The sequence below is a fragment of the Pinus tabuliformis genome, chromosome 4_1 (genome assembly GCF_031772625.1).
Source record: "Pinus tabuliformis cultivar Carrire ecotype Pingquan chromosome 4_1, CPIR1, whole genome shotgun sequence".
NCBI classification, from domain to species: domain Eukaryota; kingdom Viridiplantae; phylum Streptophyta; class Pinopsida; order Pinales; family Pinaceae; genus Pinus; species Pinus tabuliformis.
Window position 1 is genome coordinate 826824043 of NC_142303.1, and position 72089 is coordinate 826896131.

Sequence of the window (72089 nt, forward strand, 5' to 3'; positions counted from 1 at the left end):
GGCAATACTCCATGCACTTAAGAAATGGTGACCCTACCTAATGGGAAGACACTTCAAGGTAAAAACGGATCATGATAGCCTTAAATACTTTTTAGAACAAAGATTATCCTCTGAAGAGCAACAAAAGTGGGTCACAAAGATGTTGGGTTATGACTTTGAAATCATCTACAAAAAAGGGAAGCAAAATGTGGTGGCAGATGCACTCTCAAGAAAGGATGAGGATGTGGAAGCATTGTTGTGCGCCATTTCTATTATCCAACCAGATTGGATAAACGAAGCAAGGGAGGAATGGAAGAATGACGAAGAAGTGTGGGCACTTATTCAAAATTTACAACAAGATTCCAGTACGTCTGATACATTTAGCTGGCAAAATGATTCGTTATGGTACAAAGATCGCTTATACCTCTGTAAGAATTCCCAGCTAAAACAAAAGATTCTTATGGAATTGCACACTTCTCCCTTAGGAGGGCACTCAGGATTTTTAAAAACTTACCACAGGGTTAAGAAGGATTTTTTTGGGATGGCCTTAAATCAGATATTCAAAAGTTTGTGGCGGAATGTTTGGTTTGCCAACAAAATAAAGTTGAAACAATTAAGACACGGGTCTATTACAACCTTTATCCATTCCAAGCCAATGTTGGGAGGAGGTTTCAATGGATTTTATCACAGGTTTACCCAAGTCTGAGGGAAAGAGTGTCATCATGGTGGTAGTTGACAGACTTACCAAGTATGCACACTTTTGTGCATTATCACATCCATTTAAAGCCAATACAATTTCAACTGCATATGTGGGAACAATTCAAAAGCTACATGGAAACCCAAAGATTATTGTAAGTGACAGAGATCCCATTTTCACTGGAAATTTTGGACGAAGTTATTTTCTTGTCTTGGTACTCAGTTAGCTCATAACTCATCTTATCATCCTCAATCTGACGGACAAACTGAGATAGTAAACAAATGTTTGGAAGGATATCTTCGTTGCTTTGTATCTGATAAACAGACACAATGGGTCAAATGGTTGCCTCTGGCTGAATGGTGGTATAACACTTCCTTCCATAGAAAATTTTAGGGGCGAATGTTCGCCCTTTGGCGAAATTAAGGGGTTTTAAATTTTTAGTGGGCGAATATTTTGTATCATAGTACATTTTTACAAATCACCTCAAATAGCCCACCTTATTTTAAGGGAGAGGGTAAAAAAGGTAAATTAACCCTTGAAATTAGGAGTTACAACCTTCCATTCCCCTATTTTCAAGAATAGGTTTTATTTAAGTGAATCCATTCGCCCATTTTCAATAATAGGTTTTATTTAAGTGAATCCTATGGGCCAAAGGCCCAAATACCATATTTATAAAAGAGGTATGGTAAATTAATAAAAATATAAATAAATGAGAGGTATGGTAAATAAATAAAACATTTTTTATATTTACTCCATAAGTCACATTATATACATGCAAGGGTGTAAACAAATAAAAATATAAGTAAAGTGGAGGTATGGTAAATAAATAAAACGTCTTTTTATACTTACTCAAAAGGTATGGTAAATAAATAAAAATATAAATAAACTAGACGCATGGTAAATAAATAAAACCTCTTTTTATATTTAGTCCATAACCCTCGTTCTATTTATGAAGGCTCAAGAAAGATGTTTTATTTAAGTGAATCCTATGGGCCAAATACCATATTTGTAAAAGAGGTATGGTAAATTAATAAAAATATAAAAAACGAAAGGTATGGTAAACAAATAAAACATTTTTTTATATTTACTCCATAAGTCACCTAATATTTACGAACACTCAAAAAATGCATTATATTTAGGTGAAACCTATGGGCAAAATACTATGGGACAAATACCATGGACTAGATTGTTATTAATACCATACAAAAAACATTATTAACCCTAATAATAGTATTAATAAAAATAAAAAAGGCGCATGGTATTGACCCATGGTATTCACCAAAATGGCACATGGTATTGACCCATGATATTCACATGGAATGTAGCATATTTAAATGGGGGAATTAAACCAACATAGATCCATCTTTACTCTGGATCTACTAACCCCCGAGAGGTATCAAATATCGTTATATGCAAACTAGCATAAAGTGAAAAAATATTTGATCCGATCAAGAGTAAAAATGGATGTTGTAATTTAATGTATGTTAAACATTTTAGCTTGGTTAATATAAAAAATAAAATAAAAATCAACTATTAATTTTATTAATTTTTATAAATTACTAATAGCAATTTTTAAGCTCCAGGTTTATGATAACCCATGGTATTGACCCATGGTAATACCATGGTATTCATATGAGCATAGACTATTTAAAGGGGAAATTCTATCATCTTAGATCCATCTTAATTCTGGGTCTACCAAGTGCTCAGAGGGATAAATAGATTTCATCCCCCTAATAGTGGTAGATGTGGAGTTAAGATGGATATAGGTTGGTTTTTATGATAATGAAGATATTAAATAGACTTAGGAAATTATATTGTAAAAACATCTTAAGGTGAATGGTTAAAGCATAGACATTGGAAAAGTATATTTGTATACTTCTGTTTTAAACTGAAACAAATCCAGGGCTAAAAGGAATGGATTGATTGCACTAGTCATCCTTCTATAACTTTCCAACATATGCTGGAGTAAACAAATTGTAATTTGGGTAATTTTTCTAATTGCAAATAGGAACATACTTGTGTATTGGCAGGGTGGGTACGAGGTCCCTAGAAGTGATGAATTTGAATTTTTCTTGGTTTTATATATAGTATTAGGTTTTTTCTCATGCTTTCTGTGAATGGCACGGGTGAATTTTATCCTACACCCACTAGGTTATCGATATGTAATTTCGGTAATTTTGATTTCAAAAGATATTTTAAAGAAATGCAATGATTTCATTTGTGTATTCAATAAACACAAGATTTTATAATTGAGTAAAATATTCGCCATGCCTGGTGAGAGATTCGCAAAAAATTATATATACATATCATATTATTGATAAAATCGCCTTCCATTTTTCCTATATACCATGGAGATTAACCCATTTATTATACATGTAAATTTGGGGGGGTTAAAATTTTCCCTGCTTCCTTCCATATAGCAACAAAAATGACCCCATTTATGGCACTTTATGGGTATCAGCCACCATCCATCACATCATATTTAAGAGAAAATTCTAAGGTTCAGGTAGTGGAACATCACATCGAACATCAATAAAAAGTCCTCCAACTCTTAAAGGATAACCTCATGTTGGCATAGAATAGAATGAAACAACAGGCAGATCAACATCGTAGTGAAAGAAGTTTTGATGTAGGTGATTGGGTATTCCTACGGCTACAACCATATAAGCAAATGTCTCTCAAGCAAGCTAAGAAGGATAATAAATTATCACTAAAGTATTATGGTCCGTACAAGGTGTTGCAAAAGATTGGTACTATGGCATACAAATTGGAGCTTCCTGCAGCTTCTCGATTGCACCCAGTTTTCCATGTTTCATGTTTAAAGAAGGTTATAGGTGACAAGCTCCCAGTTCAAACAATATTGCTAGAACTTGACGAGGAAGGAAAAATTATATTGGAACCAGAAGCAGTCACAGAAATAAGAACTTGACAGCTATGAAATCGATCAATTTCGGAGTATCTTATCAAGTGGAAGAACTTATCCGCTGAAGATTCCACATGGGAGGATGAGAATTTTATATAGAAGTATCCAGAACTACTCAAGCGTTGAGGACAACACTTTTTTTGAAGGAGAGGGGCATGTTGGGTCCCTATAATACTAGTGATTACCCCATTACTATTGTAGTTATACCCCTTGTTAATATTGTTGTGTTCCTATTGTCCCCATATTGTTATTAATGTGCCCCATAGAATCCCTCTATTGTTATTTTTGTGGCTTTATATTATTATTGTTAGGTCGGCTGGGTTATATTGTGACTCCTTAGACTCCTATATATAGAAAGGAGGTTTGTCATTTGAATCATCCAGGAATTGTTCATTTATGTAATGTAAAGGAGGTTTCCCCCTTGAAGAGGCTGAATTCTAAGGCATTGATCTATCTTTTCTATCTTTTCTTGAGCTGGTTTCATAACAGACCCCCTCTGGTGGGTACCCTTTCGACCCACCTCACAGCAGGATCCTCGGCAGTAGAGTAGATGCTACACACACAGATGGAAAACACAATAGTGTTATTGGTAGGGGCCCTAATAACAGCGAATGAGATTGACAGATTTGTGGTTAACATGATCAAAGGCCTTCGCCTTAATTCGGCCACCCTTCCGCGAGAGACACTGTATCTGCTACAGGATGGGATAACAACAGAGCTGCGTGCTAGGGAGAGCCGCGTGATCCAAGTTGTCAGTGAACAAAAGATAAATATGGAACAGCTCAATCTGCAGTACGATGAATTGGTGTCGCAGAACCAATAGTTGGCGTAGGTGGTAAATGATGCTTGCCAACGCGTTTCGGAGTTGGCTATCCCAGTAGATCTACCAGTAGAGGTGCAGATCCATAGGTTGGAAACCAGAGTCCGTGAGGCTAGAGAAGAAACGACCAAGGTTCAGCTGGAGCTGAATCTTCAGATCACTGAACTGTGGCTAAAGGCATAGCCTTCCACTCCCTGGGCAGTCCAAGAACAATGCACTAGTGCTATTGTAGCGAGATTGGAAGAAATTGGAGGTGTAATGCAAGAATGTACCACTTTTTTAGAACAAGAACTTGAGGTCCTCACAACTCTACCGGAGGACCCCAACATCCAGCGCTTGGAGATATAGGGGCAAGAACTCCAACAACAATATGACAGTGTTCGAGGAACTGCATAGACAATAGTCCTCACTCAGCGGCTTACGAGGATGCAACAAGCTAAGGCACTGAAGGAGCAGGTGGATGCGACGCGACATAAGGAGGCAGCTCTCAAAGCGCGCATCCAGCCATGGATTGACGAGGCTTTCACTCTCACAACAGTCATCAAAGGAAAGCTTGCACACATACAGGGAATGCACACGTTAATGCAGAGAAGCGCCCTAGACACGGAGGTCTCAGAACAGAGGATGCAACAGATTCAGCAAGCAATGGCTCAGTGTGCTGCCGACATTAGCACAGTTCGAGGACAGTTGGAGGAACTCCGTGCAAGAGCATTGCGCCAACAAAGTGACTCAAGGGCGAGTCGTGATGTTTGTGTTAGGGGATTGTTGGGCCTGGAATCCCCCCGAGGCATGTTTTGGGGCTCAAATCCCATGTTTTGACCGAATGATGTTGTAAAAGCCCCATGAATTGTGGGCGCGGAACTATGTTAGAGTCATAGGGTTGTCTACCATAGTTTGTAATGTAATGTCGGCCTACCCATGGTTTGTGGACCATGGGATTGTATAAATAGAGCGAGGCTCTAAGTGTAAAAGTAGCGAAGTAGGAGATAACAAGAAAAAGCAAAGAGCAAGAGTCTAAATGTGTCTTGGGTCATAGGGTAGGAGAAGGCTCTGCAGTTGAGTGCGTAGAGGCCTAGTTGTCTGCAGCTGAGTGCACGAACCCCTGCAGTTGAGTGTGTAGGGTGGAGTCGAGTCTATAACCGAGGAAGATAATAATAAAGAGAAGTTTTATCTTAATTCCGTGTATCTATTCTTGGTTTATTACTTGTTTGACATAAATTGAAATTATACTATTTATTTATTGTACGCACTTGTATGAAGGATTTATATTGCTAAGTATAACTTAACGCTTATAAGTAGGCTAATTTAATCTACTAACAGTGGAATACTAGTAAGGACTTGGGTAATAATAGTGTTCGGCCCCTGAGTAGGGTTGCGTGAAGGCAACATTTCAGGCTACGAGGTACAGGTAAGTGTGCGTAGCGACATGCGCGCAGGGTCGATCTACGGATCACTTGAACTCATCAAACATCTCCAGGGTGCGGAAACCTGGTTCTATCACCCTCCCATACTACTTCGGGTGAGACCTTAGTCCACGCTCCGTGGACTATTGCCGAAAGAGCCAGTAGTATCGAGATTTGTTTGGCTAAATCACCTCTGAACCTGATTCAGGCCCCAACAAGCCAACAAGGTGTCATAATCTCCTCCCCTTTAAATAACATAATTCTCAGTATTTTCATTAATCATGGACCTTCTTTGCCTATAGAAATACCAACCTTGGTGTTTTCTTTCATTACAATAAAGGTCTTCATCCTTTCCTTAGCTACATCAAAAATATGGTTCTCTTCAATTCTTCTCCTTTTATCAATGTGTATATTATTTTTGGTTTGGCTACGTCTGGACCTTCTATAGATGCCTTCACAACATTTAGTCATGCATGCACTCAATGCCACAAGCATATATACCATCATGATTCATAATATGAGTGTCATGACTAAATCATATCAATAGTAATTCATGGATGCATCACAAGGATTCTAGTAATATTTATACACTAAAGGCTCTAATCCTTTGTTAGAACCCTCTAGGTATTAATGAAACCTTACTTTCATGTATCAACAAATTCCATACAAATTTTTACATTGAATAGGAGAAACCAATCCTTGAACTACATGTTCCTTATGTTGAAAATTGTGACTAGTGTCGGTATTGATAATTGTATTTGAAATGTATTTGTCAAAAGAAAGAAAAAAACATGTATAAAAGAAATTGACTTATTAAAGCATGGGTTTCATGCTTGGGTCAATGTTTTTAGGTCAAATCCTCCATTGTAGTCTTCTAGGGTTTATATCAAGAGTTCTTGTCTTTATCAATATGTAAAAGACCCTTCTTGGGCTTTATCTCTCAAAGAAAAAAATTATTTTTATGTAAAATGGGTCATTTAGCCTTGTCCACTAGGATGGCCTCAACCTGCACAAGTCAGCCTTATTAGGGAGGTAAAAACCCCTATAAAAGGGTAGCAACTTGACTAATTTGGAACACATCAATCTCAAGTTCGATCTGAAATAGATGGAGATAGAAAAGGGTGTGAAATTCAGGTAAGAGGAATAAAACCCTAGCGAAGGAGAAGGAAGGCTTTGTCAAGAAAAAGGATGTTGAATTTTCTCTCTCTACTCTCACACATGTAAAATTTTGAAGTTGTTGGGGAGGCCGAAGTTATAGTTGTTAGGGGTTGAAATTTTGGTTTGTTGTTGGGTTGTAGCTAATGGACATGAATAAACTACTAAAGTTTGTTGAATCGTATTTGAAGGTTGACTTGGTGGAGGAGGAAGGTCTTTTGGTCAGGTCTAAGGTCTTGATATATATGAATTTGATTAGTGGAAGAGTTTGAATGGGATTTCCCCTAGAGAGGGGTTTTAGCCCTAACTGAGTGCCTACATCTAGTGTATTTGATATTCATGTTTTGATTTGATGATTGCTTGATAAAACAAATATAAAATAAGAATATAAAGAGAAGATAATAAGATTATAAATATATCATAAGTAATGATCAACATAAGAAAATATTTTTTCCATTATGATTTTCTAACATGGTATCAAAGCTAAGGTGAAGAAGGAAGGAAAAATTCAGCGTCAATGTCAATTGAAATAAGGTTTAAGGAGGAATAAACAAAAGATCTACTAAAAGGGTGAAAAGATAAAGATGATATAAGAGGAAGTTCTACTATCTATATCAAGAAAAGAAGACATGACAATGAAGTTTGGAAATAAGCTAGAAGGAGCCTCCAACTACAGGGCATGGAAGAATAAGATAGATCTTATTCTTTCTAAACATAAAGTTTTGAATCTTGTTCAAGGAAAAGTTAAGAAGCCTATAGATGACGTAGGAAAGGAAAAGTTCAATTAAATCAACATCTTGGCCATGAATCTAATTGTTACACAGTAATTTGTCACTGTCTCCCTGTCAGTCTCCCTACTGTGTCATGAACTCCATTTAATCATGCTCCTGCTCTCTAATCTGCCAAATGACCCACTTTGCCAAAGTTTATTTGATTAGCGTGACTGTTATTAAAATAACCGCGCTGACTGGCGGCTGATAATGCAACTGATGCGCTGCCAGCGTGGAAGCACACGGGTTTTCTGCGTTGGTCGAATTTCATGGGCCAACGCACCATATTCTTGTATTAAGCCGCGCTGACACAGCCTCCTCCGTTATTAAGATGCACTGTCAGCGCTCCAGTTCAGTAATACACCTGCGCTGATCCAGTTTGGGCGAATTTGTTCCAACAGCCAGCCTTCCAAATAACTCCAGACTTGGTTGTTGGCCTTGTGAGTATCGCCCTCCCTTCTATGGCATGTCTATTCGTCATTTGAAACCACCTTCCTTGGAGATAAGCTCATCCTCCCTCCATTCATGGAGATTCCTTCTCTTATTTAAACCTCTACCATTGCCATGAGCAGCTAGTTTTGAGTTTGGATTGTGTGGAGTTTATAGTGCTCAGATTGCTGCTACTAGTAGGTAGTTGGTGTGATAAGTGTGGAATTGCTAGATAGCTTAAGGAAGGTTGTGAAGTGTTGCTTGTGTGAGAGAGAGTTCTTGTCTTGGGAGATCTATCTCTAAGGGTGAATGCTTAAGAGACTTGCTGGCTAGACCCTCTTGAAAAGGATTCGACGTCAGAACATTTGGTTATACTCTTCTCCTGTTATTGATTAGTAATAGATGACTACTATTATGGTTCCATTCTCATTTGTCTTTGTAATGGTTAATGTGAATTACGTCCTTTCTGACTGATGTATAATTGCTTTTATTAGATTTCACGCTTGTGTTTGTCTTTCTCTTCATGTGTGCAGGTGTCTATCCGCGGAGATCGTGGAGGATCATGACCAGCCAGAGCGAAGGAGCGAGAGCGGCATCTCTGCATCAAACAATAGCGTTGGAATCCAAGTAGGTGTCCATTGCCTACTTTTTACTTGAAATTAGGAACTTGCATAGTAGCATTGACTGATTGTTGCTAGACCCGTTCTGGGCTAGTAGGGATTGCCTCTATCCGTAGAGGGGATTTACCTCTTTAACAATTTGGCGACTCCGCTGGGGAGCTGGCCTTTGTCTCTTTTTGTTCATTCTTGTTTTGAGTTTGATTGTTACTCTCTTTTCAAAGATCAGGGGTTAGTCCTCTGTTTTAACCTTCCCGGTTCAATCTGGGAGGTGCCTTAATTGTTTAAAGAGTTATTGCCTTGGTTTGGGAGCTTTTGGCTTGTTTGTGCTTGTTTTTTAGCCTCAGCGCGGTTTATATCAAAACAGTCGCGCTGACAGCGCATAGCTGTTTCTTTGACTCCGTGGTCATCGTGCTTGTACATTTAATAGTCGCGACGATTCTAAAAAACGAACCAGGGCGACTAAGCCGTGTGCTTCCGCGCTGACAGCGCTTTGTTGCTATGCGTGACTTCTTGTCAGCGCATTGTTGCTGAGTTCTACCCGCGCTGATCCTATAGAATTCAATTTGTTTCAAATTTGCCTCCTGAGCCTGTTGGTTTGACTGTCCCTTACTCTTTCCACTTGGTTTATGACTTGTTTTTCATTGTGTGAACTGTGAAACACTTGCTTGCGAAGTCTTGTCGGGCGGATCTTGTTTTGTGTCCGGTGACCTAGTCTTATCATCCCGTTTTCACTGGATTGATTTTGTTTCATCACTCGTTCACAAAGATTCGTTACTACTTGCCTTTGCTTTTGCAAAAACCTTCCCTTTTGCTTTCTTTGCTTGGTTGTTTAGGTGATTGTCATCGAACCGGTCTTTGGATTGCTTCGATTACTTTTCGCTATCCCAACACGGATTACAATTGCTTGGGTTCAACCGGCTCTTTTCACGCTTGTTGTGTTTCTCATTGAGTGATTTTGTTTCTCTTTACTCGGTGTTGCTGTCTCTCAAAATTCATTTTAAATGCATTGTGCCATTGAAAAGAAATCGAAGTAATATCTTTCTCATTCAATAGTTAATGAAAAGAAGAACATTTCATTGATTTGTGTTCTCAAAAGAAAAGTCTCATTTCTTTGCCATTAGCTGCATTAGATTGTTTGATTGGTTGAGTTCATTTTGTTTGATTGAAAACTCCTAACCCTCTCATAGTTAGAATTCATAAAACGAAATGGTATTCTTTGGCATGTAGTTTGCATCTAGGTAATTGTGAGAGATCACACGATAAGGCCTGAAACTGAAACTTAATTCAAGATCAACCATAAAATAAACCGAATAAACCTAAAAACGCATTGGAACTTAACACAAACATCTAGAGGTCTAGGCTAGAGACGTGTTCCGGCGTCTTTAAACATAGTCACTATTGTTTCACATTACGGTTGGGTGATTCCTCCTTCTGTGACTCGATAGTGGTCCAACACGGATTGTGCTCCCACGTACCATCGCATATATAGGGAGACCCCACTAGGCTTTTATCCTTGATCCATAGGAAGCCGAGTCTGCCGCCCTGCGAACCGTAACGCACTGAACAGAGCATTCGGGAAGATTGACTGCAGTACGGAAAGTCCTTGGTTCTCATACGATTGCCAAGGTGTATAAGCAGTTTTACGGATTGCTTGGTAAACCCTTTGCCTAGAATCTCCAGAGCAATCACTTTTGATCCTTTTCGGACTCCCTAAAAGAAAAGGTGCCAGTGAGCATCTTGTCACTTCGTGCTCATTAAACATTCGAAGGAGACTAGAGTCATCTTTTTGTCCTTTTCTCGACTCTTAAAACATGAAAAGGTCAAGTTGTGTCTTTGCGTCTTAAGATTTATTTGGCCACGATTAACGTTATCTGGTTAGATCTTGTGTGTGTTAGCTTGAGTAGGCTTCTTTTTGTTTTCCATGACAACTTTTCCGGGGTTCCCCAACCCAAGTTCCCCTCCTGATGGGAATCCTGGTCATTTCCCTCCTCTCGGGAATGTTGGTGCTCCTTATATGGCAACGTTATCCCTTCCGGGGTTAACTGTCGGGTTGCCTGTTTGGTTGTTTTCAACCTCTTTGGTCCCTGCCGTATCGGCTGCTAGTCCATCGGTCCCTCCACCTGAACAACATCATGTTGATCCTAAGGTGGATCTCTCCCCTTCGACGCCTACTTCTACGTCTTCCTCTTGTACTTCGCCTGGTGAAAGTCTCGATTCGAATAACCAGGTGGCTAAGAAGAAGAAGAAGAAGTCTCCTAAGGGAGAGGCTACAAGTATAACTGTTACTCCCTCGAGTACACCTGAAGTCGGGCCCCCTTCCGCTCCTCCGCGGAAGGTTAAGTTTCCTTGTCGATTATGCAAGGAGGACCATCTTCTTCGTGATTGTCCTGACATTCCTAGGGTACTAGAAGTATGGTCTCGCGATCCGACCCACCCCTCATCGTCCTATGAAGCTCACAGCGATGCTACCTTATCAATTGGGAATGGTAAGGGAAAAGGTAAGATTCGAATCCCCTGTAGACTTTGTGAAGGCAATCATCCCCATCACCTTTTTCCACTCATGGATAAAGCCTCCAGGGTCTTGGAAAGTCTCCCAGCTCCCTCACCCCAACTCCCCGTTGGATATCAATGTCTTTCTACAGCTGCAGATCATCCACCTCCCGACAATGAGATTGGTTCACATTCTTCTCTTGTCCAGGCCCCTCTTCCCAAACCCAGCTGTCCCCAGCCTGTTCTAGACCAACCATTGGTCGAAAAGAGTGTCGACTCGAGTTCACCACCCGTCGATCACTCTGCTTCGGACGAGCATCACGCCCATGTTCTTCTCATCTCTTCAGATTCTCCTAAGTCCCGAAATGACTCTCCTAACCCAGCTACTCCCGAAGATTCTCCTTCGGTTCCTTTAGCACATGGGGGCAATCATACGATTCCCCCACCAAGTAGTCTGGTCGCTTCCTTTGATTGGAATTTCCTGATCGTCGGTCGCCTTCCATCCCATATGCCTTTCCAGATCACAGTACATGCCTGTGCTAAGGCAGTACCTGGCACTATTTTGGATGAAGGGGCGTCTGTCAGTCTTATGCCGTACACTACTTGGCAAGCCTTAGGTTCCCCGCAGCTTGGGCCAGTTACTCAAAATCTGTTGGCCTTCGACGAAGGAGCCTGTCCATCTCTAGGAGTTCTCCTGAAGTTCCCTATTACTTTGGGAGGAAAAACCGTCTATATAGACGTCTTGGTTACCCAAGGTGTTTTAGACTTTAGTCTTCTCCTTGGTCGCGACTATGTTTACGCCATGGGGGCCCTCGTTTCTTCGCTTTTCCGTGTGGTTTGCTTTCCGCACGATAGAAGAATTGTGACTATCGATCAATTATCGTTCGTTAGTCCCCCAATGCCTCCTACGCAGTTGTCGTCCCCTCCTAGTTTTTATCCACCAGTTGTATCTGCCCCACCGCAGATCAACTACGTGGCCACCTATCCCGTGCCTGTATCCAGTGATGCCGCCATCGTGCATAGTGTCTTGGGGGCATTGGGCCCTGACTTCCAAGATATTTCCCTTCCACCGGGAGTGGCAATCTTGGACGCCCCAACTTTCTATTCATTATGATGAAGTTTGGGTGGAGCATAGTTCTTTTCCTGTGTCAAGCTCCTTAAAAAATGAAACTCGGTCTGGTCGGAGCATAGTTCTTGATCTTGTGTCAAGCTCGTTAAAAAATGAAACAAGGGTTATGAGGATAGTTCTTTTACTGTGTCAACCTCATTAAAAAATGAAACAACTCCCTTTCCAAATCGAGTCTTTGATTAAGATCTCGTAAAATACAAGTCGAGTCTTTCCAAGATCTCGAAAGTGAACCTTCATTCCATCCACTGTGTTGAATGCAATGAAGCTTGGGGGAATGTACCTCATTTTGCGTCATTATGCTGGGGGCATGCGAACTTATAACAAGCATAGTTTTTCGTTTCAAGCTTGTGTAAACATGAAATAGAATCCAAGCAAAGTTCTCCATGGTTCAAGCTTGTGTAAAAATGAACCCATACCCATACCCGATTTACATCTCGTGATTGCCATTTTTATCTGCTAAATTCTGTTAGATGAGCCTTGGTTGTTTCATTCCATTGCTACCATCTCTTTGGCCGATCATATGCTCTCACTTGGTTGTTTATCCTTTCCTGAGGAACCGCAGCGATGAGTGTTTTTATTAGCCAGCCTCTTGACCATTACATGTTTTGAGTAGTTCCACCATTTCCGGAACCAGTTGCTACCCTTTATACCACTCGTTCCTCTAGGATGAGTCACCTTTAAGCTCTTTTCTGACTCGTAAAATATGAAAAGATTGCCGAGTATTTTCCCTTTTTGACTCGTTAAAGAGAATAAAAATGGAGGTCTGCTTTCAGCTCTTTTCCGACCATTTAAAGACGAAAAGATAGCCGAGTCTCCCTCTTAACTTGTTAAAAAAGTGAGAGGCGGTTGCCTTTAAAGCTCTTTTTTCGACCGTTTAAACTAAAAAGATTGCCGAGTGTTTGTCATTTCGAACTCGTTATTGGCTCCAAAACGACGTACTTCTGACCGCTTTTCTAAGTTTTCGGGTCGAAGTTACTACTTATGAAAAGTACTCCTCGATCATACTGGTCGGGCGGTTCTTTCGAGCATCGTTTTATACTTTTTCAGGCTCAGGAGACACAACTTTACGAAAAAGGACCCCCCTGGAGTTTTCTTTTTCGCTGTCTTTTCAGACTCTCTAAACAGGAAAAGATGCCGAGCTCCTCCTTTGTCAGGCTCGTTAAAACTTCATGAACTCCATTTAATCATGCTCCTGCTCTCTAATCTGCCAAATGACCCACTTTGCCAAAGTTTATTTGATCAGCGCGACTGTTATTAAAATAACCGCGCTGACTCGCAGCTGATAATGCAACTGATGCGCTGCCAGTGCGGAAGCACACGGGTTTTCCGCGCTGGTCGAATTTCATGGGCCAGCGCACCATATGCTTGTATTAAGCCGCGCTGATCCAGTTTGGGCGAATTTGTTCCAACAGCCAGCCTTCCAGATAACTCCAGACTTGGTTGTTGGCCTTGTGAGTATCGCCCTCCCTTCTATGGCATGTCTGTTCGTCATTTGAAACCACCTTCCTTGGAGATAAGCTCATCCTCCCTCCATTCATGGAAATTCCTTCTCCTATTTAAACCTCTACCATTGCCATGAGCAGCTAGTTTTGAGTTTGGATTGTGTGGAGTTTATAGTGCTCAGATTGCTGCTACTAGTAGGTAGTTGGTGTGATAAGTGTGGAATTGCTAGATAGCTTAAGGAAGGTTGTGAAGTGTTGCTTGTGTGAGAGAGAGTTCTTGTCTTGGGAGATCTATATCTAAGGGTGAATGCTTAAGAGACTTGCTGGCTGGACCCTCTTGAGAAGGATTCGACGTCAGAACATTTGGTTGTACTCTTCTCCTGTTATTGATTAGTAATAGATGACTACTTTTATGGTTCCATTCTCATTTGTCTTTGTAATGGTTAATGTGAATTACGTCCTTTCTAACTGATGTATAATTGCTTTTATTAGATTTCACGCTTGTGTTTGTCTTTCTCTTCATGTGTGCAGGTGTCTATCCGCGGAGATCGTGGAGGATCGTGACCGGCCAGAGCGAAGGAGCGAGAGCGGCATCTCTGCATCAAACAATAGCGTTGGAATCCAAGTAGGTGTCCATTGCCTACTTTTTACTTGCAATTAGGAACTTGCATAGTAGCATTGACTGATTGTTGCTAGACCCGTTCTGGGCTAGTAGGGATCGCCTCTATTCATAGAGGGGATTTACCTCTCCAACACTAATAGTATATGGAGTAAAGGATAATCTAATCCCATACATATCCAATATATATCCCGCTCAAGATATGTATGAAGCCCTCTCCAAATTTTTTACCATCAAGAACATTGGTCAAATAGCCAGTCTCAAGAATTAACTAAGAACAATAAAGATGACTAAAGGATATATTGTTTCATCATATTTTGTAAGAATCTCTTGAAAAAGAGATGAACTCTAAGCTATAGATGAATTTGTACTAGAAAAGAACTTGTGATTGTTTCTCTACTAGGTCTAGCAAAATCTTGGAGTGCTTTTGCATTAAGAATTATTAGTTGGAAGGATACATCTAACTTTGAACAAATGTGGAATGCATGTAGTCAAGAAGAATCCCGTATCTCATTAGTAAATGAAAAAATAGAGGATGAAGAAATCAACACTTCTAATGCATACCTTGATCATCAAAAAAAGAATGGAACATACAAGAAGTTCGAAGAACCAAAGAAGAAGGTTGATATACCAAATATTGAGTGCTACAATTGTCACAAAATGGGACATTACAAAAGTCAATGTTCTAAGAATCCAAGAAATAAGAAGAGAGATAGAGAACATGCAAATGTTACCGATGGAGCTCCACCAAAGAAAAAAAATATTGAAGAATCTAAAGTCAATGACTTCTTTTCTAAAGTCTCTTAGGGATATTATCCCTTACATATCCTTCTACTTTAAGTTTTACAATGTTTTCTTTTATGTTTTGATTTCTAGACTCATAGATCTAATTTTTAGAGCTTTTTGAATTGTTTTAAAAGGTTGCAGGTATCCCTCAAAAGGATTGGATTAAGAGGGAGCCTTCACCATTTTACCAAAAGATAATTATATTGTTCTTTTTTTCATTTTTCATGTTTGGTTTCCTCGTAGAAATGTTTCAAATTCTCTACAAATCTCGCTCTAAGACCATGTAGAAAATTTGCCTGTACGTTAACCCGATAATGCAATATAACCAAAGTAAAATACTATAACCTACCTCTACTATCAATTTGCGGAAGCTTAAAGATCGAGCAAGATTGAGCTGAACACATATAACTAGAAGAAGAAGAATCAATGCACAATACACATGAAAATACTTTGGGGAAAGCCTCAGCTAAAAACCCCACTATCTGTATTATCATACAAGGTGGAAATACATAGAGATTATACAACGCCTTAGCTCTCACAGCTAGCCAACTCTCAGTACAATCCTCACAGATGTTCACAGGAAATCAAAGCTTCTCTCAAGCTTTCTCCTCTGCCCTCCAAGCTCCTATTTCCTTGTGCTATTCCTCTAGGATGATCTCCTTCAACCAAGTGGAAAAACTCGTTTTACCAAGTGGATGATCTCCTAATCTCACACACTGTCATAACTGCGCAATCCTCAAGGAATGATTCCTTCTGCATGAATGAGTTTTCTTTATAGGAAAACACATGCAATTGATAGTACATTGTCCTTGACATTTAGCTCAACACTAGGTATTTCTCAGAATAGACATGCATAATTTTCTGATGAGGGAATATTTAGTTTACTGGAGTACACTAGTTGAGTGCATTCATGCATCAACTGACTGTTAACTCACCATTAGTTCCTCAAATAGTTTGGAACTAATTTAACTGTACTTAACTTAGTAAACTGATTTAACTAACTACAACTCAAATATAACTCAATCTTATCTCCTTAATTTAAGGCTTATCTCCTTAATTTAAGGGATAACTCTTGCATGAATTCAGAAATACTTCTAACTTGAATTTCTCCAACTAATTAAGTCAAAATAACTTAATTAATTATTTCCAAGTAGTTGTTAAGACAATTTGATTTTAATTCAAAATTTAATTCAAGGACAAATTAAATTGGAATATTCTTGTTGCCACATTTCAAGACTCCTCACATCGAGATTTGTTTGTATTGTATACTAATAACCTTTTCTTTATAATTTTCCTTGGTAGGAAAGCTTGGAGAATACATAAAGGTTATGGAGGAGACTTCAAAGGAAATACTTGAATCGTGAAAGAAGTTCTGGTGCAAAGGAATCCCTTCAAAAATTGATGTCCTACAAGCTTTTCTAAAGAACAACTCAAGGTATGTCATAAACTACAAAATTTGTTGCAAGGCTTTCTTCATATAAAAGGTATGATCATTCTTCTTTTGAAATTTATTTTACATTACTAACATATTTATGTATAGGGTTTTGAATCATAAATATTCTTGGTAGGGTGATAAATAATTAGAATGAATCTACCCTCATTATATTATCTCTTATTTAAACATTTTGTTAAATCTCTAACCTTTAGGGTTCACTAGAAAACCCTAACCTTTCGATGCTTAGGGTATGTCAATGTTAATAATGAAACCCTAGTATACTTAGGGGTTGTTGATAAGTTGAAAACATATAATAAAATCCTATTCTTTTGAATTTTAGAGTTTTGATAATGTTGTGGTAAAAACCCTAGTCTTTTAGGGTTTGTTGTTAATGTCTAGCTTATATAATGAAACCATATATTTTTAGGGTTTTGGGAATTCAGTTTTATGCTCAAAACCCTTTCCTGGTCAAAATTGTTGTATATCTAACTTCGATGTATTAGTGTTTGTATCGTGGGTTACCTAAATAGATATTGATATGAGATGCTAGTGCATGATGACAAAATTCTAGATATGTATATGTGAATATGCTAACTTGTTCGTTGATTAATAAAATCTAGGGTTTGTAATAAAACCCTAGTAGAATATGTGATTAATTCTAGGGCACGATAATGAAACCCTAGAAGTATATTGTTTTCTATTATTGATATAGTTTTGATTATAAAATATAGGGCTTGGAATAAACCCTAATAGTGTTTGATATGCAATTATAAAAGCACATTGTTGAAACTTTATTATTGAGTTGATGATATCTAAGGTTTTATGTCTCGTAGATGAAGTCTAGGATTTGTGACAAAACCCTAGCAAATTGTTGAAGTTTAGTATATAAAAGATATAACCATTGTTGATCATGAACATAAATAGGTTTAGGTATTTGATAAAGCATGAATGTTTTGATGCTTCCTATTGTGTGTGTATTATATTATTTCCATGACTACTCACATGAGCGGGGGGTCACAGGGCGGGGGGGGGGGGGATAGCTCCCCTTGTTCGTCGTGTCGGGCACAGTTGTCGGGGAATATTTTTTTTCTGACCCTATAATAGGTGGGAAGACCTACCTATGGTTTTGTGCATGGGTTTTATGATGGTTTTCTACCCATGGTATTTTGTAGATCCGATCAAGGGAATTATGATTATGTTCAAATCTAGGGTTAATGGATTGGGGTTTATGAATTCTTCGGCATATATATATATATATATATATATATATATATATATAATATATATATAATATATATATATATATATATATATATATATATATATATATATATATATAAATATATATATATATATATTGTAACATTGAAAGGAATATAATGAAAAATCAATCTAGTAGTCCCAGTTTTGGGATTGATGGGAAAATATTTGTGTATATTTGTTTTATGTTTTATGTTCTCATCACTGTTTATTTTCTGTTTTAAGAATTCATTTGCAGATAATTTTTGTACAGGTTTAAAACCTACACTTCCATTGAAATGACATGAATTTTATATAATTCATTCTTCAATTTTTATTTGGTTGTACTTGCTATTAAAATTTTGGAGGTACATAATATTCAAGATGCTGAAGATGTTCGTAATTAAATATGATGATGATCATGGTAAAGGAAGTTATAAGAATGATGATTATCAACATGACCTTGATGCCATGAAGCATTAAAAGAATAAATTTACTATGATAGCATAAGATAAGGAATTTGTTGATCTCCCTAAATTTGTGAGGGAGCTTGGATAGAAGAAAGGGTATATCTCCCTAGTTGAGAGGGAGGGCATAGTATGACAATCATAATGAATACCTTGAATACAAAAGGAAACTACAGAATAAATGAAAGAATTATATATGAATTTACTAACAAAATAGTTGAGAAGTATTGAGGCTATATTTGGTGCTACTAAAGAAGTAAAAGAAGAAGAAAAGATTCTAACAAGTTGTACTTGAATAACTTGATTATGATATAAGTAGAATCATAATAATTGAGGATCTTGCAGGTTTGTGATTACTTGGATATATATTTAAAGGTTTATTACCTATTAGGGTTTTAATTATGCATGATCTCTTTGTAAAAATATTGAACTTTTGAAGCATGATTGGAGGGGTGGATATATATCTGATTTAGTTGATAAGGAGAGATGAAGCATCTTGTGTCAACGAGATGCTTGGGAGGACATATAGTTAGCATATATGTTTATGTATATATCCCAAATTAGGGAGGGTGGCATTGATCATGGAGCTCTGACCTTTGATACACACCTATATCCCTGGGTTGGTGTTAGAGATTAAAATCCTGATGGTACCTAAAGTAGCTAAAGCTTGAGTACACCTTAGCCCCACCCAATTGGAGCACCCTAGTGAGGTATATAATATGGACCATTTTGTGTGATGTGAACTCTTCATAGTGTATATCACTTTGAGATATTCCATGTACCTTTGTATATATGAAATTATGAACACCTCCTTAGTTAAGACAGAGTGTTGAAAAATGTAATTAGTGTCATTCTTAATAATTGTATTTGAAATGTATTTGTAAAAAGAAATGAAAAGAAATTTGATTATAAAATAAATTGACTTATTAAAGCATGGGTTTCATGCTTGGGTCAATGTTTTTAGACCAAATATTCCATTGTAGGATTCTAGGGTTTATATCAATAGTCCTTGTCTTTGTCAATATGTAAATGACTCTTCTTGGGTTTTATCTATCAAAGAGGAAATTTTTTCTTATGTAACATAGGTCATTTAGGCCTCCTTCACCAAGTTAGCCTCAACTTGGACAAGTCAGCCTAATTAAAGAGGCAGAAACCACTATAAAATGGCAACAACTCGACTCATTTGGAACACATCAATCTCAAGTTTGATCGGCAATAGATGGAGACAAAAAAGGGTGCAGAATTTAAGAAAGAGGAATAAAAACCTACTTGTTATAGACATTTTTGGGCCCTACAACCCCAAGCAGGAAATGTCCATAAACCAAGGGCTCCTAAGTCCCTAAAAGTGTTGTTCTAACCCCTAAAGGAACAAGGTCAACATATTACAGCTTCCCCCAGAAGTTCTCCATGAAAAACTGCTCAGAATTGGTCAAAACAGGATCATTTTGGCTGCTCCACTAGCCAAGTGTGTTGCATCTCACCTAATTACACTGTGTGGGTGCGTTTCATTTCAAAAATCCCTTCTATGGGGTGCGATGGGCGAGAAATGACAAATGGCAAGGTCATTCCGCGAGGTGGAGAGGCAATGGAAGCTTCCAGAATCTTCTCCTGTGACACTTGCCTCTCTGAATTCGACCAAGGATGAGTAAGAGATCATCAATCTGCAAGTGGAAGCAAGAACTATCAGAGGGAAGACACTAATCAAATCATAAGCTGACTCATCTCCATTACAGATATCTATATATGGATCCCTCATCCTAGAGATCTAGAGGCTGGAATTTTGCATATTGTAAGGAATTGTTGTTGGTTTCTTGAGACAAACATCAGATTGTTGGGTGATCTAAGCTTTGTATGAGGTGAAGAGGGGCTTCCTTGCTGAGAGGTTGATGCTGGGTCAGAACAACTAGTTGTAACTCCTCTTGGCTCTTTCTTGTTTATCAATAAAAGCTATTCAAGTTTTCCTCCATGCTCTTGTGTCATTGATGTTTGCTACATTTGTATGGTCAATTTACATCTGATCCTAGATTGTTTATGATTATAGATCCATGTATTTGTATAGTGCTATGCTACTGTGATCTTACAGGTACTTTGTGAAGCTGGGCGTGCAAGGGAGCAGGTAGCTAAAGACTATCAAAGAAGAGAGGAATCAAATCAGGAGATTAGCACAAGACAGAGGTTGGTCTTTCTGTTCTTCTCTATCTATAATTCATAAAGGAAAAACGAAAGTAGCTTTTCTCTGTTTGTTTCTAAGGAAGCTGTCACACCTTAGTGGGATAGAGCAGTTCTATATAGACACTTTTCCCTATAACAAAATGACAACTCCACTGGGGAAGTATTAGTTTGTTTGTTTATCATTCTTTGTTGTCTGTTTCATAAACTTACAGGTAGCATTCGAACTGCATTTGCCATAACAAATGCAAAGTAGATAAATGCTACTTCAATCCATCTACTGGATCTGTTTATGATTTAAACAACTGATTCACAAACTATCTGATTGCCCTTGTGATAGCTCTTAGATCCTCCTTAGATCTACCCCTGACTGTTGCATTACTGATTGCTTTTTTGCTCGGCCAAAACCCAAGAACTGAACTCCAAACTGTGACCCGGAACCCAAACAGAATCTCCTTTCTGGACTAGCGCAGGTACTGTTCAGAGAATCTGAACTTCAGCGCACTTCCCGAGTGGAGAAGGTGTGCTGCATTTCAAATTCTCTATGTTACAGGTGCGCTGATCAGACTAGGCTCTGTGTAGTTTTGGTTTCTGTGATTCATTCTTTCCAGTTCTATTCCTGAATTTTGCTGCCTGTGATCAGTATATGTCTATTTGAAACCCCTTTTCCTTGTTGTTATTCCGCCTCCTTTGTACAAAAGAATTGTAGATGTTTTTGTGTGTTTGTTGATTCATTTTCAGTTCTCCTTTGCAAAAGTAGCATAATCGTACCATCATCCTTTGATTTGAAATTGTCGCAAGTGTCGATTTCAATCGTAGGAAAGAGTTTGATTGCTGTTGATGGTCTATTATCCTGTCACTATTTTTTTTGGTCTGAATTTGTAATTTTCTAGTGTCAAGAACAAGTATTCATTTCAAAATCGTAAGGTGTTGTGATCGTTTCCATTTTTGATTTCGAAAAGAAACTTGTTGATATTTGTCGCTTGAAAAGAAATTCAGATTTGTGCATCAACTTTCTTTTTAGCATTCATATACTAAGAAAGTCGAAAACAAATACATGCATGTGCATTTGCATATAGACAGTCTGATTGGCTTGATTTAGGAAAGTGCATTTAGAGTGTGCTCTTTGCTCTTTGTGAAAATATTCTGTCTTTCTTTCCTTAGTAGCTAGGATTTTCATTGCACGAAGAAGATAAAAGTTTGTTTATGATCTTAGATTGCATTTTAGGAATTACATCTACATCTCGCGGTGAACCTGAAAGGCAAACTTCATAAACAAGATCAACTATAAAATAAATTCAATGAATCTAACAACGCTTTGGAACTTAACGCACAAAATTTAGAAGTCTAGGCTAGAGACGTATTCCGGCGTCGTAAAGCCTGGTAACTGTTGTTCTCACTGATGGTTGGGTGATTCCTCCACTTTGAGGTGATAAGTGCCAGTACGGACTTGTGCTCCCATGTACCGTCGAGTATATTTTGGGAGGCCCCAATAGGCTTAATCCTTTATCCATAGGAAGCCGTGTCTGCCGCCCTATCGATCGCAATGCACTAAACACAACATTCGGGAAGATTGACTGCCATACCGTAAAAAGTATTCTGCAGTTTTGTGATTGGTTTGGTAATCCCTCTACCTAGATTTCCAGAGCAGTCCCTTTCGTTCCTTTTCAGACTCCTTAACAGAAAAGGTCCATCTAAGCACTTGTCACTTCAGGCTCATTAAAAATCGAAGGAGACTAGAGTCATCTTTTGTTTTTTCTCGACTCTTAAAAATTGAAAAAACAAGTTGTGTCAAAGCGTCTAAAATTTATTTTAAACGGAATATCCATTACCCCTTTCCTACGTTGATATTAGGTTGAGAAAATGGAATCCACCAACCAAGGAATCCCCCTTGGAGGAAATCCTAGTCCTTTCTCCTCTTGGGGAGATGTTGGTGCACCCCATATGGCCACATTGTCACTTCCAGGACTGAAAATCGGCTTGCCTGTATGGCTCTTCTCAACCTCTGTCGTTCAGAACACCACAATTCCTGAACAATCGAATCAGCAACTAGATGAGTCCAGAGTTACCCACCAACCTTCTACTTCCTCTAATTCTTCCTCTCCTCCTTCCTCTTCACTTGATGAGGCTGGTAAAGCAAAAATTCAAGTACCTGAGAAGAAGAAGGAAAAGAAGAAGAAAGAGAAGAAGAAGAAGGAGCCAAAAGCGAATGGGGGAAAACGACTGTCGTCTAGCGAAAATCCACACACTGCACCGACCAGGCCTAAATCGCCATGTGTCATTTGCAAAGGAGACCACTATCATAGAGATTGTCCTTGTATCCCTTGGATCTTAAGGGACTGGTCTCCTCGTTTGCACAACCCGGTGTTGTCAACCTCTGATGATCATTTTGAAAACACACCGTCAACTAGTGAAAGTGAAGCCCCAGGACAAAAAGGAAAATATAGATTTCCTTGTAAACTGTGCGAAGGCAATCATGTCGTCCACCGTTGTCCCTTCGTAGACAAGGCTAAAAGAGTTTTGGACGATCGTCCGGTTTCGCCGCTACGACTTCCTCCTGGATATAAAGAACTCTTGCCGAGTCCGTCACTAGTTGAAAATCCAACTGGCCCACTCAGGTGGTCAGCTGAAGCATCTATCATTGAAGACAAACCATCTAAACCCATACCAGATGAAAGTCAAAAGGTCGAGGGGGCAGTTGACCTGGTCTTGCCTTCAGAGGTTCCATCTTTAGATGATACAGTCACCGAAAAGAACAAGGATGACACTGTCCAAATTCTTTTCATAAGCACAGACTCCAACGAACATGGGGGAAATTTACCCGTTCCTTTACCGCAGGAAGGAAGTTCGTCAGAGTCGGACCCGACCGTCTATTCAGTCCCACCTCCAAGCAACCTAGTTGTCTCCTTCGACTGTAATCAACTAGGCAGACCCACGCAGGGTCATTTCGTGAGGTGGATAGGAAATGGAAGCTTCCAGAATCTTCTCCTGTGACACTTGCCTCTCTGAATTCGACCAAGGATGAGTAAGAGATCATCAATCTCCAAGTGGAAGCAAGAACTATCAGAGGGAAGACACTAATCAAATCATAAGCTGACTCATCTCCATTACAGATATCTATATATGGATCCCTCATCCGAGAGATCCAGAGGCTGGAATTTTTCATATTGTAAGGAATTGCTATTGGTTTCTTGAGACAAACATCAAATTGTTGGGTGATCTAAGCTTTGTATGAGGTGAAGAGGGGCTTCCTTGCTGAGAGGTTGATGCTGGGTCAGAACAACTGGTTGTAACTCCTCTTGGCTCTTTATTGTTTATCAATAAAAGCTATTCAAGTTTTCCTCCATGCTCTTGTGTCATTGACATTTGCTACATTTGTATGGTCAATTTACATCTGATCCTAGATTGTTTATGATTATAGATCCATGTCTTTATATAGTGCTATGCTACTGTGATCTTACAGGTACTTTGTGAAACTGGGCATGCAAGGGAGCAGGTAGCTAAAGACTATCAAAGAAGAGAGGAATCAAATCAGGAGATTAGCACAAGACAGAGGTTGGTCTTTCTGTTCTTCTCTATCTATAATTCATAAAGGAAAAATGAAAGTAGCTTTTCTCTGTTTGTTTCTAAGGCAGCTGTCACACCTTAGTGGGATAGAGCAGTTCTATATAGACACTTTTCCCTCTAACACTAGTGAAGGACAAGGAAATATTTTTCAAGTAAAAGGAAGTAAAATTTTCTCTGTCTACTCTCACAGGTGCAAAATCATGAAGTTGTTGCGGAGGTAAAAATTATGGATCTTTAGTAGGGCTGAAATTTTGGTTGTTGGGTGGAAAAATTTTGTTGTTGTTGGGTTGTAGCTACTAGACAAGAAGAGATTACTCAATTTTCTTGAATCATATTGGAAGGTTGACTTGGTGGAGGAGGAAAATCTTTTGGTTAGGTCTAAGGACTTGGTTTATCGCAATTTGATTAGTCGAAGAGTTTGATTGGGGTTTCCCCCTAGATAGGGGTTTTAGCCTCGACTGAGTTCCTTCATCTAGTGTCATTGATCTTCATGTTTTGATATGATGATTGCTTGATAAATCAAAGATAAAATAAGAATATAAATAGAAGATAATAAGATTATAAATATATCACAAGTAATTATCAACATAAGAAAATATTTTTGATTTTCTAACATCTTATTGATAAACTCAATAGTATATGATGGAATCACTTGTCTTAAATTTGTTAGGCTAGTACTCATGGACTCATGAACACAAAGTAGTTTGTACAATTACTTCATACCTCCCACATTTTCATGCAATGTCTTGATGCATTACCTAACATATCTTATCTCATGAGTGTATTATTCATTCATTTAAATGTTGTTCAACATGGAAGCTTCATGCATGCACATATTACTAATATTTTACTAAACCTTTAAGTGGTAACAACTTTTTTCCTTAATCACACACCTCATTGGGCATACATGAACTACATGCATTAACTTGAATAAAAGAAGATATCAAATTTAGCTAAAAAGAATTCTTATCCAATTCCTTTACATTCTTACTTTCGGATGTTATTTTCCATACTTTGAAATATTTTTAAGGAATTCAACTGGTTCAATCTTTTATTTTCTTAACATGCATTTGCTAGCATTGTCTTCATCATTCACAATTGTCCCCCCTCAATATATTTTCCCTGAGGTCCATTTTCATGTGACAACCTTAGCATACTTGATGTTGCAACAAATACTTCCAATTCATGCATTCAAATAATTCATCCAATCATGCACCCAAACATGTACATATTGTCAGGCATGTGCCATACTATCACATACTCCATGTCATTCATATACACATCAATTGTTAGTCAATTAATTTATGCATGAACTATAATATCTCTGTTCAACGACCAACTCAATCTTATTAAATTTTGATTTCATTATGTTAATTCTATATTTAGATACTTGCAACAAACCAAACCTTCTCATGTTTATGATGTTTTATAATTTAGTGTACAACATGATTTTACCTATTGAAAATATTCCCTCTATATTTATTGCTGCAAAGCTACTTAACATATTATCATATGCACAAAGTTTCATTAAAGTCTTTCCTAAGGTTTATAAAAACTTTAAAATTCCAAAATGTTTCTAAATTGTTCAGGAGAAACCCCCCCACTTACATTGCTATGCAAGTATATTACCTTATCTATGAGTCATTAGTTATTAAATCTTATAATCGTATTGTGTGAACCTTTCATTGGATTCTTATTTATATTAGAGAGATTTTGGGGATTCTCCCTCATTTTTCTTCACTTCACCACCAAAGGTGGGTTACTTAGCCTTCTTAATTTCTTTAGGAACCAAACGATCGCTAACAAGCACTACTACCACTACTAGAGAGTCATGTTACTAATTTCCCACTATCGTACTAGCCTTTAACACACTTATGTATGATTTCTCATTTAGCTAGTCTCTTGGACATCAGAGGTTTCCATGACCTCATGCTGCTTATAAGGGAATTAATAAAGTAGGTGTTCTTTTTTGTAGCCTCGACTTTTCAAAGTCTTCCTCTTTGATTTACTTATTTATATATTATTGGTTGTTGGCCCATGTGTTTGGAGTTTAAATGGGTCATTCTTATTTTTTTGTTGGTGAGGGAATTCATGGAGATGGTGTTATCCTCCATAACTCAAACATTTCAATGGTCTTTCCTTCTTCCAATTCTTTCCTTAGTTTCTATTTTCTTATAGATTTTTTTTTTTCCATTTTATTTATGTCATCAAGTGCCTCATGCTCCTCATACCTTATATTATCTTCAAATGGTCTATATTTCATTTTCATCTCTTCATCTTTTAGAAAGGGTACATATTCCAACAATGCTATGAATGTATTGGCATAGTGGTCCAAGGTTAGTTGTGCCATTCTTAGTTCATGGAATTCCATGATATTTTTATTATGATACTTATCTATATCTCCAATGGTTTTCCATATTGTAAAAACCCTTGCATGTATGAAACTTTTTGTGGTAGTTTCATGTTTAGATTTGTCTTCTCTTCTTATTCTCTAATGAGTCTTTCATAATCTGCTTCGTAGCTCCAAAGGTTTTCCTTCAAACTCTTAATTTTCTCAGTAATTACATGATATATTCCCTGTTATGACCCCTTTTCCTCATAAGAAATAATTTCAATACTGAGTTGTGACTTTCTACTAGACATCCTTCTCTTTCTTATCTACTAAAATATCACACAACTATTAGTACCATTAAAATCATAATAATTAAATGTGTCTATTACCTTTACTTCATTTGTTCTTGGGCTTATACCAACCTATATGTTTATCCTCCTACATCAAAATCAAGTTAGTCATTAACTAACATCAATTTATTCATAATAACAAAATAATATCACATAAGTACACATGTATCCATAAATATTGATTTAAAACATAATTTTTTTCCTATATTGGAGCTGTTCTAGGTTCAATGTTGAACCTTAGCTCTGGTAACTCTTGTAACATACTATCAGAGCTCCCATTTCATCTATTCTTAAGCTCGTCTAGGTTTAGTGGTGAACCATGCTTGATATTAGTATGTAACATATATTGTGCTTCAATGCTAGATTAAGGAACTACTATAGGAAGGGGTGCGTTAAGACATTAGTTTGAGACAAAATAACAATATTGTCTCAATTTTCCCATTTCATCTCAACTTTCCCTTTTTATAAATGATGAGGTGTTCTAGGAAATTACTTTGAGACAAAATAACACTTTTGTATCAACTTTCCCATTTCATCTCAACTTCCCATTTTGCTAAAAAGAATGAGAAAAATAATAAAAATTTTGAGTGGGATGATTGAAGGGCATACATGACAAAGGGAAGGAAACATAAAGTGGTAAAAGGGTAGTGTGTATAGTCACAGAGAGAGAATAGAGTATAATGGCTTCTACAGTAGGATCTATGATGGTAACGACAAAAACCCCCTTCTGGAGGGAAAAAAGAATGACCTACATTTCATATGCCAACTTGTGTGCTTCCATTCTCATAAATTGGCTAAAGGAACCCTACAAATCTGATGACATCTTGCGCGAGAAGGTTCATTATACTGTCAGTAAATGGGTTGAGGGAAAACCAAAAAAGTCTATCATGATAGATCTTCCTTCTTAGGACTGATGATCCATTTGCAATGTTTTTTAGTGAAAGGGTTATTTTAGGAAGACAAGTTATTAGTAGGGAACTTTCAAGTCCAAATTGTTCATCATAAAAAAAAAAAATTGTTAGGTGCCTTCTTAGGGTGTTTCTGGATTCTTCCATCGAGTAGTTTACACCTTATGTTTCTTCTTTTGGTTCTGCACGGTTCAAGGATATCTATGTATGTATAAAATACCATTCTATTATTTGTACTTGACTGCTTCCTAGTTTGAATTTCCATCATATAGATGCAATAATTTTGGGTAAATATCTCATCTTTTTTAGTAGAAATATCACTTTTCTCTCTTTTAAAATTAGTGTATTCCCTCTTGAGTGTATGTACATATGTATTAGTATTAATCAAATTAGCACTTAGAGGTATTCAAACCCTCAAGATACACATTCCTGAGTAAGGAATCGAACTTGGATTGTGCAACCTCGATGGTTTTAATACCTCTCAGGTCTATACCGATCAGGGTTTTGTTAAGGGTATGGTTCTATCATTATGCTTAGTTGCCTCTCAATCTTAGCATGCCATTTAAAATTAGCATAAATGGTTTTTGATGCTATCTCATAATTATGCATTATACACCATAGAAAATCCAAACTTTTGAAACTCCTCATTTATGAGAGCATAGGGAGAAACATACTACCTTGTCATAGAACCCATACATTGGGTTTTCCTATTACACTTTTGTTTACTAGAACTACAGGAGTTCTAGTGTGCAGATTTTCTACATGGTTTACTATCATACTAGATTCTCTCAGCATGCTAAATTGAAAATTGAAACTCACTCTCACAAATTTTGCCTTGTTTTTAACAAGGTTGTGTGCTTATATTTAGTTTCATCAATTTTCATTTCTATGGCTTCCCTCATATGGTTACAATGAGTCAAACTAGCTGCTAATTTATGAAATAATTCATTCGGGGAACTATTTTGTAGGTTCAATTTAACCATATGTGGTAATCAATATTGTATAAGTTTGACTTGCATGTTGGTGTTAACTCAGTCCACATGCATGGTGTATCAATAATCTAACATATGTTTATGAAATTTCTAGGTACTAGTTCTTGCGAAAGTTCTCTTACAAACACAATATCGTCATAGGATGAAATCATCTCTTTTCAGATGGACGAATTTAGTATTATATGATTTGATGAAATGAAGTGCCTAAAATTTGATGTTGATGTTGTACAATGTGAATGGGGGATATGTGGATATTGGGATACTAATGGAAAATATTGAAGCGTTAAGGAACACAAAGTAAAGGCTATTTGTTGTGTTCACAATGACACTGCAATTGGGGTCAAAAACAATTTGGAAAATATAAGGAAGGTGTTTTGTGAGTATGACCACCAATGTTGATTTGATTGGATTGCTTCTGAGTATTTATTTATCATTTTACATTGCTACTTAATAAATTCATTGTCTATGAAGAAGAAGAATTAGTTGAGGGTTAGAAAATTGGTTACAATGAGACCATCCTTATCTTGATTATAGATTCTAGAATATTCTAGAAATCTAATAGACAAAATAAAATGTCTATAATCAGTTTGCCTTTATCTTGATTGTAGATTCTAGAAATCAGATGGACAAGAGTGAAGTCAACTATTTGACTCTATTGTTGTCCAACAGATTTTTTGAAATATGTAATTGAGTTACCCTCATACCTATTATCATAAGAAAAATGAATCTATTTCTTTTAATAATAAGTTCACTTGCATCTAATGATATTTGGAATGGGGGACTTGTTGACGGTGTTGGACCCGCCAAAATGTCAAGGGGATATCCTCGCTAAGAAGTCCCAATTAGACCCCAGACCGTTTCGTATAGGAGTCCCAACAATGGGTCATATGGTAATTCCTTGACCACGATTTCGTACAGAGGCAAGTAAGATAACTCTGTTAGTAGCAAGGGTGTGACTGTTGCAATGAGTCATGGAAGGTGCATGAGAGGTTCTAACATAGGTTGGTTGAGATGAGTGCGCCCCTTGGCAACTTGTAATAGTATTCAGCTGGTAAGGGAACACACAAGTAGAGAGACATCACAAGCTGGAAAGCGAGTCAGTTGGCAATCCAAAGTGATGGTTAAACCAATAGAACATCTGCAACAAGATTCATATAATTGCATACAAAACAGTTCTTACACAACTTTATAAGTTAAACAAAATACATTGCTAAAGCAACCAGAATAGTCCAACTACAATAACAACATATGCATGAAAACGTGCTGGCTCTTATTATATAAAGAAGTGTAAGTTCCAATCATACAATACATCCATGTAAACCCGCTAGCCCCAATAGTGGAACGTTACAACCACATCCGTCTTCTCCTCCAAAGAGATATACTAGCTTAGTGCAGTGGAGAAGCCAAGGCGCATTACAATACTATCCAAGCTCTCTCCAAGATAGTCTTATCGGAAGCTTGGCTGACCAAAAGCCTATACAATGAGTTATGAGGGACTATTTATACAAAAGGGTGGGGCGGCCCTTGGCATTCCCCTTTGTGACTATTCAACTACCCTCATTCCTCTTCACCTACTCTATGACTATTACATCCACTGTTGACACTTGACTTACACTTGACATGACTTAACATTACAATTCACATGTACCCATGTGAACACAACTAGCTTGAGCAAGCCAAACTAGACATCACTCTAAATTAGACAACCATGGAAGTCCAACTCCTCAACATCTTCATGCTGATCAATAGTAACATACTAATGCCAAGATCTGTAGTCCTTGATGGTGTACATGTGTTCTGCGTGACATCTTTCTAAATCATGAACCTTGCCTCCATAGCATCTAGGAACACTTCTCGAGCTCCTCTATCTCACTCATCTGAAAGCATGCACATCATTGTCTTCAAGGTGGCTAGACCAGCAACATACTTGTGCATCATGTCTGTACTGATGGGCAAGTCTAGGCTGGTGGCAATGCGCATCAACTAGTCGAAGTACGAGTCAAGCTTGAGTTAGACCTATTTCTTTGTCTTTGCCTAGGTGAGAGTCCCAAGTGATGCGATCACATGTGTGTGCACCACGACATCCATACCCTTGAATACTTGTGCATGGGAAGCCTGTATGCTAGTGATGGACTGCGTGAGTTCTTCATAATCTTGGATTTGACTCTGGATACGTGCTTTCAGCTCGACTGCATTGACCCTCATCATCTTAGGCAAGTGAAGTGGGTCTCCCTTGTACTTCATCATCCATGTTTGCATGCCATCAACAACAACATGCAAGTTCATCAAGATACATGCTCTTCTAACACATCCTTGCTGCCATCCGTTGAGATGGATGACTACCTTGTGCACGGTACCAAACATGGAGTACAATGCCCGCATAACTGTGTTTAGGGACAATACTTCATATAGTATCTCCTTCTTCAGTTCAGGTCAGGTGGACATTGTTACCAAGTCTCCTCCTTGCTTGATCGTTTGTAGTTCCTTTGCCATTCACTCATTCTTAGTTGTTAGGAAGCGAACACTTGAGCTAGTGGATTCGACACACACTTTGTTTGCATTAGCCAGTGCAACTGGATGTTTGTGCACATCATTCGTGATCAATCATTCCTCAACTTGCGCAAGAGACATATGATCCTTCGAAGTTGACACTATGCGAGACTGCACAACTCTATTTTGGGATTCACCAAATGAGATGTTGTGCATCTCTTCTTTTGGCTAATCACCAAGGATCTCAGTGCCTCCTTGGTCATTCTAGACTTGCTCATTATCTAGATGCATTGAAGTGAGTGAGTCTACCTCTTTGTGGTGAGGCATAAGGTTGGTTTCATGTTCCAACTCCTGTTTCTCATGTCTACATCTAGCTGTTGAAGTGATTGTTCTATCTCATGAGCAAAGTCTTGCCCCTACGATGGTTCACCCTGCTCGCCTGATGCCAGTTGTTCTCATGAATCAACTACTTGAATAGGGTGCTACTTCATCTATTTGTACATGTTGCACCCCTACTGTATATGTTACTATTGCGCTTCCCTCTCATATTTTTGCAACTCTTTCTCCTTTCGGAGTTTCTCCCTAAGCTCATGCAACTCCTTCTCTTCTTCTTCCATTCTCTTCTTATCCTTCTGCCTTCACATGATTCACTTGTCACGCTACTGCCTCTTTGCCTCTATAGCCATAGCTTCTTTCTCTATAAGTGGATCTGCTCGAAACTTGTAGCTTTGCTCCTCCTCCATTCAATTGACAATATTTATCTCACCTTTGTCGCACACTGGTATGCTTGCCTCTGTTTCCATTGCTTCTACTGCTTCCACTGTTGGTGCTGTTCGTGATGCTGCTTCATGTTATTTCGCTAAGCACTCCATAGCAAAGCCAACTGGTTAATTGGGTTTGGAGAAACTGTAGCAATATCTCCATGGGTCCTCCTTGGCCTAATGACATGCCCTGTGGATCTAGTTGAACTGAACTCTCGTGCAGTGATCTTTCACAATGCAATGTGGGTCATATGGATTGTAGCTTCAGAGGTAGAATGGGTACTTCTTCATCAGTTCTACCTCAAAATCCACTTGATTGATACTTCGGATCTCATATAACCCAATCCGCAATGTAAGAGTCGGCCATGGTGCCTTCTGCTTCCTATGTAGTCTAGTTGTCAATCCTACCGAGATGTGAAATGCTACTTCCTACATGACAAGTACGTCCAACGAAAACTTTGGCAGAACATACGGAGGCTTCTCTGCACTAAACATTCAGATGAAAGTTTCGAATGGTGAGGCATACCAATCTAAAATGCCTATCACTACCTCCATTACTTCTTGTGACATGCATGGTGGATCCTGTTCGAATATCATCTTGTACACAGGGGTGACAAAATGATCAGACAACCCCGTGATTACTCCTTTGAAGTTGCATTTAGACAACAACTTGAAATATGTGTTCACAGCAGTCTCCATCGGTGACCATGCCCACTCCAAGCCCGGGAACTCCTGTCGGGCATAGACTGCATCTAAGATGTAGGTGGACATGTAAATCTTTGCATGCATACCTCTGGGTGACTGTCGAGCCTTCGTTACTTGTTCCTTTAGCTGATGAGCCAGTATGTCGGACTAGTTACATGGTTTTCCTTCTCTAGCCAATTGGTCCAGTGCAACCACCCAACTTTATGGGAAGGTTTTCGTGCTTGCTTGGCCATACAGTCAACAAAAAAATATGATCAATTATTGGGACACCTTCCTTAGTATCTTTGTCTTGTAGATTTGTTTGGATGTGAACCTGAATCGAGCCGGCTCCTTTACCCATTTCTTCAGAATGTCTCTAGAGTTAGAACTGTTGTTGACTAAGATGCATGGAGTGGTCACTACAGTCACGGGCTCTGACTTATGATACATCTCATCATAATCTGGTTCCCAGAAGGTTGCAAGCTACGTCACATTGACACTGCTCAAGGTCAACATCTGGGGATCAGTGTGAGAGACAATCCATTGTATCATGTCCGTGCATGGGAACACAGGATATCTTCATGCAATGTGATACAAGCCGACTTGTGAATGTTCACATACACTTGATGGTCTTTGAGGTGTTCCCTAAAAGTGCCTGCAAATGTTTCATTGACCTCTTGCCACTTCATTTTGATGTCCTCGTCTAGATACAACTTTGTATCTTCATAGATCCGCAGACTGGAGGACACCTGCTCAACTGCTGCTCCAGCTGCATTTCCATCAGTGTCTTGTGATATTTTTCTCTTGGAATCCATTGAGATATACAAACACCTAAAAGATTTTGAGACAAGCAACATGCATGGAAAGAAATCTGTCATTGAAAACAAAGCAACTTTGGGGAATGACACAACACATACCTGGGAAATTGATGGGAAAGATTGCGCAATTTCTTCTGGGAGGCTGGGTGAGTGGCTGCCAGAACTATGAAAAAGGTAGTCTCGGCTATCTCAGAGGCAATACTAGCTACTAGATCTGCACAATGTGCAATCCAGACTGGCTGTTGGCTACTGGGATTGCGCAATGCGCAATTCTAGCTGGGAGTGACTGCAGGCTCAGGGATTGCATTGTGAAATTTTATGGGCCAGTAGTCACTTCTCCTCAGAAATGCGCAAAATAGTCGTAGAGGGCAGTGCTAGTCAAAAATGCGCATTTCTGGAGAGGAAGGGAGAGCCTTCCTTCCCTAGATTGCGTAATTCACTCTTAGTGAAGGCAGATTCGGGGCAAAGGTTGGCCCGACTCGCCGATCGGCAACTGAAAGAAAATAAGATATTTAATGCGTGGTGACATTAAGTGAAAACAGAAGTGATTTACAATGCATGCAAACATGAATGAAAGATTCAACAAACAGATCAACATGCATGTGGGTGAAGTGATTTGCTGGTTTGACGACTGTTCGTGCAAAACAGTTTCATGCATGCGACAAGAGTGAGATAGCAACAAAAATTGAAACGGAGCTAGGACAAGCTAGTATGCATGTAAATGGTAGGAAGCATTCAAAGAAATCAAGCAAACAACACTCGCACAAGCGAATACTGAAAAAGCGACAAAAATGTTGAAAAAGACAAGTTGAGGCCACTTACCCGTGAATAGCTAAGCGGATGTGTCGAAGGGTCCTGGATGTGCTATGGGATGTCAGAGATCCAAGATTGATGTGAAAGAATAAGCTCTGATTCGTTAAATAAATAAGTTTGGGCTCATGATGCGCATGCCACAAATCTAGGAAAAAGAGACACTTGGAGGGAGGTTTCTAAAACAACTTTGCATGTAACCTCCGGCTGCTAAAAATAGCTCCTTGAATCATGGGATGCCTTTTGGATGTTTCCTTTTGCTATTCTAGGGAAAAACAAGTCGTACATGCATGCAAGTCAAGGTTCCTTTGTCCCAGGTGGAACTGGTCAACCAGGCTGCTCATGCATGAAGCCGCTCAACTGCTTGAGAAGAATGCACATTTCTGGCTGGGAGTTGGGCTGAATTCCCATGAGGTTTGCATAATTTTTGGGTAGAGCAGTTGATTGCTGCTTATATTTGCGCAAATTCTGGGCTGAGAAACCCTATTGGGGAAATTTGCACAATTCTTGCTAGGAGTGTTGACTGGCAGAATTGTGTAATTCTGGAGCCCAGTAGGCTGCTAGATAGGATTGCCAATTTTTGGAGGGAAGGTTGGTTTCCCTCTAGAAATGCGAAATTTTCCTGGGGAATCTACTCAGCTTGCAACTGGACTAAGTCCAAGTGGACAACATGTGAGGGGAATAGATCAAGTTGTGATCAACAACCTGCCTTTGTGCAAGAAAACATTGAAGCTTGTGTACTTGATGAAATAAGACAACGTGTTGTGAAAGGTTGGTAGGGAGGCTCCAAAATGGGCTAAGGGAAAATTTTGGAGGGTGGTTGGCAACACACTGGTAGAACTCTAGCTCTCTAAATGGACGTTGTTCGTGAAAAGCAAGTCTAACACCTCTGGAAGTATTGTTCAGTTCTCAACTCATCTTGGTTTCACACTAGCTTGATTATAAAATGTAGCATCTACCAAGTTGTTGGTTGGTTGACACACATTCCAAGCCATGGAAACACAATTGTTTCGATTGGGGTTGAGGGGTATATTGGTGCATAAGCATTATAGTAGTCAAAGTCTTAGTTTCATCTCTGGTGTTGCTCTGCTGCCAGCAGGCCTGGATAGTACCCTGGTGGAGTCACATAGGAACAAAAGCGTGGCTCCATTACCAGCGAGCCTGGTTAGTACCCTAATGGAGTTACTTGCATCACCTCCCTATGCAGGAAGCCTTTCTCTTCTTTCGCCTTAATTTTTTTTTTGACTTTTCATCTTTCATTTTTCACTGTGCATAGCACTTGTTCATTTCAGAGGTGGAAGAGGGATCCAGACTTATTGAGAGTAGACGAGGTTGTTCTAGCAGAGAAGTAGTTTATTGTATCTCTGACTTGCCTATTAAGGTTTTCCCCCTCACCTTACTCTACTTGAATCAGTTGACAAGGGTTAACCCAAAAACAACCGACTAGAGAAGGTGACACTAGTTAGCGTGTAAGCGTTGTGTTTTCACCAAGGTTCAGTTTAAACAGTATGCATTTTCCTTTGACGTATCACCGACTAAAAGTAACAATTTCTTCATATAGAGGCAATATGATAGATAACCAAATATTGATAGGTGTACAAGTCGTCTTGTACTACACCCAACTCGTTTCAAGAGTCGTCACACAAAACTAACCTACGAACAAGCAAACTAACAAACAAAAAAGCAAAGCAAGAGCAGAAGAAAAAGTGAAAGAAAAGAAAGTAAGCAAACAAGTAAGAAGACAAACAAACAAACAAAGTGAGTAAGAAAACAAGCATGCAAGAAAACTGACTCAAAGCAAACACTACTCCTACTCCTACACTAACGGTGCATGGGCCTGATTACGTGAAGTGAGATTTCCAATGCAGCCAGCAGCGCATTGGTTGACCCATGTTGGTGAAGGCTTGGTCCATGAGAAACCTAGTTGTGTGAACCAGCAAACAAGAAAGATATAACAATGACGACAACCACACTTCGTGTTTGACAGTGCCCACAGGACATAATTGAGTGCACGTGCATGATGAGAATTCCATGGAATTATCATGGTGCTATGTGACACTACTTGCAAATTTGAAGCATAAGCACACTCTTGACTGTGACATACAAGCAAACAAAAGAAACAAAGATAAATTGTGTCCCAAATGAGCGCTTGCAATGTAAGATTCCTCCAATGCATGAGCGATGGGATCGTGCAGTTCGAGTGGAGGTGTGATCTGTGTGTGAGATGGATCTTCAATGCATCTAGATGAGTGATGGGGAGCCTTGGGTGATTGAACAGTTTCATGATCAGAAGTGAGACTAACCCCAAGAGAGCAAGGACCTGACATAACCATCAGCTTGGGCTGAAGTGCCTTGGTAGTCTTGGGTGTTTCAACTTCTTCATCAGATAGATCATCATAAATTGGTGGCTTCAAAAGATCAACTGTGATAGAGTCATGATCGTGATCAAATATGGAAACAAATGGATCATGACCGCCACAATCAGAAAAATGAATGATTTCATTGGCATCCTCATGATCAGATGAATCAAACACAGGGGTAGATGAAAAGAAAACAAACCCATCCTCTGTGTTTCCAGAAAAGACAGATGAAAGATCAAGTGGATTTTCAATGAATATCTTATCCTCTCCATTGTTGAATGATGGACCAACATCCAGTGAGTCTTGCAAGTGATCAAAAATGGGTGCATTCGTGGATGAAGAAACACATGCAAAATCATGGATGACAGGTTCACCAAAAGATGTTAAGAAAGAATGAAGGGGGCTCGGATGGAAGGAAGTCATCCTTCGCCGAGTGTTGATGCTCAAACTCCCACTCATACTCTTCGTGAATAACAACGCATGTTGGTCGTGCAACACCAACTCCTCAATGGGTCGTTCCTCATTCACAACAAGTGAAGAGTCTGGAATGGAGGAACATGAGACAATTTCATCTGGAGGAACACCCGAGTGCAAAGACAGAGGTCGTAGAACAGAATGCATATGGGAACTTGAAGGACTCACAACCAAATCTGCACGAAAATTAAGTGAAGTGATGTTGGGAAGATGTAAAATATGAACAGTGTGTGAGAATGATCCTCAACATCACTCATCAGTGGTGGAGCTGTTGAATGAGAGGAAGGCAAACACTCAGTCGAGACAGTTCTCGCATCCAGATGAGATTGCGCAGCTCCACCAATGAAGAATGTTGAGTGAAGCTTGATCTCAAAATTCTTCTTGGGATAGAAAAATTTCTTAAGGCAGTACTCAAACCAGTCCAAAAGATAGGCAAATTTCATTTGGCTCCTTAGAGCTTGAAACTGCAAGTCATGGAAGCACTACCAAAAATCAATAACTGATTCATGCAGAGCCTTCTGTTGCTGCAACAGTTTTCGATAAAAATGGTTTGGATCAAAATGATAAAAGTGTCTTCAATAAGATCCCAAAAGTGCTCAAGTGAGTGCATGTTGTCAACTGGTAGGCTGAGAAGCCATCGACGTGGAGATTCATGAAGCGTGTGTGCAAGAAACAAGCTAGTGTGTTCGTCAGAACACCCATCTTACTTATGAAGCATGGAAAGAAATTCATGTAAGTACTCAGGCTAAGCCACTTCACCTTCACCATCATACGTGTAAGTGGACAAGAGATCAAAAACTCCCCCGTGATGGAGACATCTTCACAATTCGAAAAAAATTGGGGAGGGAGAAGAGTGCAAAAATCCATGAAAGGTCTGCAAAGTTTCAAAATTGGATGACAGGACACAACTTTTCATAAGACCCTCCTTCTAGTGCCATAAATGTTGACGGTGCTGGACCCGCCAACATGTGAAGGGGATATCCCCGATAAGAAGTGCCAATTAGACCTCATACCATTAGGTGTAGGAGTCCCAGCAGTAGGTCATATGGTAATGCCTTGACTGCGATTTTCCACAGAGGCAAGTAAGATAACTCTATGAGTAGCAAGGGTATGACCGCTGCAGTGAGTCAAGGTAGGTGCATGAGAGGTTCTAACACAAGTGGGTTGAGATGAGTGTGCCCCTTGGAAACCTCTAATAGTACTCAGCTGGGAAGGGAACACATGAGCGGAGAGACATCACAAGCTAAAAAGTGAGTCAGCTGGAAATCCAAAGTGATGGTTAAACCAACAACACATTTGCAATAAGATTCATATAATTGCATACAAAATAGTTTAGACACAACTACATAAGTTAAACAACATACATTGCTAAAGCAACCGGAACAATCCAACTAAAATAACAACATATGCATGAAAACATGTTGGATCTTATTATATAAACAAGTGTAAGTTCCAATCATACAATACATCCATGTAAACCCGCTAGCCCCAATAGTGGAACATTACAGCCACATCCTCGTACTCCTCCAAAGAGATATACTAGCTCCGTGCAGTGGAGAAGCCAAGGAGCGTTACAATACTATCAAAGCTCTCTCCAAGATAGTCTTATTGGAAGCTTGGCTAACCAAAAGCCTATACAATGAGTTATGAGGGACTATTTATAGGAAAGGGTGGGGTGGCCCTTGACATTCCCCTTTGTGACTGTTCAACTACCCTCATGAATCTTCACCTATTCTATGACTGTTACATCCACTATTGACACTTGACTTACACTTGACATGACTTAACATTACAATGCTCATATCCATGTGAACACAACTGGCTTGAGCAAGCCAAACATGACATCACTCTGACTTAGACAACCATGGATGTCCAACTCCTCAACATATTCATGTTGATCGACAGTAACATACTAATGCCAAGATCTATAGTCCTTGATGGTGTCTGTGTGTTCCGCTATCACATATGTCTGAAGCCTGACCCTTTCCTCCATAACATCCAGGTACACTACTCGGGGTCCTCTATCCAAATCATCTGAAAGCATGCGCATCATTGTCTTCAAGGTGGTCGAACTAGCAACATACTTGTGCATGATGTCTCCACTAATGGGCAAGTCCAAGCTGGTGGAAATTCACATCAACTCGTCGAATTATGAGTCAAGCTCGAGTCGGACCTGTTTCTTTGTCTTTTCCTAGGCGAGAGTCCCAAGTGATGGGATTGCATGTGTGCACACCATAACATCCATACTCTTGAATACTCATGCATGGGAAGCCTGTATGCTAGTGATGAACTGCAAGAGTTCTTCATAATTCCAGATCCGACTCCGGATATGTGCTTTCAGCTTGACTGCATTGACCCTCATCATATTAGGCAAGTGAAGTGATGCTCCCTTGTACGTCATCATCTATGTTTGCATGTCATCAACAACATCATGGAAGTTCATCAAGATACATGCTCTTCTAGCACATTGCTACTGCCATCCATTGAGATGGATGATTGCTTTGTGCACGGTACCAAACTTGGAGTACAATGCTTGCATAACTGTGTCAAGGGACAATACTTCATCTAGTATTTCCTTCTTCAGTTTAACTCAGGTGGACATTGTCACTAAGTCTCCTCCTTTCTTGGTTGTTTGTAGTTCCTTTGCCGTTCACTCATTCCCAACTATTAGGAAGAGAATATTTGAGCTAGTGGCTTCGGCATACACTCTGATTGCATCGTCTAGTGCAGCTGGATGTTTATGTTGAAAAGTGTGCAACAAGAAATGCTAAATTTAGGAAGTGCTAAAAATAACACTTCTAAAAATAGCAGTTTGGCTAATGAGCATTTTGGCCACCTTCGGTGAGAGGTGAAACTGCTAAAAATAGCATTTCTGGGTCCCTTCCTATTTATAGCAGTCCCTGGTCTATCTATAGGAAGTAAATTCAAATTTGGTCTTACCAGTAGTTTGGAATATTAATCAATTAATTCTCCATGAGTTAATTAGTTAAGGAAAAGAAAACTTGAAGTCTTTGTGAGAACATGCAATTATTTCTCCACTAATTGCGAAATGTGTCCTTGATTTGCTCCACTGATTGAGGAATTAAGGATGAGTTTTATATTGAGAGGATCAGTTGACTTAGTTTAACTTAGTCATGTTCAATTAGATTAATTGAACAAGTTATTAAATTAATGAGATTTAGTTTGTTGATGCTTACATGCATATGACAACTATTATTTTCAGATAACTGTGTATTCACTCATGGATAATTGATGCATGTCAGTTCTGTCAGAGACCCAGTTGAGATTAGATGTGGGATAGTGTACTATCAGTTGGATGAATATTTTTACTATAAAGGAAGATCATCCATGATGAGTATTTATCTCCTTCAGGTTTGTTCAGTTAGATCAGAGGTTAGTGAGTGTGTGAAGAGGTCAATTCACACAGGTGGTAGCACTGGACCTCAAGGAAACTGCAAAAGGAAATAGGAGGCTTGGAGGGCCAAGGAGAAGTTTTGTGAGAAGCCTTTGACTGTCTATGAGAAACAGAGGGATTGTACTAAGAGCTGAATAGATTTTGAGCTAAGGCTTTGTGTAATCTAGACTATATTTCCACTTGTATGATAATACAGAGATGGGGTTTTAGGCAGGTGCTTTCCTTGGGTAAATTCTTCTGTGTTATGTGTGATTGATTCCTTCTTATCAGTTATATGTGTTCTTATTGATGTTGCTCATGGTTGATTAAGCTTCCACTAAATTGTTTGTAGAAGTAGATCAAGTGTTTTGCTTTAGTACATTGCATTACTAGGTGATCTACAGGTGGGAAATTTCTACATGGTATTAGAGCTAGTTGATTTGTAGAAAAAGTTCTACATGGTATCAGAGCTAGCTGATTTGTAGAAAAATTCTACAAAATTCTACAGTTTGCGCACATCATTCATGATCACTCATTCCTTAACTTGCGCAAGCGACGTATGATCCTCCGGAGTTGACACTCTGTGACACTGCACAACTCTATGTTGGGATTTATCAAACAAGATGTTGTGCATCTCTTCTTCTGGTTGATCACAAAGGATCTCAGTGCTTCCTTCGTCATTCGAGACTTTCTCATCATCTGGATGCATTGAAATGGGTGAGTCGACCTCTTTGTGGTGAGGCATGAGGTCGATGTCTTGTTACAACTCTTGTTGCTCCATGTCTTCATCCAACTATTCAAGTGATTGTTCTATCTCATGATCGAAGTCTTGTCCCTATGATGGTTCACCCTGTTCGCTTGATGCCAGCCGTTCTCATGAATCAACTACTTGTACGGGTGTTGATTTGTCTATTTGCACATGTTGCACCCCCTGATGTATCTGCTACTGCTGCGCTTGCCTCTCCTATTTGCACAACTCTTGTTCCTTTCGAAGTTTCTCCCTCAGCTCATGCAACTCCTTCTCTTCTTCTTCCATTCTCTTCTTATCCTTCTACCTTCACGTGATTATCTTGTCACGCCACTACCTCTTTTCCTCTATAGCCATAGCTTCTTTCTCTACTAGTGGATCTGCTCAAAACTTGTATCTTTTCTCCTCCCCCATGCGATCAACAATCTTCCTCTTACCTTTGTCCCACACTGGTATGCTTGCCTCTGCTGCCACTGCTAGTGCTCTCCGTGATGCTGCTTCATGTTGTTTCGCTAACCACTCCATAGTGAAGATGACCAGTTCATTGGGTCTGGAGAAACTGTAGAAATATCTCCATGGGTCTTCCTCGTTCTAATGACATGCCCTATGGATCTAGTTGAACTGAACTCTCGTGTAGTGATCTTTCACAATGAAATGTGGGTCATATGAATTGTAGCTTCGGAGGTCCAATGGGTACTTCTTCATCAGTTCTACTTCAACATCCGCTTGCTTGATACTCTGGATCTCATATAACCTAATCTGCAAGGGAAGAGCCGTCCAAGGTGCCTTCTTCTTCCGATGCAGTCTATCTGTCAATCTTGCCGAGATGTAATATGCTACTTTTTGCATGATAAGTATGTCCAAGGCAAACTTTGGTAGAACATGCCATGGAAAATATTAGGGGCTAATGTTCGCCTAGTGGGCTAATTTTCCATGATTTTTCCACAAAAAAGATTCGCCAATTTCCAATTTTATAAAAGACGATTCGCCCAAATTTTAGAATATAAAATTATTTTACCTTAAAAATTGCCAAAATTATATAGAGGCTATATATAAAATCATTAAAAATTTGAATGATTTTACAAATACATCAATAAACATTTTATAGTTTGCATATTATAGATTAGTGAGATTCGCCAATGTTTTTAAACTTCAAGAAAATTTTCCATCCTTAAAATTTTCCTTGGAACATGTAGAGGCTTCTTCACACTAAACATTCAGATGAAAGTGTCGTAGGTGAGGCATACCAATCTGCAATGCCTATCAATGCCTCCATTGCTTCCTTTGACATGCAGGGTGGATCCTATTCGAATGTCATCTTGTACACAAGGGCGACAAAATGATTGGACAGCCGAGTGATTACTCCTTTGAAGCTACATTTGGACAACAACTTGAAATACGTGTTCAGAGCTGTCTCTGCCAGCGACCATGCCCACTCCAAGCCCGAGAACTCCTGTCAGGCACAGACTACATCTAAGATGCAGGCAGACATGTAAATCTCTGCATGCATACCTCCAGGTGATTGTCGAGCCTTTATTACTTATTCCTTAAGTTGATGAGCCAGTATGCCAAACCAGTTACATGGTTTTCCTTCTCTAGCCAATTGGTCTAGTGCAACCACCCAACTCTATGGGAAGGTTTCCAGGCTTGCTTATCCATACAGTTGACAAGAAAATATGATCAAGTATTGGTATGCCTTCCTTAGTATCTTTTTCTTGTAGATCTATTTGGGTTTCAACCTGAATCAAGGTGGCTCCTTTACCCAATTCTTCAGAATATCTCTGGAGTTAACACTATTGTTGGGTATGCTGAATGGAGTGTTCATAATAGTCATAGGCTCTGACATCTGATACATATCATCATAATCTTGTTCCCATAAGGTCACAAGATTCATCCCACTGGCACTTATCAAGGTCATTGTCTCGAGATCAGTGTGAGAGACGATCTAGTGGATCATGTCCGCGCATGGGAACATGTGATATCTGCATGAAATCCAGTACAATCCAGACTTTTGAATGTTCACGTACACCTGACATCTTTGAGGTGTTCCCCAAAAGTCCCTGCAATTGTTTCATTGACCTCTTGCCACTTCAGTTTGATGTCCTTGTCTAGATACAACTTTGCATCTTCATAGATTGGCAGACTAGAGGACACTTGCTCAACTATTGCTCCAAGTACATTTCCATCAGTGTCCTATGATCCTGTTCTCTTGGAAGCCATTGAGACAGATGAACACTTGAAAGATTTGGAGACAAGAAACATGCATGGCTAGAAATCTATCAGTGAAAAGAAGGCAACTTCGGGGAATGACAAAACACATACCTGGGAAACTTATGGGCAAGATTGCGCAATTTATTCTGGGAGGATGGGTTACTGGATGTCAGAACTATGCAAAAGGTAGTCTGGGTTGTCTGTGAGATAGGACTGGCTGCTAGATCTGTGCAATCTAGACTGGCTGTTGGTTATTGGGATTGCGCGATGCACAATTCTAGTTGGGAGTGACTGCAGGCTCAGGGACTGCATTCCGCAATTTTTTGGGCTAGAAGTCACTGCCCCTTAGAAATGTGCAAAACAATCCTGGAGGGAAGTGTTGGGTAGAAATTCACATTTATGGAGAGGAAGGCAGAGCCTTCCTTCCCCATATTGTGCAATGCACTCTCAGTGAAGGTAGAGTCCAGACCAAGGTTGGCTCGACTTGTCGACAAGCAACTGAAAGTAAATAAGACAGTGAATGCATGGAGACACTAAGTGAAAGTAGTAGTGATTGATAGTGCATGCAAAGATTAATGAAAGATTCAACAAAAATATCAACATGCATGTGGGTGAAGCGATTTGTCGGTTCGATGACCGTTCGTTCAAAATAGTTTCATCCATGCGACAACAGTGAGATAGCAACGAAAACTGAAACAAAGCTAGGAAAATCTAGTATACATGTAAACAACAACAAGCGTTCAAATAAATCAAGCAAACAAAACTCACACAAGTGAATACACAAAAAGCGACAGAAATGTTGAAAAGACAAGTTGAGGCCACTCACCCATGAATAGTTGAGCCGGATGTGTCGAAGAGTCCTCGATGTGTTGTGGCATGTCAGAGCCCCAAGATCGATGTGAAAGAATGAGCTCTGATGCATCGAATAAATAAGTTCGGGCTCATGATGCGCATGCCACAATTCTAGGAAAAAGCGACACTTGGAGGGAGGTTTCTAACACAACTTTGCATGTAACCTCTGACTGCTAAAAATAACTCCCTGAATCATGGCATGCATTTTGCATGTTGCCTTTTGTAATTCTGGGAAAAAGCAAGTCATGTATGCATGCAAGTCAAGTTTCGTTGGTCTCGGGTGGAACTGGTCAACTAGACTACTCATGCATGAAGCTGCTCAATTTCTTGAGGAAAATGCACATTTATGGCTAGGAGTTTGGCTGACTTCCTAGGAGGCTTGTGGAATTGCTGGGCAGAGAAGTTGACTTCTACCAAATTTGTGTAAATTCTAGGCTGAGAAACCCTATTGGGGAAATTTGTGCAATCCCTGCTGGGAGTGTTGAATGGCATAATTGCGCAATTCTGGAGCCTAGCAGGCTACCAAAGAAGATTGCACAATTTTTGGAGAGAAGGCTAGTTGCCCTCTAGAAATGCACAATTTTCATGGGGAAGTTGCTCAGCCTGCAGCTGGACTAAGTCCGAGTGGACAACCTGTGAGGGGAATGGATCAAGCTATGATCAATAGGCTACCTTTGTGTAAGAAAACACTGAAGCCTGTGTACTTTATAAAACAAGACAAGGTGATGTAAAAGGTTGGTAGGGAGGCTCCAAAACGGGCTAAGGCAAAATTTTGGAGGGTTCTTGTAGCCGCTACAACAAGACTGTAAATGATTTCATGCATCCTGCATTGTTTCTTGTGGATTTTGTATCTTCTATATGTGCTATTAACTTTTATATGGATGAATGTGGAGTGGATGTAGCGTTAACAGGTTCTCAAAAGGCTCTTCCCTTCCCAACAAGTGTTGTTATTGTGTGTGCAAGCCCAAATGCCTTAGAAGTAGAAAATACTAAAAAGTGTCTAAGTTTTTTTCTTATAGTAATTAATGTTTTAAGTTTTATAAGTTGGGGATGTATTAGCCCTACACACTATCAATTCAACTCCTATATGGACTGTCGATAGCTCTAGACCTTATATTATTTGAGGAAGGCTTAGATAACACCATTACAAGGAACAATTTCTTAGGAAAGGAAAACAGGTAATTTTATGGGCCAATGCATGTTTCTTTTTCACTTTTTAAATGTGAATGCTCATAAAATATGGAAGTTGGCCTAAATTGTCACTATTTTCCTTAGTTCGAAGATCAATTTAAACATCTTTGCTAAAAGTTATGCAATTTGTTCCTTCACCTGACGTTCAGTAGTATATATATTGGATCAATAACATTAGATCATATATTTATGCTCTAATGTTATTGAAGCTACTAGCATTGCTTCTTCAAATTGGATTGTCAGGCTTGTCATGGAAGCATGATGGTTGAAGAACTACACTCAAAAGGAGGAATGGTACAGTGGCATTGTTACAACTGTGGTTGTTCCCCTATATATTGATAGTACGAATATTGTGAAAGTAGGGTGGAAGATATTCAATTGGAGTTTGGATTGGGGCTCAATAGAGTGGCAGGAAAGTTGTTCATAATAGGATACTTGGGAATCCTGAATCAGGTAAAATTATTCCCCACTGTCAGACCAGGAGGTAACTCCTCAAATGTCATTGATTTATTCATTCAGGTTGTTCATTATTATATACAAGAGAGAGTGACTATTCAGTTCATCTCCTGATGACTCTTCATTTCTTCTATTGTTTCTTTACACTAATTATAGCTATTCACCCAATCCCTATGATTAGGTGTCAACATTCCCCCCCTTAATCTGAAGGGATGTTGGTGAGTCCAAGCATAGTTCTGAATCTTTCAAGATTTTCTCTTCCAAGCGCTTTCGTGAAGATGTCTACAATTTGCTCATTAGTGGAACCATGACAAAGATGGATTGTTTTGGCCTCAACATGATGTTGAATTAGATGATATTTTGTATTGATGTGCTTCGTTCAATCATAGAACTTTGGGTTCTTGGCAAACTTTATTGCCGAGATATTGTCAATCATGAGTGGAGTCGATTGTACTTGTTTTACGTGCAAATCTTCAAGAATTTTCCTAAGCCACACAGTTTCTTTTGTTGCCTTAGCTGTTGCCACATATTCTGCCTCTATTATGGAATCTGTTGGAACTGATTGTTTGCGTGATCTCCAGGAGATAGCTCCTGATCCAAGACTCATAGCATAACCTGAAGTACATACCCTAGTTTCTTTATCTCCATTGAAGTCTGAATCAGAGTATCCAATCAAGCTAAAGTCGCCCACCTATGTATACTTGATTCCAAAGTCTTGAGTTCCCTTCAAGTACTTTAGAACTCTTTTTGCAGCAGACTAATCTCCCTCACAAGGCTTTTGCATAAACCTGGAGAGGATTCAAATAGTAAACGAAATGTCTGGTCTGGTATTAGTTAGGTAGTTGAGACTTCCTACAAGTTGTCTATACTTTGTTGCATCTTCAAATTCTTTTCCTTCAATGGATGTGAGCTTTAAGTTTGTTCCATTGGAGTAGTCAGAGGATTGCATTCAGTCATGCCAAACCTATTCAACAGATCTCCAATGTACTTCTTTTGAGAAAGGAATATGGACTTCGGATGTTGAGTTACTTCAATACCAATATAGTAATGAACATAGCCCAAATTAGTCATTTCAAAACCTTTCCTCAATTCCTTCTTTATGGATTCAATGTAGCTCTCATTGTTCCCTGTCATCAAAATATCATCTACATATACCACAAGATATACAACTATTTTGCCAACCTTCTTGACAAACAAAGTTGCATCATCAAGATCATGATGTTTGAAATTGAGTTTCAGAAGATGCTCAGTTAGTTTTTCATACCAGGCTTGCGGTGCTTGTTTGAGGCCATACAAGGATCTCACAAGTTTGCATACTTTATGTTCATGTCATTTTACAATAAATCCTTCAGGTTGGGACATAAAAACATTCTCTTTTAGATCTCCATTCAAGAAAGCAGTTTTTACATCCATTTGATGAACTTTCCAACTGTTCTAAGTTGCTAGGGCAGAGGGTGTCCAGATGGTAGCCCATTTTGTTGTGGGGGAAAAAGTCTCCTCATAATCAACCCCTTCCTTCTGTGCAAAACCTTTTTCCACAAGCTTGGCTTTGTGCTTTTCAAGTGATCCATCAGCTTTATACTTGTTCTTGTAGGCCCACTTGCAGCCAATTGGTTTGGTTCCCAATGGAGGATCAACCAGCTTCCAAGTGCCATTCTTTATCAGAGCATCATACTCCTTTTGTATCACTCCTTTCCATTCATCATGAGAAGGAGCTACTTTGAAGGAAGTTGGTTCAAAATCTGTAGACAAATTCAATTCACAATCATAAGAAACATCCATATCAACAGGTGAATCACAGTCATCTACATCACCTCCATTTTGCCAGTTTGAATTTCTAGTTCTTGTCTTTCCAACCTCATCAGGATGAACACTTTCAAGTGTCTTTGTCAGCCACTTTGGGGGACCTTTCTCAGATGGTCTAGGCTGCTCCGTTGATTGAGTTGGGACTGAATAAATATTGAGTCTCCCAATTCTATCAATCATATCACTCAAAGTATCATCCATTTTTGGATTTTCGTGCGGGGGAAAGAGTGCTTCAGAAGAAGATTCCATAGGTTGATCTAGTATAGGAATCCCCCCTTCAAGATGTGGAATTTGATTATCAAATTCTTGAAATGATTTTTCATTTGCGAATCTATCCAAGCGATCAAGTTGCTTCTCAACAACATTGTCAGTTTTGGATGATTCAAGAAAGATTACATCTCTAGATACAACAAACTTTTTATTGACTTCATCATAGAGACGATATGCTTTGGAGGTGTTTGAATACCCCAGGAAGATACACTTACGACTTCTTGCACCAAGTTTGTTTCTATGTACCTTTGGTGTCAAGGCATAATATGTGGAACCAAAGACCTTGAGATGCTTTACTGAAGGAATGTGCCCATACCACATTTCATAAGGAGTCTTGTTTCTAATAGCATTAGATGGACATCTATTCTTTACATATATAACACATAGAATTGCATCAACCCAAAACATCAATTTTACATTTTTGAAAAACATCATGGAGAGTACCATATTTAAGATTGTCCTATTTATGCTTTCAGCTACTCCGTTCTGTTGGGGATTATAAGGCACAGTCATTTGATGTTTGATCCCATGTTGGCGAAGATAGTTTTAAAATTCATTTGAAGTGTATTCTTTTCCATTATTAGTGCGAATAGAGACAATATGAGATTGTGCATCATTTCCAATACATGTAAGAAAGTTCTTGAATGTTTGAAAAGCATCATATTTGTTCTTCAATAAATAAACCCAACACATTCTAGTGTAGTCATCAATAAATGCCATCATATATTTATTTCCATTTGCAGAAGGAACAGGAATTGGACCACATAAATCTGAATGAATGAGTTCAAGTTTTCTATGTGCTCTTGAATGTGAATCATGAAAAGACTGTTTGCTATGCTTTCCTAGTATGCAAGCATCACATTTCTTAAGTTTCCTAGGAATTGTAGGCAAACCAGTAACACCATTTTTCTTCAACAAATGGAGGTTGTCATAGTTCAAGTGTCCAAATCTAGCATACCATAATAAACTTGATGGAAATGTACCTTCTTCATAATGAGATTTGTATGATAAATTTTGTGCACAAGTAGAGGTACCCTGCAGCTTGAGAAGCCTTTCTTCTTCTATCCCCATCATGACAAGTGAGTGGTCTGATGCTTTTCTCACCTCAAGCTTGCCATCAAACATATGAATGGAGTGTCCTTGCTGGCAGATGTGGACCAAGGACAACAAGTTTCTCCTCAGCTGTGGGAGATATAGAACATGATGCAGAAGAAATTCTGGAAGACAAGGCAAATTAAGCTTGATTCTGCCAAGCCCTGATGGCTTCAGTTTTGATTTGTCTGCAAAGTATACTACTCCATCAACATTGTGAGTAAATTCTTTGAAAAAACCTCTTCAAAAATTCATGTGGCAAGTTTCTCTTGAATCAAGCAACCAATCATTTTTCCAAGAAGCAAGTGAAGCATTAAATAAGCCTTCATTTACTCCAATATTACAGTGTGCCACAGCATAGTGAGTGGATTCAGGTGCTTTACCTTTCTCTTTGTCATCATTTTTACCTTTGGGTTGGTTTATTTCCTGCTCAATTCTGTCCCAAGGCAACTTGCATGTGGATGCATCATGTGATCCATCTCTTTTGTAGCTTATGCAGTGTAAATATGACTTTTCTCCTTGAGAGTGTCTACCCCCCCTACCTTTGAAATTTCTTCCTCTTCCTCTTCGACCACCTCTTCCTCTGGAAGAATCTTGAGTGACATTCTTTTCTCTATGAGCAAAACACACAGCCTCTTTAGAAGACTCAGGAGCTATCTTTTTCCTAAAAGCTTTCTCTCTTTTAGCAAATTTTTTCACAAGGGAGTCAAAGGTAATATCTTTGAGGTTTCCATTTGCTTGCAACGACTCAAGATAATTTGAGTAAGTGGGATAAAGTTCCTTGAGAAAAGCTATCAGAGGAATATCCAGTTCAACATTAGTGACTTTGATATCATGCATTATAGATTTTACTTATGATGCAAGAGCAAGAGGATCATTATTTTGTAATTCAAGGGTGAAGAGTTTGATCATGAGTTGAACAACTTCAAGTGTAAAGTGTGAGTCAAAAAGTTCCTTCAGTTTTTGTAAGTCTTTGAAAGCATTTGAAAATGGCTAAATATGGCAACTCACCTCTTCATTTACTAATGCTGCAATCAATGCATAGGCCTTGCTGTTCTTATTTTCCCAAATGACGAATTCCTTGTCTGAGGTAGGTTGTTCTGGCTCTTTGTCTCCGTCTCCAACACACACTCCTTTCCATAGCTCATTAAAAATGAGAGTGTGTTTGATTTTCCACGACCATTCAGGATAATTCTCCTTCCCATTGAGAACCACTCCCACAATAGATATTAATGAATGCATTATAAAATTTGTGTACTGTGGAAAAAAAATACTTGTGCTGCAAAATTTTACTCCTAATGGTAAAAAAATCTGATTCTGATATACAAAAACAAAGGTATTATGTGAGGGAGGGTTAAAAAATAAGTGGTATCCTAGCTTGACCACTGTACATATTTTGAATCATTAATGGCGAAGAATCGGTGAATCTGGCCGTTCAAGGTGCCAGTCTAGAGGTACCAAATATTCAAGTGCGTGGTTTCAGATTCAAGTCACCAACAAAGCCAGAACTCAATTCAAGGTTTCATAGGGAATAATGGTGAAGCTAAAAATCATAGCTCGGGTCACTGATAGGCTTCCTCTGGCAGAAGGATTGGACGATGGGTGCGAGAAGAGATATGTGAAGTTTTATAAGCAGTAGGAGTATGTGAAGTTTTATAAGCCAACAGGTGTATCATATGGCATTAGAAGGAGGCAAGTATTATGAATTGAGAGTATTATGGCAAGTATTAGAGGGAGTAGCATTTTGACTAGACGGGGAGCGATGTTATAATGGGCATGGTTTTGAATATTGATCCAAATCACAGTTTGTGGAGGCATATACCACAATAGATTCAAAAGTAATGTAAAAATGAACACATCATATTACAAAACAGTGATACATATAGTATGTAGGTGGAGGGAGGTATGCCAAACAAAGTATACCACATAGCGTATATTCTCTTATACATAGCGGACTGGTAAAAAAAAAAAAGCACAACATATACCACATATAATTCACCTTTCATGTAGCTTGGAGGAGGCTCACCACAGCTTGAAGTTGTGTCTGTGGAATACCAGTTAGGGTAGCGCTACCACACCGAGAAACTTATGGCCATAGAAGGAAATCACACCTCCTTGTAGCGTTTCCACAACAGATTCACTGCATATACTCAATAATGCATGAAATCCAACGTTTAACGCACCATTGCATTCATTAATGCATGAAATTTCTGAGGGATTTGACAGAGATGTCAGTCTGCAAAGGATGCATGACAAATTTCTAAAAAAAATGGCAGAAGGGAGTTACAATGGCAGAAAGGGATGCCAAAAAATGGAGCTGGCTCTAATACCATGTCAGACCAGGAGGTAACTCCTCAAATGTAATTGATTTATTCATTCAGGTTGTTCATTATTATATACAAGAGGGAGTGATTGTTCAGTTCATCTCCCGATGACTCTCCATTTCTTCTATTATTTATTTACACTAATTACAGTTGTTCACCCAATCCCTATGATTAGATGTCAAGACCCACATAAGTCCATGCGACACTATTTAGTATGCAATAATGAAATAATGCACATAGACAAGAAAATTATTATATATATAACTATTGCAAGTAAATATATCCATGAGAATATTATTGAGTAACCATTTCTTTTATACTTTTCTTTTTAGGACTAGAATCCTAAGACAATGAGAATGTCTTTATTTTATTTTATAGCGACAATTAGTAGGAAACCTATAATTTTTGGACTCTTGACACTTTTAAAAGAATGGCCTTAACCAATGGAATTTTTCCATTTGAGGTTGTTAATACCACAAATCCAATCCCAATCAGAGAGTGGAATATGTTTTAGAATTTGTTGTGATAAAGAAAAATTTAACTCGAGATTTCAAGAAACAAGTAGTTTCTAGTTGTTGTAGGACATTTTTATTATCAAGTGAAAAGTAAGTGCATGTAGGTTAGTTTATAAAGGTGATATAAAACATAAGCCCTTCCCCAGCTCAATTAGATTCCCTAATTGAATTTTGGGAAGTAATTTGTTGTTGAAATTGTGTCATAGTGAGATGAAATAATGTGAGTTTTAATGGTTTAATAGAATCATTGTTTAAATTTAACGAAGGTTGTGAACTTATCAGGAAAGTGTATAAGGATATAAATAATGAAAATGAAGCTTCTACAAAAATTCAATCTCATCTCTAGACGTTTTTGAATCCACTTCATAAAAGGATTTTGCTTATTGTAGAACATGAATTGAGAGCATGGATAGTTTTAGAGAAATTCTGCCAGAAATTATAGAGAAAATCGGCATTAGTGTTACCCTTGTAAAACTATAGATATAAAAATATTCCTGTGAATATCAAAATTAATGCCACATTAGTATCCATATGAAGATCCTACTTTCAGGGTGCTTGGCAACAGACTTGACTTCCCTCATTAATATTGATAATTTCATACAATTTAGATGCTCTAACATTTGGGTTGGAGTGAAGACTTCCCTCATTAATATTGATAATTTCATATGATTTAGATGCTCGAACATTTGGGTTGGAGTCAAGACTATGTTGAAACCTTACATATATTCTCTTATAATTATGGTTGCAACTTATTGTTAATTCAACTAGACATTATATGGAGAGAGGGTTTTTAAGTAATTTTTTAGCTTACAAACACTTCTAATGAGATCATTGGAAAGTCATTTCAGGTATGGTATATAAGTAGTACCCAACCTTAACACATTATTATTTATGTATTTTTTAATCATTACTTATGTTTTGAAGGAAACTTTCTTTGATTCTATTAGCACATGATTTGATTTTCACTCCTTCGTAATCATGTTGTAGTTGCAACTATTAGGATGTCTCAATGGTGTTGAAGTGGTATTGAAGGATGTTGCATATCTTGTTGATGGGCCTCCAAATTAGACACAAATTAAGGCCCATCTGACCATCCTTCAGCACATTAAACCTCTCTTTTGTCATTATATTAAATTTTTTTTACTTTAATATGTTCATTAGGAAGGTTTAGAGATAATTGCATAATTGTGCCTAATATTATTTATTTTTGTAGAATATTGTGAGAATATTGGAAATATTATTAATATTTGGAGAAGGAGATAATATAGGGACTTTATCCTTGCTACAAGAAGATCAAGATTGGATAGTAAGTGAACCAAATATCTTTAAATTATTGAAAAAATCATGAGCTCCACTAATTGAGAAAATCTAGGAATGTATTCCTTGTCATTTACTACAAATTCCTACTGTTGGGAACTAAATCCAATTTTTGAGGGATTTTGGAGGGGAAAGTTTCCTCCTTTCAAAGAGAATGCTTCCTCATCAATTTATGTAACTACCAATTCGAGTTTGTCTCTAGACACATGTATTTCTTAGTCTTCTTGTGGAGAAAACTTATTATTTAGTAGCTCCACTTTCATTTCTAGCAGGGATGTACTTGGATTGATTCAAATAATGAAGTTTGGTGACATTTTTAGCTTCTAAAGTTTGTCTTCCTCCATAGGAATCTGAGTATCCTTGGTCTTTTCCATACCAGGAGCCTCAGAGCCCTCTTATACAATCTCTTTGTTTTCTTTGAATGTCTTTTTTACTTGCATCTCTTATTTCTACATTTACTATTCATGCTTCTTTTGTTGTAGGTTATATTAGTAAAATGATTGAAGTGAGTTGTTTTAGAGGTTATTTATGTAGTCACAAGAATTATTCATCCTTATAACAACTTTAAAAAACCATCTTCATCATTGAGCTATCTAGATTGGTTTACTAGTTCACAAATCTAGAATATTTGGAAGTCCCTTGTAGCAAAATAGTAATACTTTTCTGTTATTTTTTAGAACGTGTTAATGAGATTCATTTGAGTTTATTCAGCTTGAATTGGGTCATAAAAACATTCAAGTTAATAACAAAATTTACCCCATATAATTTTCACTTAACTACGTTATGCATTTGATAGATTAACTAGCTCACTAATTTTTGAATTTCCAGTTTTTAGAGTAGTAATTGTCTGCTATTTCTTAGCACATGTTAAGAGGGGTATTTTTGAGTGATTCCACTTGGAATGGTGTCCTAGGAAATCGTACGTCATTAAAAATTTTTTCCCATATCATTTTCATCTAATTTTCTTGGGTATTCCCCAAGTTATCTCACTCCTATAGAAATCATGTCACTCCTGTAGCAGTCGTATAGCAGACCTGTAGAAATTTGTTTTCAAGATTTTCCTTGCCTAGATTCACTCCAAATTCATGGTAGAAGTATATTTATAGCCTATGAAGGCTCTAAGGAAATTTTGGTTCAGCTAAGGTTATGTTAGGCCGCTATTTAGCTCTTATATTTCTTACTTCTTGAATGTTCATTTTTGCAAATTAGTCTAGATTCCTTTCCCGCAATTTACCTCATGCAAAGTGTGATTTCCTTTCTGCAAGAGTACTCTAGGAATTTATTTTCCAGAAAAATAGAATAGATATCCTTTAATTTCCATTTCCTTTCCAACAAGATATATTATATTTTCTTAGTTGTCATTATGATTCACATGTTTGCAGATAGAATAGATTTCCTTCCTGCCATTTACTTTCCAAGTAGAATAGATTTATTTACTATTACATACCTTTTGCAACATGGGATTGGAGGCTTAATTAGATATTTGTTCATTCGAAGTTATTGCATTTCCTTCCTATTGCACATACAGTGTCGACCCCTCCTAAGTTTGTATGAAATGAAGAGACTCAAATCCTATGAAGCCTTTGAGGCCACTCTGGTTCAGATTAGGTTTGGCTAGGAATCTATTTAGCTCTTATATTTTTTACTTCATGAATGCTTATTTCTGCAAATTAGCCTAGATCCTTTTTCTGCAATTTACTTTATGGAAATTGTGATTTCCTTTTTGTAAGAGTACTCTAGGAGTTTTCATTCCTGCAAAATAGAATTGATATCCTTTAAATGTCATTTCCTTTCTAGCAAGATAGATTATATTTGGTTAGTTATCATTATTCTTTACATGTTTGCAAATAGAATAGATTTCCTTCTTGTCATTTAATTTTCAAGTAGAGTAGATTTTCTTATTTTTATTTACCTTTTGCAACATAGTATTGGTAGCTTACTTAGATCTTTGTTCATTTGAAGTTGTTTCATTTTCTTATTTCACTTGCATCAAAGGGAGTTAGACTAGGAGGAGGAAGGTGTCTATTGCACATACATTGCCAACCCCTCGTAAGTGTGTATGAACCACAGGTTGATAATTTAAGTCAATAGCCTCAGGACTTGCAACATTCTTATTGAAATACTGGGGCTCATCACTTTTTAGCCCTATTTCTAGGGAGGGTTTCAATGCAAACCCTCTCTTTTTCTTGGAATGATTTCTTCTTTCCTTTTCCGCATTCATATTTTCTACAAAAACAAAAATTTGCATTAGGTATCTTTCATTGCATTACATTATCATTCTCATTCAAAAAAATAAAATAAAAAAGAAAAAAATATTTTTTCAACACCAGAAACTCCCCCACTTGATCATGTGCATGTAGAAGAAGAAGGTGTGGTAGAGAAATTAGAAGGAGGCATGGACCAATCCTACTTTCATAAATAATATCAACAAGATATGAAATACCCCTCCTCTTTAGATACAATCTATAATGCACAATTTCAACCTTCATATCCACCTGGAACTTCACCTTGGTCTCCATGGTCTTATCCTTCCCAATGCGGTGATCCATATTCATTGTATTATCCTTCTCAATATGTCATTCCTCCTTTTCATCCATATCAACACCAACCTCCTCAATGGGGTGATCCATATTTCCCTTAACATCCTCAGTATCCTCCATGCCAAACTCAATAATATCTATCCCATCCACCTCCACCATAACTAGATACTCAACCACAACCATTTCAAAGACCCACTCCCTCTCAACTACCTACACAACCATTTCCAAACACAAGAAATAAAGTAACTCAACCCACCTACGATGTTGAGATACAAAATCTCCAAAAAAATACTATTGATCCAAATGATATTCATCTTGGGTCGAAAAGAGTATTGTAAACAAGAAATTCTCTTGCTCCTATTGAAGAACAACATCCAAAAGAAGAAGATTTAAAGGAGACTAAAGAATCATGGACCACATTTGATGGAGAGAAGCGATTAGGGCTTGAGATTGAATGATTTCTATAATGCTTATCATCATATCCTTTATGTGTTCAAAGGGCTAATCAGAAAATAATAGAAGATTTGAATGGCACGGAAAAAGAAGAAATGAAGAATGATCCAAATGAGCAAGCGAACCAAGGGCATCATAGCTATATTGAAATTTGGTTCTTGACAATCACTAAATAGGAGCACCATTCTCTTCAACAATGTTTGGCATCATCAAAGTCAAAGCAGTTGGTCTCTCATATTCAGGTACATGTCAAAGCATATGTTTCAAGCCTACACATGATTTTATCTATCATCTTGTTATGCACATGGCTCCATTGGAAGTATTCCTATACTTGAAAGAGATTTTATTTCATTCAAGTAGAGTAGGATAAAATAATTAAAGAATAAAAAAAGAAAAAAGAGGAAAATAAAATAAATAAAATCTCAGGTGAAAACCTCCTTCAAGGCATCTAAGATTGTCTCATTGATTGAAAACTCCATGAAGTAGTTAATGGGTTGGAAAAAGAGAAAAAAAGAGAAAAATAAAATATCCTAGGTGAAAACCTCCTTTGAGGCTCCTAGCCAGGCCTACTAGTTGAAAACCTCATTGAGGGAGCTAGTAGGCATAAACAAAAAATGAAAAAATGAAAATAAAAAAATTATTTTCTCCATGTATATCTCTTTGATGAATGCATGTGCTCTCAAACCTTTGCAAGTAACAAAAACAAGTTAGCACCAAAAGAAAAAGTTGATAAAAAACCTAGTCAAAGAAAGTCAAACTTGGGCTTTCTCCTCCCTTTCCCAGATGCTCCAATAGGACCAAGGCCATGTAAATCCATCGCCCTCATCCATTTCCAACATCCACCCACCATTCCCAAACCTTTCCGATTCATTTACATCGCGGTCCTGAAATGCTACAGGAAGGTCTGTTTTGCTACAAGATTGGAAAAATACACATTGTAGAAATAGTTTTGACCATATCTAAAAAAATATGCATCATGGTGTTGAGATATTTCATGGGGAGATGTATAAGGATGATGGTAACATGCTCAAGGAATTTCAGTAGATTCCAGTTCACACTTTTCAAGAAATAAGCCTCCATCACCTACAACTATTTTTATTTTTTATCAAGATTAAGGCATGCATTGGTCAAGAATTTTTATGGTGAGGTGCATAAGAATGATGGAAACACTCTAAAAAAAATTAAGACCAATACCATCTATCATTTGAGAGAAATGGATAAAATAATTTTGCTATAGGAGTGTTCGAGAATTGCTACAGAAGTGTCGATATTTTCCACAAGAGTAAGATCTTCTTAGAACAATGAGTCAAAAATCATGTTTTTCTTTGGGAAATGTTAGGATAGGTTCATAAAACCTCCTTCACCTCTCATCCACTCCATTTATTCAACTTGTTCTCAAGATTCCACCTCTGTTCATGCAAAAAATAGAAAACAAAGAAAAGAGACTTTCCCTTCACCCCTTCTTCACAAGCTTTCACCACCATAAGAGCCTTTGTTCCTATGCCTAGGGTCACCATGATTCATCCAAGTCACTGAATGAATTTCATGAAGCAACATAATGTTTGAATGATGTTTTGGAGAGGGAATGTGTCACTTCTACGGGAAGGAGATCAATCCTGTAGTAGCCTGAACAAATCCAACAATATCATAGAGAGAGGACCGTTGAAACTCTAGAATGAATATTTGGCCACCCTGAAACATAAAGAGGCCATACCTAAGGCTTAGAGAAGTCACACCATCCATCAGGAGTAGCTTCAAGGTCACTAATTCACTCTAGAAATAACAGATCAAACATTTGAAAAGACCTACATGTAGGAGAGATTGTATTAGTCAAATGCATTGTCACATTGTTGTGTTTAATAAGGACCTATCCACAAGAAAGAAAATGAAAGGTGGAACCTCTAGAGGATAGCTGATTGATTATTAGCCTAGCAGTAGCATGCATGCATCTACAATAGCTTGACATTAGGTAGGAATAGGTATTCATTTTTATTTACCTCTCCTGCTGAGCATATTATGGTTAAAAACGTTGTTTTCAATGCACATGAGAGAAGGTTTTATAGGCTGAAAGTGGTCAGTAAACTTGGCCAACCTCGAATGGTGTTAGGGTCCAAACCTAACCCCTTTATTTATGTAATAAACCCAATGGGATGAGTTAGAGTCATAGTTAGTTAAAGAGTCAATGAAGCCTGCATCAATAATTGTAAGTGGTTGACCCGCTTTAGAGAAAAGGGACCACAATTAGTTGTAAAGGAGCCATAGTTAATAAATAAAGTTGTTAACTTGTGTTATTCAATGGAAAACTAGTAGTTAGGGTGTTTGATGTCATTTAGATATAAATAGTCTTTATTAGTAAGGGAAATATCCTCGAGTCTTATTGTAATTGAGCTTTACTCTGTTGGAGGTTGCCCCCTCCAAGAGGCAAGTGAACATTAAATCTATTTCTGAATAATAAAATACTTCGTCATTTTTCTCATTTAATGTGATAATTCTATGTTCTAGTCTATATTTCTTTGAATTTTTGGTATTCTGGATTTCTCGCAGGTCAAAAGAATAACAAGTGGTATCAAAGCACTTTCTAAGGCTAGTTGTAACTCCAATATTCATAGATTATTTTTTAGCCTAGAAATGTGTTCTGACATATTTAAACAATGGGATCTATCATTAAGTGCATAAACCTATGGATTAAGGGAGGCATGCATGAGGAACTACAAGAGGTGGTCACACTTACTTGACACCCTTGTAACCGTTGTGGGTACCCCTTCGAGTAGTAGCGAATTAGATAGAACCACGCACAAAATGCACTTCCGCGTGCCCTTGGGTATGTCGGAAGCCCCCTAGGCTCACTCGAAACCTAACCTTAGATAAGCCATCGCTTGTCTTGCTACTACAGTACACTGAGAACAATACTCTGGGAGATTACTTACACGTACAATAGGGTAGTTGAGTAGTATGACTAAGGGTACGGTTGATCCTCCTTAGTTAGCGCCCTGAAATATTGGGTTGAGTAATATTGTTGGACCCCTACGTATATTGAGATTTGTTTCACCTGACACTCCTTTGTGACCATAGTTCCCTTTGCTATCTAAAGATCTCCCTCTACCTTAGCTTCCAAATGAAAGCCAACAGTAAGGGTTCTGCCGCTGTTGTACAACTCAGAGCCGACAGTTGGGGTTTTCACATTGCAAATTAGACTCTTTGTGTAGTGAGGGTTTTTTTTGCCATGGTCCAAATTAGATTGTCACGGCACATTCAGTAGTACCAAGACCTTGGTGTTTATGTTACTACATTTCAAGGCCGATTTTCGTAAGACATTGGGTAGTATCAAGCTTTCTAGAACTCGGCCATTGTAGTATTGTTCAGTGGGGAATAAAACTCCTTTCGGACTATAAAAAAAAAGGATTTAGAGACCATTCTGGGACACTCGCAAGAGACTTAGTCCATAATATTCAGGATGACGAACTAGTCATAGTGGTACCATTCACTTGTAAGCCCTCAATTTTTTGGCAGTTGCAAACTTTTTCCTGACGCGACTTCAAGTGACCCACGTGATTAGACTCCCGAGCTTGGCCCGTTTTCAAGCAGACTACTCATAACTCAAAGAAATTGACGGGATTGGTGTATGCTAGGTACCAGATCTCAAGTTATGGTTGTGAAAAAGGCAGTCAAGAGGGTCACCCACCTTGAACATACATTTGAGGCATTCGAGCCCAATATTACAAAACAACTCTCAGAACTGGAAGCCCTTATAAGAACGCCTCATAGGGAGGAGCCTAGTGTTGAGCCACACATAGAAGGAGAATCCAACCATCACATTCACTTCCATGGAAATCACCACTCTTCCAACCACTAGACACCCTGTTATTGCCTAGATTGACTTCAGGCTGAAAGGGAGGCAATTCTAGGGTAACCACAAACCAAGCTTAACCTGGTAGCTAGCCCTACCAGGTCGGGAGAGGGCTCTCTCCTTATGAATTTCAGTCAAGATGAATGGATCATGAACAAGATTTTATGCTAGGTATAGTAGCTCAAGGGTTTTGATTGATTTTGTTGGTGTTTTTGCCAAATCAAGAGGAGCTGGGCAATTTTGGGTCTGGGAAACTAAGGTAAAATCGCAGGGGATTCTATGGGGCAAGGTAGGTATGATATTCAACACTTTAAAGCTTGATGGGGTGAAAGGCTAGATTGGTGAGGAGCTAAGAAGGGCTTGAGAAAGTCAAGAATCCTTCCTAAACAAATGAAAACATAAACTACTGGTGTTTTCCCAAGGTAGAGCATTAAAACCTAATGTATTCCACCTATCTGACTTGAAAACAACCAATCAGAAGAGATTACATGAAAGAGGCATACATAAATAACATGAGAACAAATTAACAGAAGAAGAAACACATGCTAAAGGCCATACCATAGGAATCCCATAAAAATAGCTGCAACTTTATTAGCTTCCTGCCAAAACTGCTACAAAATGATAAGTGTTTAGTACATGAGCATCTAGTTGAATCCAACCCCTACAAATCACTAAGAAAATACATAATATAGGCATCAAAAAACTCATCCTAACCTTCAGGGGTTGAATCCATGAGAAGAGGGGTTGTTCCAACCATTTCCCAACAAAGAACTAGAATATAGGTAGTCAAACAACTTGCCTCTAGAAGAGGGGAAACTGATTCATTTGAATCAAAACTACCTCTAACTAATGAATCTACCCTCTAACATTGTTTTACCATTAAATTTACATGCCATGTAATCAATTACATTAGTGAAATCATTCATGAGGAGAGAGAAATCAAATTCACAATCAAAACAGGCGAATTTTAGTTTTCCTGAGTAAAATGGCTCAAAGCGCAGTGGCACTTTCAGCACACTTTTGGAGGCATTTCCCTTAGCCAAATTGAACCCATGATAGCTCATTGGAAGGAATTCAAGTCTAGTTTATAAAACACTTGGAATTTTTGAATTCAAAGGTCATTGCCCCCCTCAAAACTTGAATCTCCAAAGACTTCTTCTCTGTGTCCAAAAAGAGGTAGAGAGGTCATTTTTTGGTAGTTTTTGGACCTTTTGGTGAATCAAATCTGCTCCAAAACTTCTAAAACTTTCCAAGGTGCATGTCCTCATCATTTTGAATCCAAAAATGTCAACCTTTTCTCCATTGGATGCCACAGGAAAAAGCGCAGTGCCACCGGCAAATTTTTTGCGTTGTGAATTTCAAAATTTCAAAAATGAAAAAAGTTCTCAAAATTTGCCCAAATTTGACATGGATCACCACCATCAAGTTCTTTGGTTGGCCAAAGAAGCTTCAACCAATATTTTGAGTCTATCATCCTCCCTTGTGTGGTTTTCTTTGTTGCCTAGCTCTGCCTACTGAGGTGTCACTGCCTATGTTTTCTTCTTCCTTATAGTCTCAGTCTTCTTGGTCCATGTTTGCAAGGTTGAGGTGTATTAAGGGAATGCATGAAAGTGTTTTTAGGAATGAGGGGATGGGAGATGAGCTTATGGGCTAGAAAATGAATGAGGGAGTAGGAATCATAAAATGAGAGGGAGGGCTTAGCTTGTTTGAGAAATTTCCCTTTGGGAAGAGGGATAAAGGGATAGGGATGATATGGAATAGAGATAAAGGGATAAAGGGGTAGGGAAAAAGTTTAGAGCTGTAATGAAAGGTGATAGGAGGAACAATGGGGGTTTTAGGGTTTAGTCATAACCAAGGGAGATTTTTAGGGTTTCACACTCGCCATGGGGAATGATGCTAAAAAAGTTTGAAATGCAAACCAAAAATGTAGTAAGTGATGTTAAATTACTCGCATTGAAGAGAATAGAGGACAATATTGAGGTTTCTTGAAGTTTTGAGGCTTTTCTGGCTCTCCTACCAAAAGCACAGTGCCACTGCCAAAAGCACACCGCCACCCTCTGAAAGTGCAATGCCTTTTTGCATACCACCTTTGGAGGCCTTACCGGTCTCCAAATTGAGCGTGGGATAGCTCGTTGGAAAGCTTGTCGTGTATAAATTCCTAAAAATCTTGAATTTTTAAATTTGGAGTTCATTTCCGCTATCAAAAGTCCAATCTCGCAAGACTGGTCAAAATGTGGAGAATGAGGCTGCCAAAATGTAGAGTGTTGTTTCAGTCAATGTTTGGAGGTCTTCCTGAACTCCAAATTGAGCTCATGATAGTTCATTGGAAATCTCTTTGTGTCTAGTTATCATTTGACTCATAAAGAAAGTCATTTTGTCATTTCATCTAGGAGAAAAATTAATTTTACCAAAGTCACTCCAGAGGTGCATCAACCCACCTGAGGCAAATGATGTTTTCAAAATTTCTATCAAACTATGAAACCTGTGTCAAAAATGAAAGATTTTTTTCTTCTTGGGTCAATTATGGACAAAAACCTCTCTCACTTTTGTCAAATTCATCGTTCCTTGCTCAGAAACACAGTTTGAAGAAAAACCATCCCTTATGTGTGGTGAATGGCTTGTTCCTTAGAATGACTTCTCGACAAATGATGGAGACCTGATGTTTGATGATATTAAATGGCCTAATACTTTCTGATATCCCTTATGCCTCCTCTGCTAAGATATCTCTGCTCTCATAGCCAACCCTAGCTCAGTGGGAGAGGAATTTAGGGTTTTAATGCTTGTTTCTCTTTTGCTTTTGCAGGTGAATTGGTGCTCATGATGACTTGATTTTTGCAGTGGCAGGTACTTGGAAACATGATTAGATGCTTAGGAGTAGCTGGGAATCAATATTACATATGGAAACATAAAATTACATAAGAAATGAAGATAAAAACAAAATAATTTGTTTTCACCTCAAAACAAGTTTTGAGGTGAGAACTACATTAGGCTTTAAAAGTGATAAATTAAGGCTTTGCTAATCATTATTGGACTCCTCATGTCCTTGCTGATAATTATTTGCATGTAATTATTGGATTTGACCATGGTGGGACCCTGAAACCTAATGAGACCAAACCCTAATACCTAATGAAATGAATTTCAAAGTGAACATGAGCCATGACTAAAATATACGAAAGAGGATCAGCAAGTACAATTTTGAGGGAAAAATTTGAAGAAAACCCTACCATCCGTGAATCCATGACCTAATGGAATGCAAACTCCTCAGTATGGGACTCCTACTATGAAATGAAAAAGAGAAGATTTTGATCACTGATGGCAGTGTGAAACACTGACACTAACACACCCAAGCTAGACATGTACGCATTTGATGGCTCTAACACTGTAGTATGGGTAGCAAAAGTGGAAAATATTTCTCCATTAATTATATCTATGAAGATGATACTAAACTACATGTGGGATACCTTTACCTAGACCAAGAGAGATGGCAATGGTGGCAGTTGCATCAAAAATGTTATCCAGGGAGAGAAACTTGGAACATGTTCTCAAAGTCCATATGTGATCTCTTTAACTGGGAATCTAATTTTTTGGGTCGTCTCACTAAGCTTTGGAAAATAGGTAAAGTAAAGTACTACATAGTATACTTTGAGAAATTGTCCATCAGAACTGACAGTCTAGGAGATGACTTCTACTTAGAATGTTTCATCAGTGGCCTAAAAGAAGCCATCCAAGCCCATGTCCAGACACACCACCCAGCTGCTTGGTTGGACACATGCCTTAAGGCCTTAGATGTGGAAACCTCCTTAAATTCCCAGTCCAATCGTCCAAATTTCATCACCAAGGTGCGTCCCACCTAGGCTCAAGGCCCCACCTAAAAACTTAAGGTTCAAAAGGTGTCCCAAGAGAAATGGATGAAAGAAGAAAACAAGGACTATGGTACTACTGTGATGATAAGTACTCCCTTAGACATAAATGCAAGGAAACAAAATTATTTCAAATTGATGTTACTGATAAAAACTCAGCAGATGAAGCTCCATCCCTTGAGGTGCTTGAGGAAGAAGTAGGGGAAACCAAAATCAACAATGATCTCATAGCTACACCAGATCATCCGATTATATACTACATGCCTTGACTAGACATTCTTCACCTCAGACTCTCAAAATCTGAGGCTTTATTAGACATCGACCAGTGGTGGTATTGATTGATAGTGGCAACACTCATAACTTTATCCGTAAGAGAGTCTCATAAGTTGTTCATTTCTTCTTGCGGGCGGTATCTAATTTCCAAGTCCATATTTCTAATGGGGGGACTATGAAATGTGAAGGCCAATATGAAAATGTTAAGCTTCAGATGGGAGACTACTACCTAAATATCCACATGTTTTCTATTAAAATGGGGGGTTGTGACATTGCCCTGGGTGCTGAATCGATTCGCACATTATGCCCTATCACAATGGATTCCCAGGAGTTATATATGATCTTTATGTAGAATGACCACATTCATATATTAAGGGGTCTCTAGACAGGTGCTCCTACTATCATCAGCTTGCATCGAATGAAGAAGCTTTTGAGAAAAGGGCCATCATGGAGTAGTCACCCTATTTAATTCCATTCAGGCCATTGAATCCACTACTACTTATATTCATCCTGAGATGCAACAGGTATTAGATCGCCACCAGTGGGTCTTTTACAAACTGAAAGAGCTTCCACCCTCTAGGGGTGAACATGATCATATCATCCCTTTGGTCCTGGGTGCCCAGCCGCTTAATGTCCACCCATATCGATATCCTTTTGCCCAAAATAATGAAATTGAAAAAATCATCATGGAACTCCTCAAAGTCCATGTTATTCATCCCAACATCAACCCTTATTCATCTCCAGTGGTCATGGTTCTAAATAAAGATAGAGAATGGTTCATGTGTCTGGACTTTCAAGCCCTCAACAAGCTCAATATCAAGGAAAAATTTCCTATTCTGATTGTTGATGATCTACTTGATGAACTGCATAGTTCTCAATTATTTACCAAGCTAGACCTCTGCTCAAAGCTATCACCAAATACGCATGAAGGAAGTAGACATTCCTAAGACTGCTTTCCGAACTCATGAATGACATTATGAATTCCTACTCATGCCATTTGGTCTATGTAATTCTCCATCTATTTTTCAAAGCCTCATGAACCACCTACTAAAACCATATCTCCGAAATTTTGTCTTGGTCTTCTTCGATGGAATTATCATCTATAGCATAAGATGGCACAAACATCTTTAGCATGTAGACTAGATACTGCAACTTCTCCAAGATCACAAATTAGTTGTCAAATTATCCAAGTGCTCTTTTGGTGTGGAAGAATTCGAGTATTTGGGACATAATGTGGGTCGTGAAGGAGTGAGGGTTGATCCAAAAAATATTCGTGCAATGTAAGATTGGCCCCAACCAAAAACCTTGAAGAGTTTGAGGGGATTTTTGGGTATCAATAGCTACTATCGCAAATTTGTTTGCAATTATGGACACATTGCTAGAACCCTCACTAATATTCTTAAGAAAAATCATTCCTCTAGACTGATGCAGCTGAGTAGGTCTTCTTGGCTCTCAAATAGGCTATGTTCTCCACTCTCGTATTGGCCCTACCTGACTTCACCAAATATTTTGTGATTGAATGTTATGCTTCAGGTACAGGTATTGGTGGTGTATTAATTCAAGAAGGTAGAGCATTAGCTTTGACCAACCAAAAAATCAGTGGAAAACATCTAGCCTAATCTACTTATGAGAAAGAAATGATGGCCATCTTACATGCATTAGACACCTAGTGGTGATACTTGTTGGGGTGACATTTCCAAATCTGTACAGACCATAAAATCCTAAAATAATTTTTGGAGCAGCATCTATCATCACCACAACAAAATAAATGGCTTTCTAAAATGATGGGATATGATTATGAGATAATTTACAACAAAGGGCGTGACAATGTAGTGGTTGATGCTTTATCACGCCAATTTGAGGATGAGAGCACCATGCTATCAATCTCCCTACCTATACCAAATTCAATTGAAGAGGTCCGCAAGGAATGGTTCTCCCACCCCTCTCTTTCCTAACTCATTAATAACTTAAGAACATCCTAATTCCTTAGCAGACTACTCTTGGAAGGATGAGATTCTTTTCTACAATGATCGAGTATTTATATCACCCGCCTCCACCCTCAAAACCTGCATCTTGGATGAACTGTACTCATGTCTAATTGCAAGACATTCAGGCTTTCAGAAGACTTATGCTCGCGCATGTCATTCTTTCTTTTGGACCGGCATGAAAAATGACATTCCTACTTTTGTAGCTGAATGTGATGTGTGCCAATGCAACAAAGGGGAAACAATGAAGTTGTTGGGAACCTTACAACCATTGCCACTCCCTACATCTGTCTGGATGAATGTTTCCATGGATTTCATCACCATTCTGCCAAATTCAGACAACAAATTAGTCATCATGGTGGTTGTGGAAAAAATTTTAAAATATGCTCATTTTTGTGCTCTACCACACCTATTTATCCCCACTTTGGTGGCTGAAGTTTTCTTGGACCAGATCGTCAAAATACACAGCATGCTGACTTCCATTGTGTTTGATCATGACCCCACTTTCACTAGGCAATTTTGGTAGGAAATTTTCAATCTATATGGAACAGAACTCAAACTAAGTACCTCCTATCATCCCCAAACCGATGGTAAAAAAAAAAGCAGTCAATAAATGTTTGGAGACCTACCTAAGGTGCTTCACTTTAGAAAATATGCATCAATGGGTACAATCTCTACCTTTAGATGAATGGTGGTATCATGCTAACTATCATGAAGCCACCAAGTTTACTCCATATGAGGTAGTGTATGGCCAACTCCCACCTTCACCTATTTCTTATATCCCCAGATGTTCTAAAGTATAGGTAGTTGATCAAATCCTACAAAACTGTGCTACCATGATCGCTCATCTCGAAGATAATCTACATCAAGCTCATAACCACATGAAGCAACATCATGAACAACGTCATTCTGAGTGCTAATTTCAAGAAGAGGATCTGGTATTCTTGCGATTCCAACCATATAAGAAAACATCTTTAAAAGAAAAGGGTTGCGAGAAACTAGCACCAAAAATCTATGGGCCTTATCAGATAATTAGTGCATAGGAGTAGTCACCTACAAACTAACCTTGCCACCTACTTCAAAAACCCATCCAGTCTTCCATGTATCATGCCTCAAGAAAGTGGTAAGGAATAATTGTAGATTTCAAACATGTCTACCAGAATTGGATGAGGAAGGCTCACTTTGGCTCCGACCAGAACAAGACTTTGATACTTGTGAAAGGCATATCCACAATCACATGATCAAGGAAGTCCTCATCAAGTGGAAATACACCTCACCAGAAGATGCGACCTCAGAACTAACCACTATTCTTCAGCAGTTTCCACAGATTCAACCTTGAGGACAAAGCACCTTTTGATAAGGGACGAAATGTTAGGGTCCAACCCTAACCCGTTTATTTATGTAATAATCCAAATGGGTCGAGTCAGAGTCATAATTAGTTAACAAAGAGTCAATAAATCTTGTGTTAATAATTGTAAGTGGTTGAACCACATTAGAGAAAAGGGAGCATTATTAGTTGTAAACGGGCCATAGTTAATAAACAAAGTGGTTAACCGTGTTATGCAAGGGACCAGTAGTAGTTAGTATTTTGGATGTCATTTAGCTATAAATAGTCTTAGCTAGTAAGGGAAAGATAATCAAGTCTTATTATAATTAAGCTCTTATCTATTGGGGGTTTCCCCCTCGAAGAGGAAAGTGGACATTGAATCTATTTTTGAATAATAAAATACTTCACTATTTTTCTCATTTCATGTGATAATTCTGTGTTATGGGTTATATTTCTTCGTATTTTTGGTGTTCTGTATTTATCACAGGTCAAGCGCATAACAACTAGTAAGACTGTAGTTCACTCAAGTACTCATGCAATGTGGAAAAAAATAAGAAAAGGGGGATGATAATTACAAGGAGTGGGCCAATGGGTTTGAGAAGTTACAAAGGTGGTAGGTGGGCGACAACTCATCCAATGCGTTGAATGAGTAAGTGATGAGCTAGAACTTCATTTTTACAAAGATCTCATTCCCAAATGGTAATATAGGTCCACTACTTCATTGAATATCGAGCTATATGCTACTAGGGGCTACCTAGAGTGCTACAGAAGAGCTACAGGCTAAGTTTGTAGGTGCTACAGGATTGGATACCACAGCTACAAGAGTATCTGATTTGTTATAGGAACACACAAGAGATATTACATGGTTGAATTAAGAGGTGAAAAGGATCCCAAATCACTCGGAATTTTCCTCAATCCCCCCATGAACATAAAGGATTCATCTTCAAAAGGGCAAGTAGCCCCCTCCTTCCTCACTTTCCATATAATTGCATAGAGAATTCTGCTTTCTATAGGCATCCTATAGAAAAACCCTGTGAAAGTAAATTCCTTTGAAAAAAATATTTTCTCACATAAGAAAGGCAAGGAAAGAGAAGAGGAAGTTTTTCACTGAGGTTGGGAGTACCATTCATCTCCCTCTCTAACCAAAAAGCATCAACCACCCTCTACACCCTAGACTACTCAAAGAAAAATCTTGGAAATTCCCTTCAAATAATTTAAGGAAGTAGTAGTAGAAGTAATGGGAGGAGGTTTCAATTTAAAAGAGGTACATATATTGTGAGGGGAGGTTGAGTCTTGTGAATTCCCATTAATTGAGGTTGCTCCGTGAGCTAAGGTTCCAGATATAATTACCAATTCCAAGTAGGCTCACTGTTCCCAATTTCCTCCTTCAGTCCATCATTGAAATGAGCTAGAGAGTGAGGAAAGGAGGCACTAACACATTTCCCATCATGGCCTCATTTTCATAAATTCCTTAAGCCACCTCAAGAACCTTGATTTGTGGACTAAATTTGTAGAATTAGACAAAGGAACATTCATTGAAACATGAGCCCTAGCCGCAACACAACAAGAAGAGACACAAAAAACTAGTGTTGGAGGTAGCAAAGAAGAGGTAGTGGAAGAGGAAAAGGGAGGAGAAAAGACAGAGGAAGAAGAAGGAGGAGAATAGAAAGTAGAAGAAGAGTTGCCTAAGGATCCCTCAATATGTCAAAATATAGAAAACAGGGCATCAAATAAGCCTCTCACCAGAAAATAGTGTTGCGATAGGAGAAACAAAGTTGCTACAGGAAGGGACAAATTTTCTACAGGAAGGGACAAATTTTCTACAAGGGAAAAAGTGTGCTACAAGAAAGTCTAGTGAGTTGCAAAAGACCCTAATTTTGAATAGTTTCACCCCCAAAGCCTAGGATTTGAAGGAAAACATCCAAAGAAAGGGTAAATACATATTTCTCCTTGCCATATGTGAACAAGAAGCCTCTAAAATATTTATATTTCTCCATCCCCTCTCATTGGGACCTGAAAGAAAATGATAAATAATCATCCACATTTATTTCTTTTCATCAAAATAAAATTCTATATATATTCCATCCTTATCATAAACATATTTCCAAGAAGAATTAAACATACGTCTACTATATTGTTTCTTTTTTTGTGCTTGCAATGCTTTGAGTAAACAATTTCAGTCCATGTCTATCTTGGGAATGTTCAACCTTTTTTTTGCATGGTACTTAAGATAGGAAGATTTATAACATTTGTGAGGGTACTTGGTACCTTAACCTACTTTTTCCCATACATGATCCAATTATATAAATCATTGTAAAGAATCTCTGCAACAGGATTGATAGGATGCAAAGGTTTCTATTTAGGTTAAGCTTCCCTTGAAACCGGTTGAGGGGAAAAAATTACTTTACCTGTTTACGAGTGTGCCGACATCTTCTTTTGACATCACACTCTACTAATATATCCATCATAATCAATGGAATATATGAATAGTGGAAACATGTTAAACAAAAACCACACAAATTTTTGTTTAAATACTTTTCTTTTAAAGACAATACATAAGATTTTTTTTTCTATTTAAGAATCAAAATAGAAAACCTGAGTTGCATTGATCTAAAAATTCATACTTATGGAATATATGAACAATGGAAATGCACAAAATAGGAACAATTCAATAGTTGTGGAAATATATTAACAACTTTTGCTAATTTTATTTTCTTTTCTTGTATGGCTAGATTAACTAGCTTGTAAATTATTGTGTATTATTAGCTTGTTGTGTGAGTCATGCTACAATGGTGTGACATTGAGCTAACTCCATTGGGTTATTTTTATTAAGTTAAAAATAAGGGCTGCATGATTATATATTTTACAAATATTGCCATTATGTGTCGAGCATTTTTAAAAAATGAATGTTTATATTTGCAATTTCAAGGACTACCATAACTCCTCACATAATTCTTTAATGGGTGCTAGGTCAATGGAAGAGAAACTACTTTATAAGTAGGAGTTTGGTGTTTCAATTCCATTGTGCCCTAATTGCATGAATTAACTAATTATATTGTAGTTTATTTTTATTTAAATACTTCTTATATTAGTTTATTTCATTGGTGAGATATTTTTCTAGATTCATTATTTTATATTGTGTCTAAAACAAAAAAGTGATGTTGTATTGGTTTGAATATAATTTTTTATTGTCTCTATAAAGGAAATAAATAGGATTAAAGACATATCATCTCTATAAAGAAAATATGTCTTTAATACCCTTGATTTGGCCTAGGAATCCCGGTGTTATCACTCAGATTTTTTCCCTAGAAGTTATCAAAGAAGGAATAGTCTGAGGTAACCACAAACCTAATATTTTAGACTCAGTTTCTAGCCAACCTAAGTCTAGAGAAGGCTCTCTCTTTATAATCTAACTTTTTTTTTGGTAGATTTCAGGCTAGTTATTAGCGCTCAAGGTGTTTTGTTTTGACTGGGTGGCGGAATTGAGAAAACAGATGGGCAGAGAAAGTATTCAGGCCATTGGGCTATGGAGTCAATCAAGAAGGGCTTAATTGGATCTGATTTATCACTAAGGTAAGAGTCCACTGGGCAGGCTAGCATAGCAAAAGCAAATCTGCAGGTTTAAATGGATGGAGTAGTCCTAACTAGCGCAAACGGCAATGAAGAATCCTTAACTGGGATTATGATGAAGAGAGGAAGGATGATCAGTAGCAAAGGGCAATGAAGAATCCTTTACTATGGACCAAAGGGGGGGGGGGGTAAACTATGGAAGTAAGGGAGCAATTAAGAATTCCCAAACCAAGCTAGTTTAGTAGAAAACATAAAATAAGGAAACAATTAAAACAGAGAGCACTTAAGCTAATTCTGATGATATCATTCCTTGTTTGCTTTTAAGATTTCGTAAGAGACACATATGAATATTTATAACATAAAGAGAAAACAATATTTAAACATGAAGAGATAATACTTATTTGTTCCAACTGTGCACAAGAATCCAGTGAAATGTCCTTAGCTTTATTTCATTTCCAGCAAAACCAGTCCAGTCTTGAGTACAATAGCTCCTTGGCTCAAAAATAAAATGTCTACAGAAATGTATTTTAATCCACCCTAATTACTTCAATTTGTGAAGTATTTATACAAAAATTGATACAAAATATCTCATAACCATATGAGAATTATTCTAGGAAACAAAAAATATCTTCAACACGAAGATAGAGATAGATGGAGAACTGTCTTCTAGCTATCCCTTTTATTGTGACTGTGTTGGCTGTTGTAACTTGGATTTGGCTCTTTCAGTTGCTTTGTAGTTATGTGCTAGAATCACTTTCTATCTTCTACCTACTGATACTCTTTACCTGTTCTGCTTTGATCATATATTACCTGTTTTACCTGGCAGCCATGTTTTACCATGTAGATTTACTGCAGTAACTTATAGTAAATCAGTCAAATTTGTCCACCATTCACTGTCAGGTAATTTCATCCTTATCATTTTCCTATAAATCTCATCAGC

The 72089-nt window shown here is 38.2% G+C and overlaps 1 pseudogene; it reads left to right on the top strand.

Moving 5' to 3' along the window:
- Window positions 1–4845: 4845 nt before the first annotated feature.
- On the top strand, window positions 4846–53045 carry LOC149178791 (serine--glyoxylate aminotransferase-like; annotated as a pseudogene).
- Window positions 53046–72089: the final 19044 nt, after the last annotated feature.